This window comes from Phocoena phocoena, chromosome 15 (assembly GCF_963924675.1).
Source record: "Phocoena phocoena chromosome 15, mPhoPho1.1, whole genome shotgun sequence".
Classification (NCBI taxonomy): Eukaryota; Metazoa; Chordata; class Mammalia; order Artiodactyla; family Phocoenidae; genus Phocoena; species Phocoena phocoena.
The window spans coordinates 6,562,920-6,630,977 of record NC_089233.1 but is presented as its reverse complement, the minus strand read 5'-3'; the positions used below and the strand labels follow the sequence as shown (position 1 = coordinate 6,630,977).

Here is a 68,058-nt window from a genome sequence, read left to right as displayed (position 1 = left end):
ACGGGGTGAGGTCCCAAACAAAGGAGCTTCGGTCCCATGGAGCTTGGGACCCCACATGGTGGCACATGGAAGCATTCTGATTCTCCAGAGTAGCAGCTCTCTGGAAAAGGACCAAAAGGCTGTCCTTTTGGTTTTTTAGAGGCTTCATTACATAGTCATGATTGACTAAATCATTGGCCAATGGTGGCTGAGTCAAGCTCAAGTCCCTCTCCCTTGCCCAGAAATCAGGGTGGGATGGATCCCCACCCTCTAATCACCTGGTTGGTTCTCCTGGCAACCAGCCCCTATCCTTAGGTACTTCCAAAAGTCACCTCATTCACATAACAAAAAACACCTTTATCATTCTCAACAGTTAGGAAATTCCAAGGGTTTGGGGAGTTGTGAACACCCAAATATATATATATAATGTATGTATGTGTGTATATATATGTTATATATATTATATATATTTATAACTATCTAAATTTATATATGTCTTATAAATCACATCACACAGCTAATATAGTAGAGATTGGAGATTATACAGGAAGGCAGTTAAGAAGGGTGGTAGCTAGGGAAGAACAGGAAAAGTTTGGGAAATTGGTTTAATTTCCAATTTCCAAGGAGATTAAGCAAGTAAGTAAATGCATTAAGGATAATGGGAAGCCAGTTTCTCATTGTTGAAGGAGTTACCAATATGGAAAGGAGAAGACTAGAATAGACCCTGAGGTCTTGGGTCAGATTTAGAGAGATAAAGGGAGTTATTTCATAACATTAGAAGGATCAATTCAACAAGAGGACATAACAAACCTAAATGTATATGCTCCTAATAATAGAATTTCAAAATGCATGAAGCAAGAACTTCTTGAACTTCAAAGAAAAATAGGCAAATTCACAATTTTAGTCAGAGGTTTCAGTACCCCTCTATCAATAATTGAATGTACAACTTGACAGAAGATAAGTTAATGTACAGAAGACTTGAAAAATAGTATCAAACAACTTGACCTAATATACATTTATAGAACATTCCACAGAACAGCAGCAGAATACACATTCTTTTCAAATACACATGGAACATTCAGCAAAACAGATTGTGTTCTGGATCATAAAACAAGCCTTAATAAATTTAAAATGTTTCAAATAACACAAAGTTATGTTCTTTGGCCACTATTGAAATACATTAGAAATCAATAACAGATAGATTTCTTAAAAATTCTCAAACATTTGGAAACAAAATAACACACTTCTTAATAACCCAATGGATCAAAGGAGAAATCTAAAAGGAAATTAGAAAGTATTTTGAATGGAAGGAAAATTAAACCAGACCTATTAAAATTGCAGGGGACACTCAGAGGGAAATGTAAAGTATTAAATGTCTTTATCAGAAAAGAAGTAAGATCTCAAATCAATGAACTCAGTCTCTACTTCAAGAAACTAGAAAAAGGAGAGCAAATTAAACCCTATGTAAGTAGAAGGAAAAAAATCAGAGCAGAAGTAAATAAAATATAAAACAGAAAAATATAGAAAATCAATTAATTGAAAGCTGGTTCTATGAGAAGATCAATACAATTGATTAGCCCCTAGACAAAATAATCAGGAAAAAAGACACAAATTATCAATATCAGGAATGCAAGAGGTATCATCAATACATATTGTACAGATATTAAAATAATAATGAGATAAATTTAAGCCAATAAATTCTATAACTTTGATGTAATTGACAAATTTCTTGAAAGACAAAAACAATAAAAAATAACTCAAAAAGAAATATCAACATGAATAGCCCTATATCTATTGTGGAAATTGAATCTGCAGTTAAAAAATTTTCCTGGGAGAATACATCATTACCAAGTGGGGTTACACTACATGTATAAGGCTGATACAACATTCAAACATCAATAAGTATAATTCGCCATATTAAAAGCCTAAGAAAGAAAAAATAGATGATCATCTCAATAGATGCAGATAAGGCACTGGATGAAGCTCAACATCTATTCATGATTAAAAGTCTTAGCAAACTACAGATAGAAGGGAACTTACTTAAGCTGATATAGCGAGTCTACTTAATCATTCTTTTTTTCTTTATCAGGATATAGTTGTTTTACAAGGCTGTGTTAGTTTCTACTGTCCAGCGAAGTGAATCAGCCATATGTATACATATATCCCCTCTTTTTTGGATTTCCTTCCCATTTAGGTCACCACAGAGCACTAATTAGAGTTCCCTGTGCTATACAGCAGGTTCTCATTAGTTATCTATTTTATACATATTAGTGTATATATACAATGGAATATTGCTCAGTCATAAAAAGGAACGAAACTGGGTCATATGTAGAGACGTGGATGGACCTGGAGACTGTCATACACAGTGAAGTAAGTCAGAAAGAAAAGAACAAATATCATATATTAACGCATATATGTGGAAGCTAGAAAAATGGTACAGATGAACCTGCTTACTTAATCATTCTTAATGGTGAAAGACTGAAATCTTTCCCCAAAGATCAGGAACATAGCAAGGATATCTGCTGTCAGCACTCCTCCTCAACATTGTACTGTAAGTCTTTGCCAGTGAAATGAGGAAAGGGAAAAAAAAGTGTACAGTTTGGAAAGGAAGTAATAAAACTTTCATGAAGACATTATTTTCTACATAGAAACACCCAAGAAACCTACAAAAAATCTCCTAGAATTAATAAATATGTTTAGCCCTTGATGCCCTACTCTTGGAGATCTTGTTATGTGAGAAAAATAAGGGCATAATTCTTAAACCACTTGGTATTGGGTTTTCTGTAATTTGCAGCCAAACTATTCCTAGATCATATAACTACCACAGTTGAGCCTTTTATTAAAAATAAGTTTATTTATTTATTTATTTATTTATGGCTGCGTTGGGTCTTCGTTGCTGCGTGTGGGCTTTTTTTTAATTGCGGCGAGTGGGGGCTACTCTTTGTTGCAGTGGGCAGGCTTTTCATTGCGGTTCCTTCTCTTGTGGAGCATGGGCTCTAGGCGTGTGCGCTTCAGTAGCTGTGGCACACAGGCTCAGTAGTTGTGGCACACGGGCTTAGTTGCTCCGCGGCATGGGGGTCTTCCTGGACCAGGACTTGAACCCGTGACCCCTGCATTGGCAGGCAGATTATTAACTACTGCGCCACCAGGGAAGTCCCAAGCCTTTTTTTCTGATGTTTATTTTCCTTTTACAGTTCCCTTTCTGTAAATTGGCCTGTTCATACACTGTGCCTATCTTTCTGCTGGACTATTTGTCTTTTTCATGTTGACTTGTGGCCATGCCTCCTATTTTCTGAATATTAATCCTTTGTTTATGAAATATGTTGCAAATACCATATTCTGTTAATTCTAGGATATGCATCTTTTCACATTTGAAAATCTCTGAAATCGAGATGTGTCTTATAAATTATGGTACCTCACACTGCAGTCATCTGGGGGCAGAGTGGGCATTGCTGTGGTTACCACCTGCGGTATATTTGTCAAGAGGCCAGTGAGGCTTACAGTTCAGAGTCCTTCCCTTGCAAAGATCCCTTTCAAGGCCCTGGGAGGAGGATTAGTAATGTCATGAGCTTCTGTAAAAGTTACAACAGTAAAATATCTCAACCTCAATTTGTTAAGGTCATGTATCTATTACAAGTTCCTCCATGTCAGATGATGTTGGAGTAGTCACAGGAATTTTTTAGAGCCTGATAAGGGGAATTTGAGTTGAGGAACATTTACTTTTGATTTAATGTGGTTTTCAGTCATTCCTGTGTATAGTTCAGTTACAGCTAAATGTGTCAGTATAGAAACAGCTTCCAGGAATACTCCTACCCCACACTGTGCCAACTCAGCATCATGGAATGAAGAGACAGCCAGAGGTCCTATCACAATATGAATGTTTCTTATGACACCCAGCACCAGAAGTATGTGGGCGGCGGAGGAGAAACAAGATTTGAAATGGCCTTTCCCTTCTTATCTCGAGAAGGTTGATGCATTGCCACACACTGAATCCACATCCCAGGTGGAAATAAAATAGGGGCAGCAACCAGCTTCATTGGTCCTTTTTATTAGGTGAGTGAAAGCTGACTCTGGTATTTCTCATCAGACCCCTCCTTATATCTTATTGGAACTCAGAAACTCCCAAGAAGACTGGGAAAGTGTGGGATGTGACTGTCATGACTGGCTGAGACCAATCATAATATATTGCATGACAATAATGTATCACCTTTGGCTACATTCTGCTCCAAACGAAAATGGGATCTTGGATAGGCAACCAACAGTGTCTGTCACAAACACCCTCCCCAAGTCTAGACCTCGGGAAACCCACCTGCAGGAAAGTCTGGATCTGCACGAGAGACACACTTATACAGAATCACTGCCTCATGTATACCAGCCCTGAGAGTTCAGAGATGGAGGAAGAGATAGAAGGACAAGAACCGAGTTCCAGAGTCAACAGGACTCCAAAATTATCACTGCACCAGACTCACACTCCCTAAAGTTAGAAAATGATAGCAAATTCCCACCCCTTCGAGCAGTTAGCCCAGAAAACAATGTTCCCAGAGCCCAGTACTGAATACAATCCAGTCTCTGGTTTTGCCGAAGACTGGAGTTGAACTTCAGAGGTGGCTAAAGCCAGGTGAAGAGGGAAAGAAGAGAAAAGCTTCTCAGGTTCAGCCTTACCCGATCACCAGCTGGTCTGCACTGGTTGTCCAACGCCTACAACCTATGAACCTAAATTTCACTGGGAAATTTCTCCCATTGAGAGTGATTGTGTCCTGTGCGTACAATCACAGGGTAAATCCACCTCTGCGTGCTGCTTCCTTTTCCAGAGGATGGGGTGTGGGACATTCCCTTCTTTTTGAAAAATGTGGAAAAACCCTGGTCATCAGATCTTACTTGAGGGGCCCATCTTCCCCATGACATGTCTGTCTAAAACATCTTAATTTTCTGTTCCCCAAGTTCCATGGTCCAGACATCCAATTGCTGCATAAGGTGTGGGTTCTGCAAATGGCAGAACAGAGAGGAATACATCACCATGTCTTGTGCGTAGCAGGCACCTTCTGTGCTCTGTTCAAAGGCTGCGGCCACTGCTTCTTGCAGAGAATTGCTTTGTTCCATGAAACATGCCTCCTGGGGGTAGTTTCTCTCTCAGCCCCATTAATTTCACCTTCGGCAGATCCCTGAACTACATCTTGTAGCTCCAAGGCTTTTGCCTCATTTTAGAAATATGCTCCCATTCTTCCCTACTAACTCCTAACTCAAACCTGGGTAATGTTTCCATCAGGGAAAAGGGGGAAGACTCTATGTCCAGACTCCATCACAGGCAAGAGGGGTCAAGGATTTACAAACAAAAATTGTTGGGTGGAATTTTAAAAGCTATTTTGGTGCTCTGCCTTTCCTTTTCTTGCTGCTCCAAAGGTGAATATGATGGCTGGAGCTCCAGCAGCCTTCTTGGGACCATGAGAGAAGTGCCAAGAGAATCAGAGAGATGCCCTGACATCCTTAAGACACTGAACCAGACACTCATTGTGAGAAACATAAACCTTTCTTTGCTCACGCCACTGAGGTTAGTACCTGTTAATACCAGCCAAAAGCAATTCCTAACTAACACAGTTAGTGTTAGTCTTCTGCTTTTCAATTTTCCATTATTTGAGTAATGTGTGTTATTTCTCTGTGTCACATCTTTCTTTGTAGAAGAGGGTTGATCTCTGGCGTTATATTCCTCTCCATTGTTCCCTAATCATTTCAAAAGGCTTCAAATAAGCTTCTAATATTTTAATGTGGTTTTAAGATTCATCCATTTTCCTCTTCTTCATTATGGCCTTTATGTGCCATCTTTTTCTTTGCATTCCTAATCTCTCCCTAGACAGGTGAACCCCCTCAGGCTGACTTGGGTGAAGGAGGTATACTCTGAAATAAAAACAAACAAAGCCATATACCCTCTTGTCTTGGTACTCTAACCCCAGTTTTAGGAGCATATTCTTAGATCAAAGTCAAAGCAGGTGCCCAGTTTTTGGCTTGCTGAAGCCCATGCAATTAAAATCCATCTGCAAGGCTGAAGCCATCAATTACTAGGCCCATGTTAATGAAAGCACTTACAACCATCTTAGGGAGGACTCTGCTGAAGTATAAACTTAAAACAATTTTAATTCTTCCACTTGTTGCTATGAACCATATCTGCTGGATGCTGTCCTTTCCCTGGCTTCCTTAATCACATCTGAGCCTAATTCCATAAATTTCAAGTCAATTTCAGTTATGAAAGCAGTTGATTTTGTTTCTCTAAAACCCAGTTCTATTTATTTTACACTTCAACTTCATACCGAATTCAAAGCTCTCCTCCTCTACTCCTTCCCTTCTCCTTCTGTCCCTCTTGCCACGTTCAGCCAAGGCCCCAGCTGATTGGAGTTGGGAGTGAGGCGTGCTCTGCTCACACATACCTCCCTCATCCTCTTCCCTCTATTTCCCCTTCAATGTTGGGAAGGGAAACTAAGAGAAGGAAAAGTAGACAGCCTCGTCCCCGTCACTAACCTGAGCGAGATGGCATTCCTTCCTGGTGACTGATCACAGTCACCGACTATTGGCTTGATGAAGGGGTGGTGGTTCCAACAGGGCCTGCGCATGAAAGGCTCAATCCCAAGCCACTCCCAGAGCCATCGGTGGTCTCTGTGGGACTCCCCCACATCATGTCTCATTCCTCAATTGCACAAGCCTCTTGGCCCCATGGCACACAGGTGCCATGAGAAGACTGTAGCCTCCCCAGTTCTCAGTCACAAACTACAACTCAAAGAAGTGACTTAGATACGTTCAAATTCCAGGGGCTTAATTTTCTCCGGGACAAGTCTCAATGATCTGCATGAAAGAAATATCGCCACCTGCCCCTCCCACTCTGGACCAGTTCTCCCTTCCTGATGTACCTTCTGAATCTTTCTTCCTGCTTATGTTGATTTTACCCAGGAAATATGTAAGGAGAGGCATCTGGGCATCCCCTGTGCCCTGGCGAGACCCAGGAGGGTCAAATGGCCAGGAGTATGTATACAACACCTACTCTCTGTGCTATTAGGAAAGGTTGAGCAAGGGGGTCAAGTTCCTTGACACTAAGATGTAGTCAGAGAACAAACTAGGTGCAGGGTAGGTAAATGCTAGAGACCATCAGATGCTGGTGGGCCATCAGACTGGATTAACTTCCTGCCCTGGGAGGAATTGCTGAGCATTTGTGCTGTGCTTTTGAACCATGCATTTGTTTCCCATGAGGCAAGGCCCACTTAGGCTTGTGCTTACCTGAGACCTGGCTTTTTGTTGGGGGCCTAGAGAGACCTGGAGCAACGGCCCACACCTCCCCAAAACCCCCTTCATCTGTTTGTCTCTCTCCTTTTGCCTCTTGTGCAGGGAAACCCCAGGGCCCCAAGTGTCTAATTCCATCGATTCCAGCTCCTGCTTCTGTGTGTAGAAGAAGCCCTCCTTCCAAATCCAGGATGGAGATGGTAGAGGTCATTTGTAGAAAGAGGAAACAGGAAGGGAAAGGGGGATTCAGTCTGGGTTTTGGAGTCCAGAGAGAGAAGAAGGACTTGTAAAGGGTGGGGAGAGCTAAAGACTGGGGGGTGGGCCCAAGCCTGGACCCCCTTCCTCTGGTGGCAGCAAGAGTGTGTGCGTCCAGGGTGAGCAGAAGGTGGGGCAGGAGCTAGCAGGGACCAGGAGCCAGAAATACTATTTATTGTCCGTGGGAATTTAGCAGAACTCACAAACACAGGATTTTAAACACAGGATGGTAAGTGGGAGAAGAGGCAAGGCAGGAGTAGGGGATTAAGAGTTACAACTACGATGTATAAAGTAAATAAGCTACATAGATGTATTGTACAGCACAGGAAATATAGCCAGTGTTTTATAATAACTTTAAATGGAGTATAATCTGTAAAAATATCAAATCACCATGCTGTATACCTGAAACTAATGTAATATTGTAAATCAACTATACTTCAATAAATGTTATAAAAAATACGAAATGAACACGAGATGGCGTCTGCAGATGTGTGTCATGGTGGCTCAGACACCAGCTTCGGGGTGGCAGCAATGAGGCAAGGCAGGCGGGATTTCTGCCTGAGACCCACCAGACACTAAGTCTGGTGAATGAGAACTTCCTCCCAGAAGAAGAGACACAAACACTGATGGGTTCTTCTGGCTTTGCCCACAGATCTTCTACATCAGGCTGTCCTGGCCTGATGGCGCCATCCCTCCGCCCCCAGGGCCCCACCATGCCCACAGATCTTCAGGCTCTCTCCCCCAGAAGTTCTCAGACCTGACCCATCTTCTGCACTGGCCTCTGACCCCAGGAGATGGGGGCAACCTTTTGGCCTCCACTAGCCCCCAGACTTCCACCTACCACCTGAGGAATCCTGCCCAGACCAGCTACACCCTGGGAGGCTACCTGGAGGCCATCCTCATCGCCAGAGACCACCAGGGCAGGCCCAAGACCCACGGTGGGGATCTGTTTTGGGCACAGCTGCTGCGGCCTGACCTGAAGGCAGGCGGCCTCGGAGATGTCAAGGATCTGGAGAATGGGACATACCTGTTGACCTTCCCCCTGCTCTGGGCTGGGCAGGCCCAGGTACAAGTGTAGCTGATCCACTCCAGCGAGGCAGTGTGGGTTCTGCGGGGGTTTGGAGAGACCAGTGGGCCACAGTTGATTTCATGGGCTATTTCCAGGGACCCACAGGATACGAAGAAACTGTGACTTGCAATATTAACCCCCTGTTAATTGGGGAGGAAGAGTCCACCTGTCACTACAGGGATGACGATTCGGGTGAGCTCTGGTTCTGTGCTCGACTCCCCACGCTGTCCTGCGACCCACTGGTGAGACATTCAAGCGGACGTTACTGGAACGTGACCACACCGTGCAAGGAGGCCCTGCTGGCACAGTAAGGGACCCAGCATTGTCTGGGATGTATTCTGCCTGAGCCCCTACTCTTATCTTTCATCTATTCACTTCTATTAAACATGTCTCCCGAGCACCTAACATACACCAGGTCTCACGCTAAGTGCTGACAACTTTCACGTAATAGTTGGCATTCCTGCCCTCTACAAGTTTTCAGTGAGGGGACATGGGACCTTTTAAAACAAGCACTGTAGTGAGTGCTTAACTGTAGCACACACCGAGTGGTTTGAGGACACGGAGAAAGGGCACCCCACCTGGCATATGGTGATCAGGGCAGGTGACAACTGAGCTGAAGCCTGAAGGAGAGCCACAGACCTCTGGCCAAAGAGAAGTGTCCTGGTCCCTCTGCTGTGCTGACGGCCCCTGCAAGGAGAGATGTCAATTTAGAAATCACCAGGATGTGTGGCTGGGGAGTAAGGAGGATGGATGTGACCCCACTGAGTGAGAAAGGAGCAGAGATCGCAGCCTAGAAGCCGAGCAAAACCAAAGGCGAGAATTGTCCTGGGTCCCAGGGAAGCAAGAATGGGAGTGATGGGGAGGAGGCAGTGAAACCAGGCTGGCTGGCAGTGAGCCCTACTTCCTGCCCCTGAGATCTGAGGCAGGATGAGGGCTAGAGAGACCCCAGGGAGGAAAGAGACATTTTTAAAGATAGGTGCATCTGGTCTCCAGCAGAGACAGTAGTGGAAGGAGGCAAAAACCGGGTCCCGGGGATGGCCGGGTAGGGGCAGGGCAGAGGTGGAGGGACACCCCCTCTGTGGGTGAAGGGGGAGAAGGGGCTGCGGGGAGAAGCAGAGGTGGTCAGGTGGGAGGGATGCTGCTCTGTGGCCCCAGACAGCATGGAAGTTATCACTGGCTGCTGCTGGGAGGACCAGAGGTGCTGGCTGGCTCGAAGCACTGAGGCAGCTGAGCTGGAGATCCCCGAGGTGCCAGCTCCACCAGACACCCCTCTCCAGAGGCTCTCAGCATCAACTGGTGAATTTCCACAACATTTACTTCCAACGTGAGGATTCGGCACCAGGAAACCTGGTTCTTTCCAGACCAATTTTTATGCTCCCTTTGGTCAGGAAAAAAGAACCACACATCCTTTTGGCATTGGTCAACTGGAAATAGATCTAAGATTCAGTACAGGAGCCATCTCGGGACGTTGCTCGGAGGTAAAGCCCAGCCACTTCTGGAGCGAGACTGCCTGGGTTCAAATCCCTGCTCCACCTGTTACTATGTTCCAGCTTCTATTCGTGGGATCTCTGGCAAGTTACGTAACCTCTCTGCACCTCCGGTCTCTCATTTGTAGACAGGAATAACTTTAGGACCTCCCCTGTCGAGTTGTAGTGAGGAACAAATAAGTTAACGTATGCTACCTGCTTAGATCAGGGACAGCACAGCAGACTGTCGGCTCTTATAATCTGATCTCAGGCCTTTGCTGCCGTTGAGCCCCTCCCCCAACCCCCTCTCTGTGCCAGACACTGTCCAAAGCCCTGGAGGTCCTGGGGACAGGAGAGCAGGGCAGCATGGTCCCATGTCTCAGGAGCTGATAGCATGACGATTGAAGACAGGCATTAAACAGAGAAGCACACATGTGCAAGTGTGTAGTGGATGTGGATTTGCAATCCCAAGGTCAGCTGTTTTCTTTACATCAGCTTTAATCCTATTCTGAGGACCTCTGCAGTGGGCTGGTGGGAAGGGTTCCCTTGCCTAGGGTCCTGCAAAGGAACTGACACCCCGACCATCAGGGATCTTTCCTTAGTCTTCTGTCATGCTTGTTACCCCAAAGTGCCCACTGTCCAAGCCTGTGTGGTCTTGGGCTCCAGGATCATCCTTCACCTGCCCCCGAAGCTCTGTTACCTCTATGGGGCACCAGAGCCCCAACAGTCCTAGGGCGGGCCACACTCAGCATCTTTCCAGAGTACAGAAATATTCCCTCCCCTTCCCCCCAAAAGCAAATTCCCCTCTCCTCCTAGGACTCAACCTCTTCAAGCAGTCTGTCCCTTCATTCAGTAAATGCACATGAGCACCTATTACATGCATGGTCCTGCTGCAGACACTGGGGATGTGGCAGTGAACAGACAGACAAGGACCTTGCCTTCATAAAGCTTACATATGATTGGAGGAAGGGATGATAAACAGTAAACATAACAATAAGTAAATTACATAGGATGTTAGAAGGAGATATGTACTATGGAAATTCTTAAATATAGAGGAGGTGAGGATTACGAGTGTGTGGGGACAAGATGCAGTGTTAAGCAGGGGGTCAGGGTAGAACTCATTAAGGTGACATTTGAGCAAAGACTGTAAGGGGATGAGAGAGTTGGCCAAGGATGTCACTGGGAGAAGCAGTGAGACTGAAACACAGGAGGCCTTGGCCTTGGGCTGGAGTAGCAGAGGTGTCTAAAGTGATTCATTTCTGGATATATTCTGAAGGCAGTGCCCACAGCATGTCCTGAGAGACAGAATGGTCCAAAGAGAGAGAACTGGTGGATGACTGCAGGGTTTGAGGCCCGCTCGCCTGAAGGACAGAGTTACCATCTGCTAAAGGGGGAAAAGTACAGGTGAGGCAGGGGTGGAGACGGGGAGTTTGGTCATGTGTGTCAGACATCAAGCAGAGATGCTGATACATACACAAATCTGGAATTTGGCAGAGAAGTCAGGGCTGGAGATCTAACTGTGGAAGTTAATGTCCAGAGGCCGAGCGAGAAGACCACCAAGGGAGGGAGTGTGACTGGAAAAGAGGAGCAAAGGCTGAGCCCGGACCCTCCAGTATCAAGAGGCTGGGGAGAAGGGGGCTCGTAAAAGGGGCTACCAGGGGAGTGAGGTGCCCTGGCCACCAGGCAAAGAGCGAGTCTCAGGGAGGAGGGAGTGGCCACTGGGCTGATGCAGGGATGACAAAGGCTGAGAAGTGACACTGGATGTTGCCATTTCTGGTGGGAGTGAAGGTCCAACTGCAGTGGGCTTGGTGAGACCAACAGTAGAGCTAAAACTTCTTGTAAAAGGCTCCAAGCACCTTCTTGTATTAATTGTGTTTTTCATTTTCTATATTTGGTGATGCTTTGACATCTTGGGCTAGCTGATTCCCAGAGGGAGCAGACAACTTGCCTTGAGCACAGCTCTGATATGCAACCCACCCCATCCTGAGGCCACCTGGCCACCCTGCCTCCTTTTACCAGGCTCTTGAAGCTGCCCCGACACGCCAGAGCGAGGAACTAGGTAACTGAAGAGCACATCTATGGCCCAGTGCCCACTGAAATTATTCAAACTATCCCAACCTAAGCTTGTGCAGCTGCTTACCCTTCCTTGCCCATCGCTTCCTGTGAAAACCACAATAAAGGCTTTCACCCACATTCTCCGCCGGCTCCTTGTGCCTCCTGACCAGCCCTGGTGCTTCCCCACGTGGCCCTGCATGGTGTGCCATGCCCCCCACCCTCCACCATTTAGGAACTGTGAGTAACACACAATCTCTTCAATGGCAACTGTCTCCTGATCTGTTGGCCTCACCAGACCCGAATTAAACCAAAGTCCTGGATATATTTTAAAACAATTCTGCTTTCTGCACTGAGGAAATCCCTGAGGCCATGAAATTCAAAGAATCAGGATCCCTGAACTCCAGCTTCCAATCCCTCCCTAGGCCCCCTATATTGCTCTCTCCCAGGACCCCTGACACAGGACAGATGCCCTTGACATTGAGAACCTCCTTTCCTCCAAGAACCCATCTTTCACCTCAGTCCAGGATTCCTTTTCATCACATATTCCTCTCTTGCCCACTGGTTTCTCTTCAGGAATGTGACAGACAAGGCCCTCCCTCTGGGCATTTCTCCAATCTGGGTGGCGAAGGAGAACAACAGGAGTCTGGGTAAGTGGCACCAGGGTTGGCAGGAAAGGCAGTCCTGACTCCAGGCCGTAGCGTTAGCCTCTTGTGTACTCACTGACTGCTTTGCTCCCAAACAATTGCTTACAGTTCTGTCACCTCAACAACCATGACACCTCCCAGGCCTGAAGCCCTCCGGATTCTACCACCAAAACATGTGGCACTTGCTGTCCTGCTCTGGCCGCTCTTTCTCCACTGCTGACAGCATCCTGGGCTGCCTGGCTGGCCACATCGTCCACATGATGGGGGACTCCACGCTCCGGCAGTGGTGGCAGTATCTGCGGGACACCGTGTCCTGTGAGCAGCCGTGAGGGGAGAGGGCAGGACCGATTTGCTCTCCCTAATCTAGAACATTGCCAGTGACCTCCTAGCTACCAAGTCGAAAGACCTATTCCTAGTTCTCAGTCTCCCCGGCCCCCTGTAGCATTTTGTCTCATTGATTTCCCTTTGGGAACCCTCTCCTTTCTTAGCCGTGTATTGTCACTCTCTGAAGCCTCCTTTCTGACTGAGCTCTCCAACTTGGATTCATCTATTGGTGCCCTTCAGCCGCCCCTGGATGAAGACTTGCCCCAGGCTAGAGATTCTGGGTTGACCAGTTTACGTCCTTGCCCAATGGTGACCAGCCTCACGCCAGAGGGTCCTGAAACCCAGTAAGTTCACTCAGCTGTGTCCCCTGACACAGAGCTAGAAACAACTGAGAAAAGACTGACCAGAAACGGAGAAAGAAACAGAATGATGTAGTGTTACATAAGGCAAGAAAGGAAGGTTTCGGAAGAGGCCAACCAGCTTATGGAAATCAAATGCCAGAGAATTAAAAGCAAACTGAATAGGTGTTTGGACGGATAATAGGGAGATCCTTGGCAACCTTGAAAACTTGAGTGGAGGCAGCCCTAAGCTTTAGGGAGAAGGTTCACGTCCTGGGAAATGAGGACTCTTCATTCAAGAGGATGGTGCACGGTCCGATATTAATCCCTAAACCTCCTCTCTCGTCCTCCGCACAGCCCTGAAGCCGGTGGATCTACACACCACGTATCAGACGGGTCCCCTGATGGCCGTGGACACCGCCTGACCCGCGCACAGCTGGCCCCTGCGCTCCCTCCGCACATCTGTGGCCGCCCTGCACTCTGTGGTCCGGGAACTGGGGGACGTGGCTGGGGGCCCCCACACCATGGTGGTGCTGAGCCTGGGCGGTCACTTCACCACCTTCCCTCCGTCAATCTTTGTGCAATGACTGGCAGGGATCCGGGCCGCCTTGGCTGTGCTGCTGGCCCGGGAGCCCCGCACTCTGGTGGTCATCAAACTGGCCAACACCGGCTACAAGACAGTGTACGGCAGCGACTGGTTCTCCCTCCAGGTGAACCGGCTCCTCCTAACTGCCTTTGACAACCTCCGTGTGGCCTTTGTGGACGCCTGGGAAATGACCTCCAGCCTGGCCCTGCCTGACAGCATCCACCCGGGGAAGCGCATCGTCCGAAATGAGGTGGACTTCTTGCTCTCCCACGTCTGCCCCACCTGAGCGCTCCTGCCAGTCCTGGGGCTGTGGATGGAGAAGCTGGTGTGAGACCAAGCCTGGAAGCCCCTCCACCTCATCTGTCTGTATGTCTTCTCTTACCGCCCTCTGATGCAGGTCATAATATCCACCAGCAAGAACTGGGATGTGGGTGGTGGCAGGGGAGGGAAGCCTGACAGTCGTCCAATGTATCTTAAAAGCGTTCTCCCCACGTGGAAAAGCCACACTGAGGGGATGAGAGTTGGGGACAGAGCCAGCAACGCCTATTCCATTGGTACATATGAGCATACATGTTGGGCTCTATGTTTAGAGTGTCAAGGAGCCTTGCAAAAATATAAGGGATGGATTCCACTTCAGGTATCAGAGCCACCCAAGCAGAAAGCCTGACTCTCTATATAAAGACTTTTATGGATTGATTTGTAAGATAAAATGTCTCCTAATTGTAAAAAGTAATACATGCTCTTTGTAGAAAGTTTGAAAAAGTACCAAAAAATGAACAAAGAAATCTTTGATTCTCATCCAGAGAGTGAACTGATATGCTTAAGGGGGGTGAATGAGTAGCCAGAACACAGCCTTGCTTTTTTGTTTCTGCTAATAAGAGATTAACACTGTTTTCCTTATAGGGAATCCACAGATAATGTTTTGATAACTCTTGTCTCACCAGTGAAACACAGAGCCGCTATTTTCTAATAGATTTGGTTGAAATGTTAGAGAATCACGTACAGAAGAATCCCTATGGTGTGCTGGCTGCTGTTCCTTGCCTAAGCATTAAAGTCTAGGTGTTTTATAATACTGGAGAAAGAAACAGAGGAATGCAATGGATCCTACATTTTTACATTCACTAAAATTTCTGCTGTGGAACCACTGCGTCCTTATTTCCCCCATGTGAGTCCGATGAAGGATGATCAAAGCTTCCTGTGATGAATCCAGGCATTGCCAGTCAACCAGTGAATCCTGGGCAAAGCAAATGAAACCGACTGCAGACACATTTATAGAAAATCTCTGTGTGCACAGGGTAGCTAGGAACTTTTCTGCTTGTTACACAAATGGTACAGAATTATAGCAGAAAATTAAGGAACAGTTCATGAATCATAAACATAAATTAATTATATTAGGGAAAATTACATTTCCAAAATTAAGTATTGTTATGGTTGTTTCTTTTGGGACTTGTTTATTTCTGTTCCAGTTATTATGTTCTTCTTTCAGATCAATTTTTAAATACATATATTTTTATTTTCTGTAAGATGAACTTAGTGTGTTATGGAGGTTAGATACTAAATAGAGTTTGCTTGTAGATTTTTTGATGATGGCCATTCTGACTGGTGTGAGATGATATCTCATTGTAGTTTTGATTTGCATTTCGCTAATGATTAGCGAAATGTTGAGCATTCTTTCATGTGTTTGTTGGCAGTCTGTATATCTTCTTTGGAGAAATGTCTATTGAGGTCTTCTGCCCATTTTTGGATTGGGTTGTTTGTTTTTTTGATACTGAGCTGCATGAGCTGCTTGTAAATTTTGGAAATTAATCCTTTGTCAGTTGCTTCACTTGCAAATATTTTCTCCCATTCTGAGGGTTGCCTTTTGGTAGTATTTATGGTTTCCTTTGCTGTGCAAAAGCTTTGAAGTTTCATGAGGTCCCATTTGTTTATCTGTTTATTATTTTTGTCTTGTTTATGGTTTCCTTTGCTGTGCAAAAGCATTTCAGTTTCATTAGGTCCCATTTGTTTATTTTTGTTTTTATTTCCATTTCTCTAGGAGGTGGGTCAAAAAGGATCTTGCTGTGTTTATGTCATAGAGTGTTCTGCCTATGTTTACTCTAAGAGTTTTATAGTGTCTAGCCTTACACTTAGGTCTTTAATCCATTTTGAGTTTATTTTTGTGTCTGGTGTTAGGGAGTGTTCTACTTTCATTCTTTTACATGTAGCTGCCCAGTTTTCCCAGCACCACTTATTGAAGAGGCTGTCCTTTCTCCATTGTATATTCTTGCCTCCTTTACCAAAGATAAGGTGACCATTTGTGCGTGGGTTTATCTCTGGGGTTTCTATCCTGTTCCATTGATTTATATTTCTGTTTTTGTGCCAGTACCATACTGTCTTGATTACTGTAGTATAGTCTGAAGTCAGGGAGCCTGATTCCTCCAGCTCCGTTTTTCTTTCTCAAGATTACTTTGGATATTCGATCTACAAACAATAAATGCTGGAGAGGGTGTGGAGAAAAGGGAACCCTCTTGCACTGTTGGCAGGAATGTAAATTGATACAGCCACTATGGAGAACAGTATGGAGGTTCCTTAAAAAACTAAGAATAGAACTACCATACGACCCAGCAATCCCACTACTGGGCATATACCCTGAGAAAACCATAATTCAAAAAGAGTCATGTACCACAATGTTCATTGCAGCTCTATTTACAATAACCAGGACATGGAAGCAACCTAAGTGTCCATCAACAAATGAATGGATAAAGAAGATGTGGCACATATATACAATGGAATATTACTCAGCCATAAAAAGAAATGAAATTGAGTTACTTGTAGTGAGGTGGATGGACCTAGAGTCTGTCATACAGAGGGAAGTAAGTCAGAAAGAGAAAAACAAATACCGTATGCTAACACATATATATGGAATCTAAAAAAAAAAAAGGGTCACAAAGAACCTAGGGGCAGGACAGGAATAAAAATGCAGACCTACTAGAGAATGGACTTGAGGATACGGGGAGGGCGAAGGGTAACCTGGGACAAAGTGAGAGAGTGGCATGGACATATATACACTACCAAATATAAAACCGATAGCTAGTGGGAAGCAGCTACATAGCACAGGGAGATCAGCTCAGTGCTTTGTGACCACCTAGAGGGGTGGGATAGGGAGGGTGGGAGGGAGGGAGATGCAAGAGGGAAGAGATATGGGGATATATGTATACGTAGAGCGAATTCACTTTGTTATAAAGCAGAAACTAACACACCATTGTAAAGCAATTATACTCCAATAAAGATGTTAAAAACATAAATAAATAAAATAAATAGAGTTTGCATGTGAACCGCCCCCACCAAAAGTGGCTGGTGAAAAAGCCACATTTCCCAGACTTTCTTGCAACTAGGGATTGCCATGTGACATACTTCAAGCCAATGACATTTCTGAGTTGGGCTTCAGGAAAGTTCTTTAACAGGCAGAGAGACTTGGCTGGTGAATGTCTTTTGCCCTTTTCTCTTTCTTTTCCTGACCTCCTAAGATGCAGCTCTGGTGCTGGGAGGGAGCAGACATCTTGTGACCATAGGAAACAAGCAAATGCTAAGTTTGGTTGAAAGGAAAGTTACAGGGAGCCAGGGTTCCTACTGGGATCACAGGTCTGCTGTGCCCCCACCCTCAGGCTGCCTTCTTCCAGACTTCTCCTTATGTGAGACACACAATTTTTCTCTAATTTGTTTAAGCTCCTGGGCTTTGTTTATTTGTTTCTGTACTTCAGAGCTGAATCCATGCCATATTTCACACAATTGTGGATTTTTCAGCTTATTCTAATTCAAACCATTTTTCTTTCACATGATTGAAATCTGTATTATTACATGCATACCAAAAAAAAAACTGACACAAAAGAGCCAACATCAGGGCATCACTTGTAAAATCACTGACATTTAAAAATAAAGAAAGAATCCGTTGGGCATTTAAGCAAAACAGGTTTAAGTCACGTATAAGAGAAAATTTAAGATTGACTTAGACTAATAAACAACAACATTGAACACTAGAAGACAGTGGAACAATGCTTGCAAAGACCACAAACTATAAGAAAACAAAACAAAAACACCCAAGAATTTTACACTCACATCTTCAAGGAATTCATGGAAAAGACTCTGACAAGCACAGGTTTCTGGTAACTGACTATACTGCTGAACTGAATGAATAAGCATTTTCAGAACTCTAATGGAAAACTGATGAACTCATAAAAGTGCTCACAAAAGATCAAGATGAAAAAAAAAATTAATTACATGGGACTGAGTGAACTGATGAGGATGATTATAAGTTTTGTGACTTTCTGTTTGAATTAAAAAAAAAATCCCACAAGGACTCAGAGGCAAAAAATGTACAAATCAATTTTCACTGCAGAGTAAAGGAGCTGTTGCAGTGGAGGATTCCTGGACTGAATGTCAATATTACGACATAGTGTGAGTGTGTTTCGTGTTTGGTAACTGCAGTCATTGTTGCTTTTGTTGTGGTCATCCATTTACAATGCTTGGTGTCAGTCTATTATTCATCTCTTGTAAAAATAGAATACAGTGTGTGTGTGTGAAAAAAAAAATTGTTGAATTCCACCCATGAACTACGCTGAACATTTGCCTGGACTCCCCTGGTCCAGGCACTATGCTATTTGTATTCATTAAAACTGATTGCGGTCTTCTTCATATTTATCACCAGTTTGACTTCCACAGCTGAGGCTTACTCTGCTATCAGCAGGATTCCTTGGCTCCTTTGGAAGTTTTCAAAGTGAAAATCCAAGAACACAAATGAATTCTGGTAGCCAGAAGGCCTTAATTTAGTGTGTGGGTTCCAGTGAGATGAGAGGAACTGTATTTTAGGATTAAACAATTAGATAACCCTGAATTAAACTCGTGGTGTACTCATCACATTCTTTTCTTGGATTCAAGTGCAATGTAACTGTACTGGACGTGATCCAATTATGTCTTAAGTTCCCGATTGCCAAAGCTAACTGAATAATAAAAGCAATGTACCGCTCATATTTACAAAAGGTGTATAGAGCCAATGATCTTGGAAAGGGCATCTTACCTCTAATTGTGCATTATGGGCCATGTGGCCCCTACAAATCATAAAGAATAATCATTAAAATGCTAAAACTCGATTACGAGTTCAACAAAAGGTAGGGACTCTCCATTACATTTTATTAATATTGAAGGAGGACAAAGAGCATGAATGGGCACAGACTATAGCATCTTTTTTTTCTGGTCTGTTGTGTGGTTCCAACCTCAGGACACTTACTGTGATCACAAATGCCTGTAATCCCTTGCACATCTGAACAATTTCATTAAAGAGAAAGGTGTCCTGAAAAAAAAAAAAAAAAAGAATTTTACACTCAGCTAAAGTATTACACAGCTGTGAAGGCAACAGACCAACATTTCAAATATGTGATAATCCAGGAAATACAGCTGACTTTCTAAAAGAACAACAAAAGTCAAACTTCAGTCAGATAAGAGATTACTGATAAGATTCAGCAATTCTACTCCTGGGTATTTATCTGAAGGAAAGGAAAACACTAACTCAAAAAGACCTCCCCTCCATGTTCATACAGTACTATTTTTTTTCTTTTTCGGTACACGGGCCTTTCACTGTTGTGGCCTCTCCCGCTGCGGAGCACAGGCTCCGGACGCTCAGGCTCCGGACGCTCAGGCTCATCGGCCATGGCTCACGGGCCCAGCCGCTCCGCGGCATGTGGGATCTTCCCGGACCGGGGCACGAACCCGTGTCCCCTGCATCGGTAGGCAGACTTTCAACCACTGCGCCACCAGGGAAGCCCCATACAGTACTATTTACAATAGCCAAGATATGGAAACAACCTAAGTGTCCATCAATGGATGAATAAAGAAAATGTGGTGTATATACATAATGGAATATTATTAATCCATAAAACAGAAGGAAATCTTGCTATTTGCAACAACCTGGATAGACTTTGACAGCATTATGCGAAGTGAAATAAGTCAGACAGAGGAAGACAAGTATCGTATGGTCTCACATATATGCGGAACCCCACTCTCCATCCTTATGCGAGAGAGTTCTTTTCCCTTAATAAGGTACAACCTGTCACAGTCACACCCACACCTTCACATCTTGGGTCTTAAATGATGCCTGTGTCAGCTTCAGGTTCTTCCAGATTTCTTTTATAAGAACAAAAGACACTTTAAAAAATTTATTCACAGATTTTGCCTTTCAACTCAAAAGGCAAAAATGCATATATTTTTTTGAAACTTGTAAGGCAAAGCTCCCAATTCTCAACTGCTCAGACGTAGAGTCCTGTGGACTTCCATTCTTCTGGCTTTCTCTGGTTTCTATTCATTTATTCAAAAATACTGACTGAGAACCTACTATGTGCCAGGCTCTGTGCAATGTGCAGGGGATGCCACAGAGAGCAAGAGCAAGCACGGCCTCTGCTCTCACGTATAGTCGGGAGAGAGGTTTCAATCAAATAAACATACCCTCCCAGACTTCAGACAACACTGCAAAGCTACAGTATTCAAAACAGACATATGAACCAATGGAACAGACTAGAGAGCACAGAAATAAACCCACACATCTGCAGTCAATTAATCTTCAACAAAGGAGCCAAGAATACATAATGGAGAAAAGACAGTCTCTTCAGCAAGCGGTGTGTGTTGGGGAAGCTGGACAGCCACATGGAAATCAATGAAGTTAGAACACACCCTCACACCATACACAAAAATAAACTCAAAATGGCTTAAAGACTTAAATGATACCACATAAACTTACATGATACCATAAAACTCCTAGAGGAGAACATAGGCAAGACATTCTCTGATATAAATCGTAGCAATGTTTTCTTAGGTCAGTCTCCCAAGGCAATAGAAATAAAAGCAAAAACAAACAAATGAGACCTAATCAAACTTAGAAGCTTTTGGTTTTTTGCACAGCAAAGGAAACCATAAACAGAATGAAAAGACAACTTACAGAATGGTTGAAAATATTTGTAAACAATGCAACTGACAAGGGCTTAATTTCCAAAATATACAAACAGCTCATATAACTCAATAACAAAAAAAACAAACAACCCAATCAAAAAATGGGCAGAAGACCTAAACAGACATTTCTCCAAAGAAGACATACAGATGGCCAAGAAGCACATGAAAAAATGCTCAACATCACTAATTATTAGAGAAATGCAAATCAAAACTACAATGAGGTATCACCTCACACCGATCAGAATGACCATCATCACAAAGTCTACAATAATAAATGCTGAAGAGGGTGTGGAAAAAAGGAAACCCTCCTACACTGTTGGTGGGAATGTAAATTGGTGCAGCCACTGTGGAAAACAGTATGGAGGTTCCTCAAAGAACAAAAAATAGAGTTACCATATGATCAGCAATCCCACTCCTGGGCATATATCCAGAGAAAACTATAATTCAAAAAGATACATGCACCCCAATGTTCATAGCAGCACTATTTACAATAGTCAAGACATGGAAGCAATGTAAATGTCCATCAACAGGGAACTTCCCTGGTGGTCCAGTGGTAAAGAATCCACCTTCCAATGCAGGGAACAAGGGTTTGATCCCTGGTGGAGGAACTAAGATCCCACACGCCGTGGGGCAACTAAATCAGGGCACCACAACTATTGAGCTCGCGGGCCTCAACAAGAGAGCCCACGTGCTGCAAACTACAGAGTCCATGCTCTCTGGAGCCCGCGAGCCACAACTAGAGAAAGAACACCCGCATGCCACAACTAGACAGAAGCCTGCAGGCCGCAATGAAGACCCGACGCAGCCAAAAAAAAAAAAAGTCAAGAAAGTAAATAATTTTTTTTTAAAAAAGTGTCCTCTTCACCTTTTAAAATAATAAATAAATAAATAAAATAAATGTCCATTGACAGATGAATGGATAAAGAAGACGTGGTGTGTATATACAATGGAATATTACTCAGCCCCAGGAGGCTGATTCCTTTGGACCACGTCACCCAGGTGCCTTTGCCCTCCGGTTTCCTATTGGGACCTGCCAATGGGAGACACCTGCTGATCAAGGGGAGGAGATCCCCTCCTTGCTGAATCACCTTGGGCTGCTGTTTTCCTCCACCAAAGGCCTTCCTCCTACAACTAGGGCTACTTACTCCAGTTTCTGGCAATTTTTCCCTCTCTTTGCTCCTTCAAGCATATTGGCAACAAGGACTCCACTCTTGCTAGCCCAAGATGCTCCACCTCCCTTGTCGGCGTCCCATAATCCTCTCCATTCCTTTAGAAATGGTTCCTTTATTAAACTCTCCTCCATTCCCTCAATTTGAGAATGTCATCTGTCTCCTGCCCTGACTGATACAAATAGAAACTAATCTCCCAGAATTTACTAAAGTTACTCAATTATTTAATTTAAAAAGAAATGGCCTGACTGCACCGGCCCATTGTGTACCAAAGAAATAAGAGAAACATGTAGATGCATTATAATGAAAGATAAGAACATCAAATACAAAGAAAATTCTAAGAACTTTCCAAGTAAGAGCAAGTCGTGTACAAAGGAACAAGATTCAGATTGTTATTACAACAGTGACAATGAAGTAAAGTGTTGTAGAAAAGAATCTTGAACCGGGCGCCCGGAGCCAGGAGCCGGCCGTGGGGTCGCCACTAGGTGGCGCCACTGACACCCGCCGCAAAGGGGCCCAATGGCGGTCGGCCCCCAAGGGGTCCCTCTGCAGAGGATGCCAGCCCCGCCGGAGAGAAGAGCGTCCTGGGAGACGCTGTCGGGGTCGCGGGAGGAGGACAGAGTTGTGACCCAACCCACGTCCAAGACCCCCAACCCCTTCGTGCTGGGTCCCTAAGCCCCGCCCCCGCCCACTGCAGCTGGCCCAGCAGCCCGGACAGCAGCCGGGACCCGAGCTCAACCCTCCCCCGACCGTCCTTAGGACCCTCCCTCCCCCGTGACTATCCCCTCCCCACGCCACTGCAATCCAGTAGCGGGTCGCGAGAAGGCGCTCACCCCGTCCTTCTGCCCCTCGGCGACCCCAGAGCCCTCCTTCCCCAGTCCAGCCCCACCCACCCTCGGGCTCGCCCCCTGGCCCGACCCTGACACAGTTCCCTGTCCCCAGCCCGCCGGAGCTCTCTTCCCCACCCGGGGGTCCCGCCGCCTGTCCCCGTGGCCTGAAGCTCCCCGCCCGCCACAGCCCAGCGCCCACTCGCAACCCTCCGGGTAGCCCACCGCCCATCCGGCCTCTCTCGGCTTCCGACATTTTAACACAACCGCCCTGTACTGACCCCCAGACCCCGGGTGGAGGCTCCAGGTAGCTCCCTTCAGGGGCCTGCAGGCTCCTCCAGGGACCGGCTGGGAAGAACCCAGGGAACAGATGAAGCGCTGGGCCCTGGGCACCGCGACCGCCCTGCCCAAATGAAATTGCTCATATTTGCAAATAATATATCTGATAAATAGTTAATATCCAAAATATACAAAGAACTCATGCAACTCAACATCCATAAGACAAATAACCCAATTAAAAAACAGGCAGAAGACCTGAATAGACATTTTTCCAAAGAAGACATAGAGAAGGCCAACAGACACATGAAAAGACGCTCAACATCGCTAACCATCAGGGAAATGCAAATTGAAACCATAATGAACTACCGCCAATAACAAATGTTGGAGGATGTAGAGAAAAGGAAACCCACCGTGCACTGCTGTTGGTAATGTAAATTGGTGCAGCCACTATGGAAAACAGTATGGAGATTACTCAAAAAATTAAAAATAGAACTGCCATATGATACAGCAACTTAACTCCTGGGTATTTATCTGAAGAAAACAAAAACACTAATATGAAAAGGTATATGCACCCCAATGTTCCTGCAGCATTACTTACCCAAGATATGGAAGCAACCTAAGTGCCCATCAGTAGATGAATAAAGAAGATGTGGTATATATAAACAATGGAATATTACTCAGGCATAAAAAAAATGAAATCTTGCCATTTGTGGCAACGTGGGTGCATGTAGAGCATATTATGCTAAGTGAAATAAGCCAGAGAGAAACTAACACCATATGAACTCACTTATATGTGGAATATAAAAAATAAAACAAACAAAACAAATGAAAACAGACTCACAGAAACAGAGAAGAAATGGGTGGTTATCAGAGGGGAGAAGGTTGGGGATGAGGGCAAAAGAGGTACAGGGGATTAAGAAGTACAAATCTACAGTTATAAAATAAGTCATGGGGATGTAATACACAGCATAAGGAATATGTTCAGTAATATTGTAAGAATTTTGTATGAAGACAGATGGTTACTAGACTTATCATGGTGATCATTTCATAATGTATGCAAATGTCAAAACACTATGTGGTATATCTGAAACCAATGTAATATTGTATATCATCTATATTTCTATAAAAATAAATAAGTACAGGAGGATTGTGTAGGTTATATGCAAATACCTATGCCATTTTATATAAGAGATTTGAGCATCATAGAAATCTGGTATTCACATCCTCGAATAAAAAAGATCATCTACAGGGCTTCCCTGCTGGCGCAGTGGTTGAGAGTCCGCCTGCCGATGCAGGGGACACGGGTTCGTGCCCCGGTCCGGGAAGATCCCACAGGCTGTGGAGCGGCTAGGCCCATGAGCCATGGCCGCTGAGCCTGCGCTCTGCAACGGGAAAGGCCACAGCAGTGAGAGGCCCGCAAAAAAAAAAAAAAAAAAAATGAGGATCAAAATAGACCCTGCTTACCTCCTGGGGCTGCTGGGAGAGTTAAGAACTATTTTAAAACATAACCTGAATGTGTTTTAATCAGGTATGGTAAGACACACATGCAAATAACTGTTATGAAGGAAGCAGTTTATGTTCACAAAACCATAAAAACAAGATGCCCAGCACTCCACGCAGGGCCATGCAGGGAGGCACCAGGGTCAGTCAGGAGGCAGAGGGAGGGAGGGGGAAACATGGGCAGGAGCCTTTGTTGTAGGTTCTGTGAGAAAGACAAGGCAAGGGAGAGCAGGCAGGTTTAGGATCAGCTGGTATGAATAATGTCTGCGGGCTCTGGGGATTAGGGGCTGTCCCTAGTTGCCTGGTACCTGGCCCTGGGATGAATATGGCAGAAGAACATGGGCCTCCTGGAGCATAAGAGCCAGATGGAGGAGGTGGTGGGGAGCGTGGGCTCTGGACTGGCTGGTTTGCATATGACAGGTGAGCTCCTGGGCACGTCCATTGCTCTTCTAAGAACTGGCAGCCCTGGGAGGGGCAGTCTCTCCCCGGTCAGTGAGGCCCCAGATGTCAGAGCATCAAGAATACAGCAAATAAGAAAACATGGCCAACACGAGTGCAAAGCACCCGACACACAAGAAGCGGGAGATGTCATCCCTGCCTGTTTCAACTTTGTGGGGCCTGGGTCTCCCTCTACTTGCCTCACATAGTGAAGCAAGCTGAGAGTCTTCCCTTCCCAGCTGGACTCTAGTTCCTGGAGGGCTCACTGCACGCCTGCACCCAACCAGGGCAGGAGAAGCCTTCTCTGGGCCCCTCCCTGCCTGCAAAACAAGAGGAAGTAAACAGAGTGCTGATGTCAACAGAGGCCCGTGGACAACCCATGGGAAAGAGCAGAGACCAAGACCTTGCCCTTCGTCCCTCCCCCTTCCCTGTGCTCTTTCTTTGCCTCATGTGTCCTGCCTCACCTCAGGGACCACACTCACATCCCTCCTGCCTTTGTTTCCCCAGACCCTGAGAAGGGGCCAGCTGAATGAAGCACAATGAATGACCCCCCAGGATGGGCTGTGGAAGGAAGGGGAAGTGAGGGAGGTTAACGGGGGTGGTTGGTGGGGGAGGGGCAATCTTGGGTAAGCGCCAAGCTCACGAGGCAGACAGACCTGAGTGCGGTCCAAATCCAGACCCGGAGGGAACCAGAGTAAGTGAGGTCACCTCCCTGTGAACTTTGAAAGATGCTTGGGCTGAATTGGTGACAGGAGTTCATCCTCCCTTCCCCCAACAGGAATGGGAGAGTTTGGGACTCTCCATGACATTAAGGCTCTGGGCCTCAGTTTCTTCCTGGGAAAATTAACATAAGGATACATCACCACAGAATGTTATAAAGCTGAAAATGAGAAAATGCAGGTTTAGGGCTTGACTCAGATAAGAGGGTTCCATGAAAGTGCAGAATCTGTCCTCTGAGGCCTATAAGTGCAGGCACATAGAGAAAGCCAGGACTACCTGGCTGGCCATGAGAGAACTGTGGAAAACATCTATTAGGATTGGGAAAAAAACTGAGAAAAGGAAAAAGGAAGTTCAAATCATGTCCTCCCACCCCCATGGTCCATTCTGTGAACCAATGCCAACGCCATCCTGGAGAGCGGGTGAGCAGAGCCTCCATCCCAGCCAGCCCTGGGGGGCCACCAAAGTTCCCAGCCCCCAATCTCTCACCCCGCCCACCACCAGTCACAGGCGGGCAGGCCTCCATCAGAGAGGGTCCCAGGGACTGTCAGCTGGATGCCTCATGACTGCTCTGACCTTCATCCCCTCTGTCCAGGGAAGGCTCTGGATGAGCCAGGCTTGCACAGCTGCAGATGGAACCCCCTGAGAAGCGTTATTAAATACAGCCTCCGGGCTCACCCCGCAGGGCTCTGCACTCACAGGGTGAGGCCCAGAGATTCTGTGGTGCAGCCAGCAGGAAGCATCCAGAAGGAGCAGAAGGCTCTGTGGGCTCAGCAAGACTGGAGTTCAAGTCCTGGACCCGCCACCTCAGAGTCCTGGATGTGGGGCAGGGCGTGTCTGAGCCCCGGTGTCCTCCTTGTAGAGTGTGAGGACAGAGGGCCCTGCAGATCCAGTCCCGCATCTCTGGGTGGAGGCGTGGCCTCCAGAAGGCCCACCCTCTGGGTAGGTGGGAACCTGCACCCACCCTCACCTCACCTCAGGGAGGGTGTGAGACTGCACACAGGGAGCAGAGCAGGGCGGGAGGGGCCTGGTGGGCCTTGGTTCTGCCTGGGGATGAAGAGGGGCACTGCAATGTCCCCTACCTGCAGAGAGAGAGACCACCAGCATGCTGGGTGCCCCTGGTGCCTGGGCTGGGGGCTGAGGCTTGACCACCAGCATCTCCCTCCTCCTCCTCTCTAAGGGGCTGTAGCTGGGCAGGGACTCAGGGCCGTGGACCTCTCCCTGAAGGAGCCTGAACTGGTCCTGCTGTCACCCCTTTCCCTGGGAGGAGAGAGACACTCAGAGAAGCAGAGAAAAGGAGAGAGAGACACACAGAGACACAGACTGACTCCTAAGGAGATGCCAAGCGGGTGGCAGAGGCAGGGAGCTGAGGGAGAGAGGAGAGGCCCCAGCTGGCCCAGGTCAGGACCAGCCCCTCAGTGTGCAGAGCGGGGCAGGGAGCCCTAGATCATTGTTCCCTTTGCACTGACCACAGAGAGGCCCTTTTGCAATATAGGAAAAGAAGCCAGATTGATAAAGGAAGTTCCAGTCACAGCAGGGGTGGGCGGGCTTGGGGAAGGCCCCTACCCTCCTCAGTCCTCCGAAGGAGCCTGGTCCTCGCTCTCCTGGTGCTGAGACTCCCCGCAGGCGGCCCCTCCACAGGACTCCCCTCTGGCCTTGAAGGCTCTGCTTGTCTTCTCATCCCGGGAGGAGGGCAAGGCCATGGGTCTGAGGATAGGGATAAGCAAAGTGGGAAAGAGGATGAAGCTAAGAACACCAAACACTTTTAGCTGGAGTTGTCTGTCACCGCAAGAGGCCAAGGGACCTAGGGCAGCATCTGGGTTGAAGGGGGAGGGATGGTGCTCCGCATGGCTTAGAGTTCCTAATGACAAGGGTGATACAGTAACAGGAAGTGATAATTTGGGGGGCAAGGAAAGGGTATAAGAAAAAATATACATTTGGAATTTTTACTTTTCTCTTTTTTTTTTTTTTTTTGCCTCTCTACACTGTGTCACTAAACGTATCTCTGCACGTTCACACATCCTCGTCCAGTAAAGCTTCAGGCCACCAGAATACACATTTTTTCCTCACTCGCATACATAACCCCTCACATCAGCATTGGTGCACTAGACTCTGTAAAAATTTTTCAGTCACACTTTGTTTTTAAACTTGAGTCAATATAAACCTTGTTCAAAATGTTATGAAAAAATGTACATGTTTATACAAGGCAGGTTGTGACAGGACACTGGGGTTCTTTCCCCGTGGGCAGCCCCAGGAGGAGAGGGCTGGAGTCTCACACATTTGTGTCTCTATCTCCTCCCACCACCCTTCCCACCCAATCCCCCAGGAACCAGCAGCGCCCTGCCCCCCTAGTGAGTGCACTCACACCCCTATTCCCTGGGGAAGAAGCTAGTTGACCTTTGCCATTTTCCCCACACCCCTGGAGGAGGGGGCCAGGATCAGCCAGGCCCTCTCCATTGTAATTGTTTGCCCCTCTGGGCCAGACCAAAGGGACGCTGCCCTGTACAGGTAGAGTCCAAGGAGTTGTCAGCTCATAACATAGCTATTCACGCCGTAAGTGGAATTCTTCATCGAGTCGTTGACTTCTCGACGGAATGCTGACAGATTCTGGGTGAACCTACAGAGAGGATGCATGTAGGTTGGGGGAGCAGGGTGGAAGGGAAAGATCTTTGCCTAAAATGTTTCTAGCAGACAAGTGGCTACTGAGAGGCAGAACGTATGAATCAGTTGTGTCTAAGGTCAGTTAATCTCAGTCTTAAGACTTTAAGGGAAAGTTGGGCTAGTTTTGCACCCCTTTCTACCTGACAACTTCATGGCAGGTCTCGAGATCTGGTCAAATCTGAGGCTCTGAGGATCACCTTGGGTTCATGGCAGCACAAAAGGAATCTCACTGACAGAGACGGGAAGTAACCCTCACGAAGTGAGAGCTGGGAGAGGATGAAGCTGTCTCATTTCTTAATGCCAAGAGACCTGTGCTGTCCAGTATGGCAGCCATTAGCCACATGTGGCTGTAGACCACCTGAATTGTGCTCAGTGCAACTGAGAAACTGAATCCAATTAAAAGAAATTTAAAATTCAGTTCCCCAATCGCACCTTAATTAAAATGCCATACTTTAAATTAATTAAAATTAAAGAAAATTTAAAAATCAATTTAGAAAAACCTGACGTTCAATTCAGTTATCGGACAACTTCTAAGTATGTTTGGAACAACTTGAGTATGAGAATCTAATTGCAACTGTAAGTTTTATGAAATCTAAATACAAATCAAGTATTTCCGATGAAAATGTAGCATATGGGGCTTCCCTGGTGGCGCAGTGGTTGAGAGTCCACCTGCCGATGCAGGGGACACGGGTTCGTGCCCCGGTCCGGGAAGATCCCACATGCCGCGGAGCGGCTGGGCCCGTGAGCCATGGCCACTGAGCATGCGCGTCTGGAGCCTATGCTCCGCAACGGGAGAGGCCACAACAGTGAGAGGCCCGCGTACCGCAAAAAAAAAAAAAAAAAAAAGAAAATGTAGCATATGAATTGAGATGCCCTGTTAAGTGTAAAATACACAGGATCTTGAAGACTTAGTACAATAAAAAGAATCTTAAAATTCTCAATTTAAAAATATTGATTACACACGGACACATTATTTTGGATACATGGGTTAAATAAAATACATTAAAATGAAAAAAAAAAAAAAAAGAATCCGCCTGCCAATGCAGGGTACACAGTTACGAGCAGCCCTGGTCCAGGAAGATCCCACATGCTGCGGAGCAACTAAGCCTGTGCGCCACAACTACTGAAGCCCGCACGCCTAGAGCCCGTGCTCTGCAACAACAGAAACCACCATAATGAGAAGCCGGCGCACCACAACAAAGAGTAGCACCCGCTCGCCACAACTAGAGAAAGCCCGCGTGCAGCAATGAAGACCCAATGCAGCCAAAAATAAATAAATTTAAAAAAAAACCACATTCTATCTACTTTAAATAAATAAATGCATTGATAATCTGTCAAATTTTAAAGGAATTATCAGAGGGCAAAATCTAAATGAAACTGGGAACTCAGAGAGTAATACACTAAAGACTGCTTTCCCCTTGAGGGCATTTGCCAAGCTCAAGAAACTTGCGATTTCGTGTTCAGGAAGCCAAGAGCAGGATACAGACCCCAAAGTCTTTGACAATGTGGTGAGTCTAATAGGAAATTGCCCGCTTGGCATAAAGTCAGGGTCTCAAAGTTCTACACCCTCATATTGTGTGACCTGGAGACCACCACGCCACACTCAAGCAGAGGATTTCGAAGAATTTGACTGTCTTGGACCTTCGTCCAGAACAGAGAAAACTCTTTCTGGAGAATTTATACCCATAAGCCAGCCCTTAGGCAGATGTGCAGTCCAAATTCACAGAACCATTGGTCCGAAAAATGTCAACCTGTGTTAATTTAACACACTCTAGGAAGTTATTAGCCTAAATTTTTGGCAGAAGCAAAAATTTTCTTTGGAGTAGTCCACTATCAGATGGGATTCTTCTATGCCTATTTGGTAACCTCTGAATTCAGTACCAAATTAATAGAAAACTCAATACCAGATTAATGAGCAAGGGATCTTATTTGGGTCACATTTAAATTAACCATAAGGTGTTGCTGTTAATAGGGGTAACTAACCCAGAGCCAAACATGCTTATGATTTAGATCCATTTACTGTTCCTTACAGTCTCTGTGGCCTTCAAACCAGCTTTCCCATTTGTTACTTTTTGGCCATCTTTCCAATTTCTTCTTTTAGTTTTTTGCTCTTGTTAGCAGCTTTGACTTGAATTTGTCATTCCAATATCTAATATTAAATTAACTGCTTTTAAAATTATTTTTCCCCAGCTTTAGTGAGGTAAAACTAACAAAAATTGTATATATTTAGGTTGTATAGCGTGATTTTTTTAAGGTGTACAACTTGATGGTTTAATATATGTATACATCGTGAAATGATTACCATGATCAAGCTAATTAACACATTCATCACCTCATATAGTTACCTTTTCTTGTGTATGTGGCAAGAACACCTACGATCCACTCACTCAGCAAATTTCAGGTATACAGTACAGTGCTGAGTATAATCACCGTGCTGTACATTAGATCCCCAGAACTTATAACTGAAAGTTTGTACCCTTTGATCAATATCTCCTCATTTCCCCCACTCCCCAGCCCTTGGCAACCATTTTATCCTCTGGTTCTATGAGTTCAACTTTTTAGATTCCACCTACAAGTGAGATCATACAGCATTTGCCTTTCTGTGTCTGACTTATTTCCCTTAGAAAATGTCCTCCAGGTTCACCCATGCTGCCAAAAAATGGCAGGATTTTCTTTTTTAAGGCTGAATAATATTCCTCTGTGTGTGTGTATACATATATGTATCTCACATCTTCTTTATCCATTCATCCATTAATGAACACTTATGGTGTTTCCATATCTTGGCTATTGTGGATAATGCTACAGTGAACATGGGAGTACAGATATCTCTTTAACATACTGAGTTCATTTCATTTGGATACCCAGAAGTGGGGTTGGGATCATATGGTAATGGTAATTACCATGGTAATTCTATTTTTAATTTTTTGAGGAAACTCCATACTGTTTTCTATAATGGTTATACCAATTTACATTCTGACTAACAGTCAGTACACACAGGTTCCCTTTTCTCCTCAATCTCGCCATTACCTGTTATCTCTTATCTTTTTGATAATAGCCATCCTAAACAGGTGTGAAGTGGTATCTCATTGTGGTTCGGATTTGCATTTCCCTGATGATTAGTGATGCTGAGCACATTTTCATATACCTGTTGGCCATTTGTATGTCTTCTTTGGAAAAATGTCTATTCATGTCCTTTGACAATATTTAAATTGGGTTGCTTCTTTGCAATTGAGTTGTATGAATTCCTTATATATTTTAGACATTAACCAAGTATACAGTTTGCAAATATTTTCTCCCATTCTGTAGGTTACCTTTTCATTTTGTTTCCTTTGCTATGAAGAAGCTTTTTAGTTTGAGGTAGTCCCACCCATTTTTGCATTTGCTGCCTTTGCTTTTGGTGTCATATCCAAAAAAATCACACCCAAGACCAATGTCAAAGAGCTTTTTCCCTATGTTTTCCTCTAGGAGTCTATTGCTTCAGGTCTTACATTTAAGTCTTCAATCTGTTCTAAGTTAATTTCTGTGTATGGCATAAGGGTCTAATTTCATTCTTTCACATGTGGATAACTAGTTTTCCCAACAACTACATGGTAATTCACAAAATTGAATACTACGCATGTGAAAATGAATGAATTACAGCTACCCACAATAAATGGGTAAATCACCCCTCTTCTGGAGGTGAGCCTGGGTGCAGATGCAGAGTTTTCTGGTAAGGCGGCTTGAAGCTGAGATAGCTGGGACAATGGTCTTTGCTTTCTCTGTGAAGTAAGTGCTGCCCCCTTCCGGAAGTGAAGAGGGAATGATGTGATGTGATTGACAGGTGCTTTGGGCAATGGGAGAAGGCATAAAAATTGCATTTAAGAATGTATATAACAAAACACGGGAATTCCCTGGCAGACCAGTGGTTAGGACTTGGCAATTTCACTGTCGGGGCATGGGTTTGATCCCTGGTCTGGGAACTAAGATCCCACAAGATACATAGTGCAGCCAAAGGGGGGAAAAGAAAAGGAATGTATATAACAAAACAGAAACAGACTCACAGATATAGAGAACAAAGTAGTGGTTATCAGTGAGGGAAGGGAAGGGGGAAGGGGCAAAATAGGGGTATGGGATTAAGAGATCCAAACTGCTATGTATAAAATAAATAAGCAACAAGGATGTATTGTACAGCACAGAGAAATACAGCCACTTGTAATAACTTTAAATGGAGTACAATCTATAAAAATATTGAATCACTATGTTGTATACCTGAAACTAATATAATATTATAAATCAACTATACTTCAATTTAAAAAATCAAAAAATAAAAATAGAACCTAGGATAACCACCCCACCTCCCAAAAAAGGGGAACTTTTAGCATCACCAATTTGTGCACTAACCCATTGTGGTATGTTGCAACAGAAAAAAATGGCCACAAATTCTTTGCGGCTCCTTCTATCAAGATGGAGAGGTTATTTCCTCATCCCTGAATCTGGGCTGGCCTGCTTTGGTCAACAGAATGTGATGTAAGTGATATTCTGCAATTTCTGAGCCTAGACCTCAAGTGGCCTTGCAGCTTCTGCTCTCAAGGGGCACAGTGGGGAGAGGACATTTCCAGAAATAATGACCAACACAAGGTATCACCTAATGCTAAGTCAACAATATAGAGAAGGCATAGCTAGAGTTTAAAATAAGGTTGGCAAATTCAGGGGAGGTTTTCTGTAGGAGGTGAGAGAGCTGAGCCTGGGTGTTTGAGATGGTGGAGAAAAGCGAGAGGATGGGGAGTGGAGGGGGAGCGGGCTCAAAGGCCCGCAGGAGAGGAGGGTGTGGGTGTCTGAAAGGCAGTGGGCAGTCACCCAAACTGGAGCGGAGAGCTGTTCTTGGAGAGCACTGGGCAAGAAAGCCCGGGTTATTCTGCAGCCAATGTCTGCCAATGACTTGTGAGTAGAGGAAGCTGATCATATAGGTCCAGTTTTCCTAAGAGTTTTCACAAAAAAGAAGTTTGAAAGAAACAGTCACTCTCGGCCCAACCTCCTAATATCTTAAGCACTTTTTCCCTCTGTTGTCAGCCCTCTCCCCATGCTGTTGTCCTCACTCCCTGCCTCTAAGGGATCATTTCCATCAGTGTTTGTATCCATTCACAACTCATCTTGAAAACAGCTGTAAACACAGTCAGAACAGCTTAGGCACGAAAGGAGTTGATTAGCCCATGTGACTGATGAGTTAGCACAGATCTGGCTTCCCGTGCTCACACCTGTCATCTGGTCTGTTTCTCTTCACTGCCCACTTCTGCCCCCTACCGTTCAGCTTCATTCTCTCATTCTCAGTCCCTCTTTGGTGGCCCCAGCAGCAGCGGGCTCTTCCAACAAGGGGGCAAGATGACCCATCCTCCCATGTCAGTCTTGCAGGAAAGAACAAGACTTTTTCCCTTAGCTCCAGCAAAACCCCTAAGATTACTAAGACTGGACTAGCGTAGGTGACCCATCCATCCTAGAGACAATCAGTGTGGCCAAAGGGATGTGTTGCTCTGGGTGACCAGCCCTGAGTCAAGGGCAGGATATCCATGTTCTAGAAAGTAAGTCAAGACTGGAACTTTTATCTGTATAACTTGAGAGTGTACAGAACTAAATAACCCATCCCCTCCTCTCTCGTCCTCCGTGCAGCCCTGAAGCCAGTGGATATACACACCACGTATCAGTTGGGTTCTCTGACGGCCGTGGACACTGCTCGGGGCATAGTGCGGCACTGGAACGCACAGCTGGCCCCTGCGCTCCCTCCACACACCAGTGGCCTCATTACAATTGGTGGCCCATGAAGTGGGGGGGGCCTGGCTGGGGGCCCCCACACCATGGTGGTGCCTGGGCACCCACTTCACTACCTTTCTTCTGTCCATCTTTATGCAACGACTGGCAGGGATCTGGGCAGCCGTGGCTGCACTGCTGGCCTGGGAGCCCTGAACCCTAGTGGTCATCGAACTGGCCAACACCGGCTACAAGTCCATGTACAGCAGCAACTGGTTCACCCTCCAGGTGAACGCGCTCCTCTGCGCTGCCTTTGCTGACCATGTGGCCTTCGTGGACGCCTGGGAAATGACCTCCAGCCTGGCCTTGCGTGACAGCATCCAACCGGAAAGGCTCATCGTCCACAACAAGGTGGACTTCCTCCTTTCTTTCCTCTTCCCAACCTGAGTGCTTCTGTCCATCCTGGGGCTGTGTGAACGGAAGGCCCAAGCTCAGGAACCCAGCTGTGAAGAGGACCACAGCCACAATAGGACTTCTGGGATAAGGGCAGGTGCCATCAAGCTCTCTCACCTGGAAGACCGCAATGGCTTTCGATCTAGTGCAGCCCATTCTATTGTTGCCCCACTCCAACCCCTTCTCCACTCAGAACAAGAGTGGTTATTTTAAAACATAAATGAAACCAGGTCAACGGCCTGGTCTTTTGTATCAGTATAAAGCCAAAGCCTTCTATCTCAGGACAAATCCAAACCCCTAACCATGGTTACCAAGGCCTTGCAAGATGTCGCTGCCCAACTCTGTAGGCTCATTTATTACCACTCTTCCCCCGCTCTCTGCAACCCAATCCCAAGGTCCTCTTGCTGCTCAAGTAGGTCAAGCCTGCCTCGGGGCCTTTATACCTGCTGTTCCAGTGCCTGGAATGCCCCTCTCCCAGACCTCCATGTGGCCAGCTTTTTCTCATTCAGTTCTGTCATCAAACATCACCTCGGAGGCTTTTCCTGACCACTCTCCCACCCCAGTACTCTATACCCTTCTCACCCTGCTTTTTTTGCGTATCAGTAACCAGGACCCGTATTTATTTGGTTTACTACTATTATTATTTACCTGTCTCCTTGAGTTTGTCTGGCTTGCTCACTGCTGTATCCCCGCGACCTCGAGCCGTGCTTGAGACAGTGCAGGTGTGATAAGCAGCATTCATTGAACGAATTAATAACTTAAAGTCAGATGACTAGAATACCTGTCTGCCCTGCACCTTCTCTCAGCAAGCTGCTTCCTCTGAGAAACAGGCGATATATCGCCGAAGTGTCTCCTTGTTGCACTTGCTGGATTATATCTGCATGATTATCACTATGAATGCTTCACATTTACATTTAGGGCAGTATGACCTTTTTTCTTTTTTATCGGAGAATAGTTGAAGGGCAGTATGATTTTCAATGCAGTTTCTACTTTTATTTTGGAAGACTCTCCCAAGAACATTCTGCCATTTTACTAATGAAGCCCGAGAGGTGGCACACAGCTGAGCCAGTCCTTGGTCCTAGTGATACTGGTGACAGCTGTGGCAAAAGTACTCTGTCCTCGCTGGAAAACTGGCCTCCTGCGAGGGCTGGAAGTGACAACCCATGACTCCTCTCTGACACATCCTCTCGTGTCCTGGACGTCAGTTTCTTGTCTGGGGGTGGGGGGCTGGGGTCCCTGAAAGGAATTCAGTCAAGACTGGGGTTTATCGGTGCACCGTGGGCTCCTTGTCTCCGATCACGAGATCTGGCCGGCTGTTCCCCAGACCCTCTGTCTCTGGCGCCGAGGCTTCCCTGATCACCCTAAAGGGGGCTCCGTGACCAGGCACGACCACGTCGGCAGTGGCTAGGACCCTCTTCCGGCTGTGCTCCTGGGACACCGGGTCTTCGCTCAGCGCCCGCCACGAGTCCTCGTCCCCATCGCGTTCAAACACATCGCCCACTACCATGACGGTACCCAGGGCCGTGCCAGCCACCACCACGCTCACGTCCCGCTGGCCACCATGGCCGGGCGTGGCCCACACCTCGAGTCCCGGCCCCAACCGCAGAGGCTGCTCCTCAGCCAGCCCGTGGGGGAGGTAGCGGCCCCCGGGGAGGCAAAAGTCGTGCGAGACCAGCAGGGCCGCCGCGGGAAACAGCCCCAGGTTCCCGATGTGGTCCGAGTGTCCGTGGGTCCCCACCACCAGAGTCACATCTCCCGGGGCCACGCCCTGCCCCGCCAGGGCCCCCAAGAGTGCCTCTCGAGCCCAGGGCCCCGCGGTGTCCACGAGCATGGGGCCACGGGCCGCCTCCTCCAGGGCGGTCTTCGCCTCGTAGACCTCGGGCGGGGGCTCTCGGTGGCCGGAGGCCGGGCCCCAGGCCTGGGGCAGAACAAGGGTCACGGAGCCGTCGGCGCGCACAGCGTCGCCGACCCCCTCGGGCTCCGCGTAGCCCTGCAGCAGAACCACCACAGAAAAGGCGTCGCCGGACACCCGCAGAGGAGGCTCCCCGCGCAGCGGCTCGGTGCGCACTACACCGCTCATGGCCGGAGAGGGACGGGCGGGGGAAAGGAAGTGGGGCCTTCGGCGACTGTCCGCTCCCTTCGGGTTTCCACACTCGCCCAGCCTCCGCGGAGTGAATCTCAGTTCCTTGCCACCCCTCTCAGACCCTTAAGTTGGCATCGCCCAACTGAACTTCGGCGAGAATGCACTCGTCCCTCAGCGTCTTCGGCCACCACCCCGCTCGCGTGTGAGGTCCTCAACCGCCACCCTCCGGAGATAACCTTGTTATTTTCTTCATTCTAACTGGAGCCGCTCTCTACCTTGGACCTAGTTTTATCTCCTCTTAGGTCCTGCCTCACTCTGAGGACAGAAGTGACACGGGAAAAGTGCGTGGGAGTTTGTCCTCTGCGAGCTCCCGTCACCCAAGTATGGCGGCCCAGGCGTCGCCGCGCACGTAACTTAATTCCGTCGCGTTTTCAGGCATGCGCGGACCGCGGCTGCGCAGTCCCAAGCCCGAAACCTGTCTCAGCGACCTGTTCCGTGCCACCCTCCTTGGGCTGCAAAACTACAAAGCACCGTTAGCTTTTAACAGGACGGCGACCAACGGCCCTATTCACAGGGCGCTGCCGTACCGGCCAGCTAAGATGTGTGCACGGCAGTTGTTTGAAATTTGGGGCCCAGCTGATATTTTAAAAAAAGTTTACTAGCGTTATAGAAAATTTGGCGCCTTTGATATTACGTGGTGGCCCTGCAGTGAAATTAATATGAAGTAGACCAAGTGTCTACCCCACCTAACTTATCAATATTACCCCGTCCCCATCCAGTGTCCCCTTCCCGTTCACAGACTGTTGGCATGTAGCCTCCTAGACGCCGGCAGCGTGTATAGGTCGTAGAGAGAATGTCCATTCAGCTTCTTTGTTGTGAGTCTAAAAACAGACCCTCGAGGGGCAAAGTGACTTTGCCAGGGTCCACTGCTTCTAAGCCATGTTGACCTCTGGGTCCGGTGGGGAGTAGCAGACATATTTAAATATCTCAATACTGTCACCACACACACCTGACAAGGGGATAAATGGCAGGTGGAGGACTCATCTGTCGGTGCCGGGCTTCCACCTACTGCTCCCACCTTTCTCCCCATAGCCATGCCATGCTGCACCACCAGGATCCTGCCTGAGACTACACGGGAGAGAAGAGCTACAAGCTCTAGGGTGGGGTCACTCACACATACACACACTCTGAAAGCTGTGGGGCAGGGAGCGCTCAGACTTCAGAGGGTTCTTCTCCAAGACCCCTGTCCCTCCTGGGGGCTCAAAGGCAAAGGTCAGAGTTCCTCTGGGTCATGCTTGGGGTGGCCTGGTGTGTTAGTCACCTCCTCCTCCTCCTCTTCTGTCTTCTCTTGCCCATCTGTGATCTTCTCCTTTCCAGTCCAAGTTTCCTGTAGACATGCTAGGTTGGGTGATAGAAAACAATTTAGATATTGGTCCTGGGGAGAGGGAAGGTTGTGACCTGGCAAGAAAGGGGCCAGCTGCCAGGCTTACCAGTTTCAGTAGCTCGGAGCACATGACCTTCACAGAGAAAATGCTGTAGGGGCTGCTCCTGATGGTGGAAATACCAGTCTCCCACGACGTCTTCAAACTCCTCCAGCATCGTCTCACACTGATCAGGTGGAAAGGTCAGAAGGGTATCTGCTCTGCTGGCCTCTGCAGACCCTCCTCTCTGGTCTTCACTCCCTGTCTCCCCACCCCACTTCGGAAAGGCAGGGAACCAGGAGGTTAAACTTGGCCTATTAGATGTGTGATCCTCATTCATTCAACAGACATTTACCAGCACCTACGCTGCCAAGTAAGTTATTATACTCTGAGTCTCAGTTCCTTGCGTGTAAAATGGGAAGTGGTAATAGTACCTACCACGTCAGGTTGTTGTGAGGGTAAAATGAGGCAGCAGCTGGAAAGTTTGTGGCCCCAAATCGGGCACACAGTAGGTGCTCAGTAAGTGGCAGTATATATCACTAGCCTCCATTATTACTTCTTGATATGCTCCTGGGCCCACTTCAGTCAATGGCAGAGTCCCTGCTCTGCTCAAAGATGGACCTCCTTAGGATCTAGCTCCCCTCTCAGGTTCCCTTCTCACCTTCCTGGGCAGTGCAGTATCCTATCCTACCTGCTTCTTGAGGAACGTGACCTCCACGCTGGGCTCATCCCACAGCTCCAAAGGGATCCCCAGATCCACCTTCACCCCCTTCTGCACCAGGCCTTTCAGCGTTGCCATGGTCTGACTCTGCCCCTGAGAGATGGGAATTTGAGATCAGCCCAGGCCACTGCCCTGCCTCCTCCCCTTTTTGCCATATCAGCTTTGTCAACTACTGGAGACCCCGGTGAGTTCCATAGAGATGAGATTGAGGGAGTCTACGATGGGGAGGGGACGCTCCAGAGCTGCGGGGAGCTGGGCAGACATCGTGAGGACCTCAGGGGGTACAGGTTGTAGTTTCTGAGAGATGGAATCCTGCCCCGGAGAAGAGTCTGACCTTGGCATATCTCAGTGAGCCCTCGCGCTCGGCATGAACACTGTAGTCCAGAATCCGCTCACATAAATTCTCCAAGGCCTCTTCCAGCCTTGTCTCTCTGTGGGAAGAGGGGAAACAAAGACTCCCTGGATGCTGTGGGTGCTCCCAGGGCTCCTTCAGGGATTGGAAGGTGGAAGAACACCAAGAAGAACTCACGAAACACTGTAAGGGATGTGTCTCTTCCTCTTGCCTGTGTCCAGCACCTGCCCCAGCTCCAGCACCTCTCGAGATCGGCCAGTGCGACTCAGCTCGTCCTGTAGCTCCAGGCTCAGCAGTTTACATACTAGATATCCAAGGGGACGTGAAAGACAAACAAACAAAGCAGCAACTCATTCGGCAGATAAGCAAAGGCAGCAGAGCACAATGGTTATGAGTGCAGGCTCTGGAGCCAGCCTGGTAAGGCTGGAATCCTGACTCAGCCACTTAGTAGCTGGGTGACGATCCTGCTGTGCCTTGGTTTCTTCACCTCTAAAATGAAGATAACAATAGTACCTCCCTCACAGGGGTGTGGTGAGGATTAAATCAATCAATCTATGTAAAGCCCCGAGAATAGTGCCTGGCACGTGGTGAGCACTGCCTAAGTGTTTGCTGTTTTCTGCAGTTATTTGTTGAGCCCCTTCTGGACGCACAATAGCAATACAGAGAGTAATAAGACCCATGATCTATCCACAGGACATTGCCAATGTCTCTGGGGATAGATAAAAAGGTGGTGAAAATATTGTGTAATGGACTCTATCAAGAGACTTAATCTCACTAGGAAATGCAAAATTCATTCAATGGTCATTCATGGACTTCCTACTAGCCTACGATTTTCTCAAGGATGAGCATTGTGTCTCTTCCACCACTGTCTTTCCAGCACCAGTGGGTCCCAAGAAAAGGACAGGCCTATACAGAAGTGCCAAGCAAACTAAACACAGGGGCAAGGAGCGAAAGTGTCCCAAATGTGCCTATGGCACTATGCTAAGGATACACAGGGAGACACAGGTACTCTCCTTCCCTCCAATGCAGTGGGAGGTGACAGATAAGGAAGGAGGCTTCCAAAGGAGGTGACATTTAAACTGGGTCTTGAAGAACCAAATACAGAAGGGCAAGGATCATTCCAGGCAAAGGAAAAAAACAATGTGCAAAGGCAGAGAGGTGTGAGAGGATGAGGCAGGCTCAGTGACCACTGAGAGGTTCAGTATGGCTGAAGCATGGGCACTTTGGGGATGGGAGGTGGGGTATGGAAATGTAAGAAAGATGGAGGCCAGACCACCAACACTTGGATGCTCTGCCAAAAACGTTGGCTGTAGTCTAATCACAGCAGGAGGCCTGAAGAGGTGTTAAAGCAAGGACGTACACAATTGAGTCTGTGTTTAGAAAAACTGACAGGTGTAGGGGGTTAAGAGTAGGGACACAAATGAAAGGAGAGGAGAGATGAGGACCAAGTCAGGAGGAACATTGCTACTGAAATGCAGCGTGGAGTGAGGCGAAGGGGAAAAGAATCCAGGAAGAAATTAAAGCCAGGGAGGCAACAAACCAGGGGACCAGGGCACTCTGAAGTGCCCCCTCCTAGATGGGCCCCATAGGTGATACAGTCACAGAAGATGCTGCTCACGGTAAAGTCCATACAGTGCACACCCTCTGCAAAACCTCACAATTATGGGGAACCTCTCCCAGTTGTGTGGCCTCCTCTTTCTTTTATGAGCTTCAAAGGCTGACGTACTCACTCCCAAACCCCTCAGGGGGGCGTGGGGCCTATAATTTGGGAGCGTCTCCGCTGGGGTGGAGCAGAGGATGTCCACAGGTAATGAGCCTGACACCTCACTCCTGCAGTCTCTTCAGATTTAAGTCTGGTGGCATGGAGGAGACACACACACACACACACACACACACACACACACACACACACACACACACACACACACACACACACACACACACACACACACACACACACACACACGATGCTCAGTAAAGTGGTCGGTCCTGGGCCGATAGTCTCTGCACTACAATTCCCACAAACCATTGGGAGGCCCAAACCAGCAAGAAAAAGCGGGCTCCCTCTGAATGTCTCATGGGAATTGTAGTGCCATAGTTTTGGGGTAGCGCTATGCGTTCCCTCCGTTGACCCCATTCGAATTCCACCAGGCTCCATCAGAACCTCCCTCAGGTCCTGAAGGAGGTCAGGTGACCCACCCATCACGGTTCATTTGGTCTGGCCCAGAAGGAGGTAGGGCAGAGGGATGCGAATAGGGGCTACTCCCTTTAGATACCTTCGCATTTGCTGGGCAAGCGTTCTGTGTCATCGTCCTCCTCCTTCGGCGTCCCAGACACAGTCAAAATGAAAAGCAACATTCCCAACCGCACAGGTCCCATGACCAAGTGCCGTCCACAGCCAACCACCTCCTGCCTTCAAACCAACTTCGGTCAGGCAGCGGGCCCTTTAAATCCCAAGGCTGTCGGCTGCAACTTTAACCCAGCCTGGCAAGTGAAGCGCAAGCGCAGTGCCTGCTCGAAGGGGGCGGGGCTTCGCGGCGCTGCGGGCTTCCCCGCCTGGTTTTGTGGCGCCTCCCAAAGGTCCTGGCTGCCGAGTAGTGAAGGAATAAACTGAAGTAATTACAGCAAGAGGGTGTGCTCCTTACACGTAGGCACAGAGACAGCATTTTTATATAATTTCAGGCCGTGAGCCTAGGGGGCTTATTCCGGCTCGTGGAAGTGGCAGTGACCTGCTCTCGGTCTCTGCCAGGAACTGCTCCTGGAGGGGGCGGGGCCAACATGGCGCCGAGCGCCGGGTGAGCGGCGCTTTGGCGGTGGTGAGAGGCTCTTCCTGCGCTGGGCGCTCGACTGGCGGGGGCGGGTCTGAGTGGTACCCGGGACTAGACCTTTTGAAGGGCCCGTGTGGGGACCCGGAGGAGGACGGTTGGTTGTGTGTCCGTGCGCGTGGGGACTCTGTGTGTTTGCATTGGAGGGATGTTGGGGGGATGAGGTGGGCTCTCTACGCCTTCTTTCTCGCTGTACCCATTGCCTGGGGACCTTAGACCTGCTTCCCTGCTGGGGAAACTGCTACACGGATCTAGGTCAAGTTATTCTTCTGGGAAGCCTTCCTGCCGACTCCACTGACCTGAGATTTCCTGAGGCCGTGGCGTGTTATTTGAGCCTGTACTGGCAGAGGGTACCGCAGGGTATTGAAGGAGTAGTAGGAGTTCGCCAGGGAACTGGGACATGACCGCCTCCTGTATATCCGGCTCCAGGCACAGAGTATGTTGAATAAATGTGTTCCCTGCAGATAAGACTTATAAAAGCGGGGGAGGAGACCTGGGATGGTTTGAGAAGAACTAACTTGTATTTCGCTCTCATCTTCCCGCCCCTCCAACAGGCCCACACCCGCCCTCCACGTACACCTCGCAGTCAGTCCAAAACACCTTTGACATTAGTCTTCCTAATGCCAGCTTGAAGCGAGCCACTTTCCTTTTGGACACAAAGTAGATTCCAAGCTTGGGCTTATATCTTGTTCACTTGATAACAGTGGTACTTGAGGGTTTAGTGAGCACCTAATTCCTAAGCCTTACAGTTCATTCCTTTATTCAGCAGATATTTATTGAGTATCTAGTGTGTCTCAGGCACCAGTCCGGGGTCTCAGAATACATCAGTGAACGTAACAAAGATCCCTGTCCACATAGTGCGGGAAGGGGAGATGTGGTGGTGATAAACAATAAGAGATAATACAATATGTATCAGCAGATGTTAAATTCCATGGGAATTTTTTAAAAAAGCAGAGTGGGGGTGGGGTGCAGTATTAAACAGGGTGATGGGAATAGGCAGCCAGGGAACATCTGGGGAAGAGCATTCCAGGCAGAGGGAATAGAGCAAAGGTTTGAACAGCAAGGAGGACAGTGAGGCTGGATCAACGTGGAAGAAGGAAAGAAAGGAGGTCAGAGATGTGATGGGGAGAGAGTAAATCACGAAGGAGCTTGTAGACCATAATAAGGATTTCGAATTTACACTGTGGCACATTGGGAGCCAGGACAGGGTTTTGAGCAGAGAAATGACCCAATGTGGTTTATTTTTTGACAGAATCACTCTGGTTGCTATGTTGGGAATAGATGTAGGGAGCAAGGATGGAAGCAGGAAGACCTTATCAGGAGGCTACTGAAGTTCCCCAGGGGATAGATACTGGGAGCTGGTCACACAGTGGGAGTGGAGGATCAGATTGGATCACCTGGTGGATTTGCTTTGAGGGCTCACATAATGAATGACCGCCTGGATGAATGGTGTTGCTATGAAGATGAGAAAAGCCGAGGCTGGAGCTGGTGGGGTGGGGGTCATCAGGAGTTCAGTTTAGAAGGGATTCTAAGTAGCCAGTTTGATATACAGGTCTGGAGTTCGGAAGAAAGCTCTGGGCTGGGGATATAAATTTGCCATCATCAGCCTATAAGCGATACTGAAAGCTGTGAGAATGGTTGAGGTCACCAAGGGAATAAGTATAGCTCATAGCTGTACAAGGACCAAGCCCAGGCCACTGCAACATCAAGCAGACGAGGAGAAGAGGAAGCAGCAGCAGAGGAAACGTAGAGAAAGTGGCCAGTGAAGGAGGAGGAAAACCAAGAGAAGGTGGAGTAGCAGTGGTGTCAAGACAGTGTCTCCAGAAGGTAGTAGGCAACTATGCCCTGTGCTGCTGAGAGGTCGAGGAAGATGGGGAAGGAGATGGGACTTTGGATTTGACAATGTAGAGTCACAACTTGATGAGTGGTTTCAGGCACCTAATGGAGTCAAAAGCCTGACTAGAGTAGGTTCAAGAGGAATTAGAGATAAGACAGCTCTTTCAGGGAGTTTTGTTGCAAAGAGGAGCCAAAAACGCCCAGGGTATCGCTAGTAGAGAAAGTGGGATGAAGAAGAGATGTTTTTCTCTTTTTAAAATTATTTATTTATTTATTTTTGGCTGTGTTGGGTCTCCATTGCGGTGCGCAGGCTTCTCATTGCGGTGGCTTCTCTTGTTGCGGAACACTGGCTCTAGGCACGCAGGCTTCAGTAGTTGTGGCACACGCGCTCAGTAGTTGTGGCTCGCGGGCCCTAGAGCACAGGCTCAGTAGTTGTGGTGCACGGGCTTAGTTGCTCTGTGGCCTGTGGGATCTTCCCAGACCAGGGCTCGAACCCGTGCCCCCTGCATTGGCAGGCAGATTCTTAACCACTGTGCCACCAGGGAAGTCCAAGATTTAAAAAAAAATTTTAACTGTGAAATACACATAACATAAAACGTACCATCTTAACCATTTTTAAGTGTACACGTTAGGGGCATTAAGTACATTCACACCCATCACCACCATCCATCTCCAGAACGCTTTTCATGTTGTAAAACAGAAACTGTACCTATTAAACAATAACTCCCCCTTCTCCCCTTCCCAGCTTCTGGCACCCACCACTCTGCTTTCTGTCTCTATGAATCTGACTACTCGAAGAACCTCATATAATCGGAACCGTACAGTATTTATCCTTTTGTGACTGGCTTATTTCACTTAGCACAACGTTCTCAAGGTTTATTTGTGTTGTGGCGTGTGTTAGAATTTCCTTCCTTTTTAAGGCTGAAAAATATTCCATGGTATGGGTGGACCACTGTTTTGTTTTTTGAAGATGGGACAATAACTGCATTTTGTAGGGCTAATGGGAGTGATCTGGTAGGTCGAGGAGTTGACGATGATTCAGGGATGGGGGGGGATGCTGGAGGGGTGCTTGAGTTGGGAGGGGCATGACCAGAATCTCTACAGTGAAAGGGAAGGCAGAGCATGAGGGCGCCCGTGCTGCTCAGCGGGTGCACGTGGTGGTGGGAGCCTGGGGAGGTCTCTTCTGATGGCCAAAAATCAGGGAGGAGAAGAGGTGTCAGATGAGACAGAAGGAACCTGGGTGCACTGAAATGTAGGACCATCAGGCAGCATTAAGGGCCCGTTTGAAGTTCGTGGCCATGAAAACAGTGCACATTGGTCAGGATGGTTGTGCATTTTCTCATCACATTCAATTGTAAGGGCACATAGGCTCAGACAGGGAGAGTTGTTTTTAACCAATGTTGTATTTTTGTCAAGTGTGAATAATGATGCATGACGGAGCAAGACACGTGAAAGCAGGCACGTTAACAACCTTAGGGAAAAAAGATGCTTTCCACATTTTACAGAGAAGAAGCCCAAAGCTGGGAGAGTTTAAGTAGCTTGCCCAGGTAACATAGCTAGGTAGTGCCGGGGATGGGATTTAAACTGAGAGCTGAGATCATTCCACTATACCTCACTTGTACTGTGCCTGGCGTAGAATCAGCTCGATAAATTGTGTCGAACTGGGTCCAAGTGCTACCTCCTCCTGTTCAGCCGGTGCTGTTCACATGGGGATGGACAAAGGGCACCCCCCGAGCCCCTTCCCCCCTCACATCTCCACTGTTCTCCCTTTGTTGCGGCCCCTCCTGAACCGACAGCCCCTCTTCTTGGGATGTTCCTCTCACGTTTCCTCTCACCCCCCTGCCAGGGTCTCCATCTCTCCGCCCTGGGGCATCTTCCTTCAGGGGAGGGGAGGAGGGGCTCCAGAATGGCTGAGGAGAAGAAGCTGAAGCTGAGCAACACCGTGCTGCCCTCGGAGTCCATGAAGGTGGTGGCCGAGTCCATGGGCATCGCTCAGATTCAGGAGGAGACCTGCCAGCTGCTGACAGATGAGGTCAGCTACCGCATCAAGGAGATTGCACAGGTACCCTGGCCTCACTGCACTGTATGGAGGATGCTGCCCAGGCCGCCTTCTTCCCCAGGGTCTCAGGCTGACATCTGTCCTCCCATCCCTAGGATGCCTTGAAGTTCATGCACATGGGGAAGCGGCAGAAGCTCACCACCAGTGACATTGACTACGCACTGAAACTAAAGAACGTCGAGGTGATGGGAATGCACAGGACTGAGGGGGCAGGGTACTGAGACCTCCCATCCGGTACATTTGCCTCAGCCAGACCTGCCTGCTTGGGCTCCCTTCTCATCCCAGTGTCTTTCCGTCCCGTTGTAGCCACTGTATGGCTTCCACGCTCAGGAGTTCATTCCTTTCCGTTTCGCCTCTGGTGGCGGCCGGGAGCTTTACTTCTACGAGGAGAAGGAGGTTGATCTGAGCGACATCATCAATACTCCTCTGCCCCGAGTGCCCCTGGATGTCTGCCTCAAAGGTTGGGGGAGGGGAGGGGAGAGCAGGGGATGGGGAGCAGGGAGGGGAAGGAGCAATGCGTATGGGTGTGAGGAAGCACGCAGTGAAGGAGGCCTCAGTGTGAGATCCCTGGTGAGGAACAGGAAGGAAAGCACGCATCCCTTAGTGTGGAGTGACTTCCTGATGTCTGCGCTCATCAGTTCACCTTGACACCTTCCTTCCTCGCAGCTCACTGGCTGAGCATTGAAGGCTGCCAGCCAGCTATTCCAGAGAACCCACCCCCAGGTAACCCCCGTGCCCAGCGTCCAGCACCCACCCCTCTCCCTCCTCCTCCCTTTACATCTCCTGCCTTGACTGCTTTCCCACCAGCTCCCAAAGAGCAGCAGAAGGCTGAGGCCACAGAACCCCTGAAGTCCGCCAAGCCAGGCCAGGAGGAAGACGGCCCCTTGAAAGGCAAAGGGCAGGGGGCCACTCCAGCTGACGGCAAAGGTCAGTACTGCTGGGCCAGGCCTCTTGCCCCAAAGCCAGATGGTCATTTGTGAAGTGGGTGAGGTCAGGGCAGAGGGCAAGACCTCAGGCCAGGAGCCCCAGAGAGGATCAAGAAGCCCAAGGGAAGCCAGGTCTCCCTGGGTGGGGGAGGTGAGTGTTGAGGTTTGTCTGGTGCTGAGGCCTCCTCTGGAGCTTTCTTTTCTAAACCTGTCTTCCCACTTCACACAGGGAAAGAAAAGAAGGCACCACCCCTGCTGGAGGGGGCGCCTCTGCGACTGAAGCCCCGAAGCATCCACGAGTTGTCTGTGGAGCAGCAGCTGTACTACAAGGAGATCACAGAAGCCTGTGTGGGCTCATGTGAGGCCAAGAGAGCGGTGAGGCCCCGCCACCCGGTCCTGGCTTTACCCCTTCGAGGCCACCCGCGCCCCCCCCCACAGTGTCGGCCCCTCTTCACTCGCTCCCCTCCCCCCACAGGAGGCTCTGCAGAGCATTGCCACGGATCCAGGGCTCTACCAGATGCTGCCACGCTTCAGCACCTTCATCTCAGAGGGGGTGAGAGGACGCGGGAGGGGGGGACCTAGGACAAGGTTCCGGGGTGAGGAGGAGGGAGAGGAAGCTCACCGGAAGGGTCCCGCTGCCCCATCGCTTCTCTCCCCCCAACCAGGTGCGCGTGAACGTGGTGCAGAACAACCTGGCCCTGCTCATCTACCTGATGCGCATGGTGAAGGCGCTGATGGACAACCCTACTCTGTATCTAGAGAAATACGTGAGTGGACCTGCCCGCCCACCTCTCATCCCAGGCTCTGGGGACCCTGCCACCACCCACAGGAGACCATTTGTCAGAATCAGCTGACTCGAGGCTTCTCCCTTAGGTGCACGAGTTGATCCCGGCTGTGATGACCTGCATCGTGAGCAGACAGCTGTGCCTGCGGCCAGATGTGGACAATCACTGGGCGCTCCGGGACTTTGCCGCCCGCCTGGTGGCCCAGATCTGCAAGCATTTCAGCACAACCACTAATAACATCCAGTCCCGGATCACCAAGACCTTCACCAAGGTGAGCCATTTCCCATCACTACCTGGGGTTGTCACCAGAACAATGAGAGCTTCACTCAAACCAGTGTGGCTGCAGGAAATGATGCTGAAACCCAGGGGCAAGGGGGCAGGGGGACAGGGACTGGGACTTGAGCTGCATCTCTGGTGTCTTTTTTTTTTTTCCTAATTGTGAGATTCCATTAACTTAAAGTTCAAAAACCAGAAAAACTAATCTCTGGTGGTAGAGGTCACTTTGGGGAGGAGAGAGGGTGGCTGGGAAGGAGCTGTCATGTCTTAATGGTTTACTAGGAAAATGTGTGTATGAGAGACTTTGGTCCTTAGTAGTTAGCTTTTCACACCCCTTTATTTGGGTTTATTTTCCATCCCCTTGCAGAGCTGGGTGGATGAGAAGACCCCGTGGACAACGCGCTACGGCTCCATCGCAGGCCTGGCAGAGCTGGGACATGATGTTAGGCCCCAGCGTCGGGGAGCCCTGGGGGAGGGGAGGGATCGTGAGGTCAGAGTGGGCAACAGCCCCCTGACCTGGGAGACCCTGTGGTGACCCCAGGGCCCCGGCTTCTCCCCTTCTCTTCCAACAGGTGATTAAGACTCTGATTCTGCCACGGCTACAGCAGGAGGGGGAGCGGATCCGCGGGGTCCTGGATGGCCTTGTGCTGAGCAACATCGACCGCATAGGGGCTGACCACGTGCAGAGCCTCCTCCTGGTGACAAAGCCCCACCCGCACCCTCCCCCACTTCTTCTCGCTGATCCCCCTCTCCACCCCCACCACACACACACAAGGACAACGTTTAGCAAACATACAGCATCTTCCATTCATCTATCCCATCTTCGCCTCTTACGTTCAGGGCACACCTCAGAGTCCCATATTGTTTCGCAGCTGGAAAAACTGAGGCACTAAGGGGTTAAGTAAGAAATAAGAGTCTTAACTCTCAGCCTGTGACTTCAAGCCTGCACTGCCCCTGATGCTTCTGCACCACTCTGGCCCATGCTGTGCAAGGCACATGCCCTGTGGACCGTAGATATCACCGGTGTAATTACTCAGCAAGTTCTCCACTCCCACCAGCTGGTGCCCAAGTTCTCTATGAAGAAAAACCACAGCATTCCTTACACACTGATAACCCAGCACAGCCTGGCTTCCAGCAGGAACACACTGAAATAGCGGGTGACCTCCTTTCTCACCCCTTCTCAGAGTCACTGCCCTCCCTCTACCTGGCTGCTCTTTGCCTTCTCTCTGCAGAAACACTGTGCCCCTGTTCTGGCAAAGCTGCGCCCACCGCCTGACAATCAGGATGCCTATCGGGCAGAATTTGGGTCCCTCGGGCCCCTCCTCTGCTCCCACGTTGTCAAGGCCCGGGCCCAGGCTGCTCTGCAGGCTCAGCAGGTCAACAGGACCACTCTGACCATCACTCAGGTCAGTACAGGGTCCGGGGAGGACAGGTGAGCAAGTGGTAAGGTGAAAATGAAGAAAAACACGGCAGTGGTTCCCATCCAGGCGGGACTCATAGACACACGCTGACTTTTGTAAAACACAGGCCCCCTGAGTCAGCCGTCTTTGGGGGTGTCTAGGCCCCCTTTGTGATGATGTCCCAAACCCAGTGAGACCCACGAGGAGCAAGAGGAGCCCTTCTTTTCATAGCTGGTATCTTTCGAAGATGGTGACGTTTTCTTCCTGCTGCTTCTTCCTACAGCCCCGGCCCACGCTGACCCTCTCACAGGCCCCCCAGCCTGGCCCTCGGACCCCTGGCTTGCTGAAGGTCCCTGGCTCCATTGCGCTGCCTGTCCAGACACTGGTGTCTGCTCGAGCTGCTGCCCCGCCTCAGCCTTCCCCTCCCCCAACCAAGTTCATTGTCATGTCATCATCCTCCAGCGCCTCATCCACCCAACAGGTATGTGGAGCCGTGTGGGACCAGGGATGGTGGGGACTGTGTCACCATGTCACTGATTATTTGGTTGGAGCAAGGGAAGTATCCCCCGGCCTCGGGTGTGGGAAGAGTGCAAGGCAAGCGGCACTGCCTTTCTCCCCGCCCAGGTCCTGTCCCTCAGCACCTCGGCCCCTGGCTCAGGCTCCACCACTACCTCTCCTGTCACCACCACCGTCCCCAGCGTGCAGCCCATCGTCAAGCTGGTCTCCACCGCCACAAGCGCGCCCCCCAGCACTGCCCCCTCTGGTCCCGGGAGTGTCCAGAAGTACATCGTGGTCTCTCTTCCCCCCACAGGGGAGGGCAAAGGAGGCCCCACCTCCCATCCTTCTCCAGCCCCTCCCCCGACCTCAGCCCCCTCCCCGCTTGGGGTCAGCGCCCTATGTGGGGGGAAACTGGAAGCTGGGGAGAGCCCCCCTCCCGCTCCAGGGACTCCGAAGGCTAATGGCTCACAGCCCCCCGGATGTGGCTCCCCTCCGCCTGCGCCTTGATGCTGTCACACGTCTGCTGACCTTCTTCTCTCCCCTGTACTCACTCTCTCTCTCGCGCTCTCTCTCTCTCTCTCTCTCTCTCCCTTTCTCTCCCTCTCTCTCTCTCACACACACACGCACGCACGCACGCACGCACGCACGCTGGGTGGAAGGAAATAGTAGTCAGCTTCCCCCACGTGACTTTCTCTTTCAGTATTGTACAGTCAGTTCCTCAGAATAAAAGTTTGATTTTTAAATTGTGATCCACCTCAGTCCTTCCTGGGTCAGATCCCACGGACGGGCGGTTGAACCCGTGGAGCCCCCCTGCTCTCTAGGACTCAGGACCCTTCCAGCCAGAGCCACAGCCACAGGCCAGGATGCTGGGAGAGGAAAGGTTGTCCTTCTCCTGATGCACAGATCACCTCCTTTGCCACCCGTGTCCTCGTTTGGGAGCCTCAGATCCGAATGACATAGGCGTCGCTGTGGCTTAGGTGTCGCACCCACTTGTGGGGATTGGCGTTGCTGCATGGTCTGAATGCCAGCCTGAGGAAGCGAACCTGGAGGCCAGAGCATGTGTGCCGGGGAAGTTCAAACGAGAGACTGGCGGGGCCCAGCCCCAGAGGAGGAGCCGAGGTGGAGGGGCCTTGGCCGGGAGGCCCGGGGAGGCCCGGGACGTCCATCTGTGAGGGGCAGAGGCAGGAGAAGGGTGCTGAAGGCCCCAACAGGAAGGAGGGCAGGGGAGCCGAGGGGCCAGGAAGCTGACCACACGGACCGACCGCATTAGGAGGCTATGGGTCAGGGCTGAAAGTGGAGTTGGGAGGAGAGGGCCTTCGAGACTCAGCGGCTGATACCTGGAAAAGGCCTGAGAGCTGAGAGCCTCCCTGCACCCGAGGAAGGTCCCAGCGAAGGGCTCCCTCCCCCAGCTCTGCCTTCTGCTCTGGGCTGCTCAGCTCCTGAGACAGGCTGGAGTTGGGAGAGGAAAGGTGCTGGGTTAGCCCCTGCCATCCCACAGCTCCCACTCTCCTCCCCCAGTGCCGTCCTGTTGTCCAGAGAAGCTGGTAAACCCACCCACGGGCCCACGGTGCACACACGCTCACCTGACCACCCCCCGTGGCAGGGGAAGGTGCAGCCTGACGTTGAGAGCCTGGCTGCAAGGAAAAAAGGACCAGAGTCAGCCCCAGGAAGGTCGTGACGTGTCCCATCTTCATTACTGTCACGACTGCAGTTCTGCACAAGTGCCACCCCACCCCCTTCCCAAACTCTAGTGCCTCTAAGCTGGATTCTGAGGCTGGTGGCCGCACCTGAAGGTGGAAACAGCAGGTATCTTGGCCTTGTCTCCTACCCTACGTAGCTGGACTAAGCTTGGCTACCCCCACTTACCTCTTTGGGGGCAGGTCACATCGTAACTTCAGATAAACCTGGAGCCTGGGTGGGAGGGCACAACACTGTTACTCAGGCCCTATCCTACCGGCATCTCACCATCCCTCACACAGGGCCCCCACGTGTGGCTGTGTGGATTTTGCCCCAAGACAGAGAGAGAAGGGCTGAAATCCACCCAACTCCACGAGCCATTACATTCACGGAGCTGAGTCCACTTGTGGGGGAGGGTGCCTTTACTAACTCGGAGCCAATATCACCACCACCACCACTCCTTCACAGCCAGTCCGAGGGGTAAACAGATACGTGCATATATGTGCACACACACACGTACATGCGTACACATGTTGGCTTGGGCTCCAGAGAACTTCTAGAACGGGGAAACGGTCTCACCTGCCTGAGCCTCGGTCCCAGTGCACGGAGGGAAAGAGCCGGAAGGGGAGCGGGGAGGGGAGGTCATCTGAGAGTTGATACCTCATCACCGTCAGCTGAGACCAGAGAGCAATGGAGGTGAGTTTGGTCTCCTCACACCTGAACTGCCTCCCTTCCCCTCGGTAGGTGGAATATGCTAGGCCAGCCCGATCCTGACCTCACCCTGAGGTGGCTGCAGGCGGAGGATTCGATGAGATTCAAACTCATCCAGATGCACCGAGCTGTGAAATGAGACCTCATCCACCCGAATTCCTGGCCCATAACCTGGAAAGAGAGAAAGACCCCTCTCCTAACCCATATTTTGGGAGGGGGTGGGGATCTGTCTCTAACTTCCCTCCATGAAAACTTTGACAGTGACCTCGACCTAGGAGAGAAAGACCCACTTTCTCACCTCTCAGTTCTGACTTCCCCACACAAAACTCTTCCGTCAAGCCAATGCGCATCTCTGTCAGAGGAAGGAACAGAAGAAGCAGCTGCCAAATACCCCGTACATGCCACCAAGGAGCCTGTCCCAGACCCCACCCTGGTCCAGCCTGCAGGCTGCTCACCAGAGCCGCTGGGCAGAAAGCTCTTGAGTCGTATCTCTCCCTGCACGTCCACCTTCAGCAGCGAGCCCTGAGAGTGACAGGAGGTCAATGCCCAGACGTGACCTCCCCGACACACTTCCCAAAGGCCGCCTGTCCTCAGCCGCGGGGCTGGGGGCCCGAACTTACGTTAGAGGCTATCAGGACGGACAATCTCTCGACCACATCCAGAAACACTTCATTCTTTTGGCTCTAAGGAAAGAGGGATTTGGGGGTTGATCAGCCTGTGTTTTAACGCGGACAGGCAGAAAGGACAGGACAGTGGAGGCTGGAGCCCTGGGTTGGGGACGCGGGTAAGGAAAGGGATCCACGTCTAGAGAAGGTGGAAAGATATGCTGGGATCTTGGACTCTGGGGGCTGAGAGAAAAATCAGAGGATCTGAACCCATCAATCCCTCCCTCACCTGGTCAGAGCGGCTGGACAGCACCGGGCGGCTGGCTGCACTGCTGGGGGCCACTTTGCTCTGTTGGGTCTCAGCCCCAAACTGGAAATCATCCAAAGCAATCAATCCTCACATATGACACTTCCCACTAACCCTCCTCAATCCTGGCCTCATCTGTCCCTGGACTGACCAAGCCAACGCTGCTGAGGTCAAAGAGGCTGAAGGGTTTGCTGACCACAGCCTCCGTCTGGATGAAGTTCCTCAGCATCTCCGTGGATGTGGTCTGTACATAACCATAGTCCTATAGGTAAAGGAAGGGCAGTCTTTGGGTGGTCAGGGGGGGAAGGGGTGAAAATGAATGGACTCAGCCTCCCAACCATGGGATGCATCTTCAGGGAACGGGGGACAGGGAGGGACATCCTTGGACCTCACCAGCACTTCATCCAGAAGTTCGTAGACCAGAGCCACGTTGCGGGAGATGGTCCCCTCACCCAGAGAGCCACAGTAATCACCCAGGAGCGTGGCTAGCCTGCAGAACAGGACGGAGTGTGCATACCCTCCTCCTCTCTGACCCCCACGCCCGTGTGCCCAGCCCCGCCCTCCTCACCGGGAGAGCAGCTCTAGGAGGCTGAAGGGAGAAATGTTTTCTGAAGTCGTGGCCACCAAATAGAGGCCGCTGTGTCTGATGTGAATAAAATGACGGTCATCGTGGTGCTGAGGCAGAGGCAGGGGGGAAAAGCATTAGCAAGAAAGAGTTGTGGTGATTCCTGGCCCATGAGACCTGGGCTGGTATCCTGATTCCCCTACTTACTAGCAGCGTGACTTGTGCCACATACGAAACCTCCCCAGGGCCCAGCTTCCTAATGTGTAAATGGAGTTAATAATAGTACCTACTCCAGAGTGGCTGAGGATTGAGACGTGCGGGGAGCTGTGCCTGGTGCATTGTGAGCGCTCAATAAACTTCTATTAATATTATTTAGAGGAATGTACCCCCCAACTGGAAGCTCTCAAGGAAACAGCCCTGGGAGGAGGCGCCCCCCCACCCAGACCCACCAAGCGGATCCCCTCCACCCCACCCCCGCCAGTGGTTACCATGACAACCGGAGACTCGTCTCCAGGCAGTCCCGTCAGCTTCCGGTAGAAGAGCTCGGCCACATCCCGGCCTCCGCTGTCTCCGCGGACTGACCGGGTGGAAGGACAGCTAAGGAGCTGGCGATACTGGCTGGCTCGGGGGCACTAGTCCCACCCAGCCCCTCCCCCCAGCCCCGCTGGCCAAGGATACAGTCCTTGTAGATAAGCGGGTCCCCCTTGGAGGACAGAATGAAGAACTGGGAAATCATGGCCGTTCTGGACAGTAGACCAGGAGACAGCGAAAGTTGGGCCTGCCCCGCCCTGCGGCCCCGGAACAAAAGGACGCGAGTGGGCTGGCCCTTTAAGAGCGATTCTCCTTCGACCGCGGGAAACCCGGCGCCCGCCCAAGCCTCGCCCAGCCTTTCCCTCCTGACACCCGCGCCGCTCCCCCGTCACTCAGCCCAGGTGCGCCCGCTGATTGGTCGTGGCAGGGGCCCGTGGCGAGTGGGAGGGGCGGAGGGCGTCTTCTCCGATTGGCCCGCACTCAGCGGCGCTGGTCACGTGGGGAGCGACGTTTCGCGCCAATTTCGGTTGGTCGGCCGCAGTCCGCCGCGCGGACGTTTTAGCTGTCCGGGGAGTGAGAGCTCAGAGCCCGCCAACTGCTGCCGCACAGCCCTCGGCAGCAATGGCACTTAAGGACTACGCGCTCGAGAAAGGTGAGGGTCTGCAAGTGTGGGAGGGGCGTCCTGCGCGGGAAGTTTCCTGGTCAACACCTGTTTGGGTGAGCGGGGGTCCCGGGGGACCGAGTTCGGCGCGCGAGGCCCGAGGCAGGGTCGGGAGGTGGCGGGTTGGAGGCACGCGGTGCCTGGGATGCGCACGGGGCGCCGAGGTCGGGGGGTAGCTGGTAACCGCGTACGGGAAAGAAGTAGGGCTCGTGGTGGGTGGGCGGACACCCCGGCTGCAAGTTCCAGAAGGAAGGGTCGCGCCAAGGGGAGACCAGGACCTCAGGGAACCCTGTCAAAGGTTCAGCGTCGGCCACCCGTAGTCCCACTTCCCTCCGAGCTCTTAGGTGCTCCGAGCGCCCGAGACGCGCCGAAGCCCGGGGGGCGGGCAGGCCGGCCGCTGCGCTCCGGGATTGGCCGCGTTAGGCCCACCTCCAAGCGGAAGTGGAGGCGGGCGGAAGTTGCGCGACGCCGCTGGAAGGAGTGTCGTGTGTAAACAGTGTCCTTCCGCGCGGTGGCCTCGGAGAGAGCTGCAGAGGGTGGGGGCCTGCCTGGAATTGGGGTGCTTATCAGAGGCAGAGGGAGGAAGTGGTGGGGTGGGACGGTGTGGGCCTTGACGAGCCGGCCAATCGCCGGACGGGCTCCCGCCTTGGGCGGAGGAATCCCGGGCTGTGAGGTGGCGGCATCTGGGCCCATGTGCTTCTTTGTTTACTAAGAGCGGAAGCCGTGGCGGGAGAGGGGGTGGGGCGGAGGACGGGCCTGGTGGCGGAGATCCCAGTGAGGGCAGCGGTTTAGGGGACCGAAAGAAAAGGAGAATAAAACGCGTAGAAGAAACGCTGAGAACCTTGAGACCTGAGTGTGCTGCCGGCTGTGGGAGGCCCTTAGGAAACGGTACTGAGATTTCTAACTAAGGCAGAGAGTGGAATTCCCCTGCGGGGAGGGTATCGTTTAATACTCTAAACTGCCCGGGGCCGCTTTTTCTTCCCTAGGCCAAAACAGGCTTGTGAAAAAGAGTTCTGCCCTGTTTGGGGAGAATTAGGTAGGCTTATTTGAATGTTGTTTCGATTGATGAGTTCATCGATCTCATTTTAAATGGAGGTGAGTTTCTTAGATTTCTCTCAGACGGGTTTTGCAGTAAGGTAACTGAAGAAAGGTTGACTTTTACGGTTTTACGCTTTTCTTATAGAAAAGGTGAAGAAATTCTTACAAGAGTTTTACCAGGATGATGAATTTGGCAAGAAGCAGTTCAAGTATGGGAACCAGTTGGTAAGTCTAAGGTTGGGTAGAGGGAATGGGGCAGTGACTTAAGCTATAAGAGCTATTAGCAAACGCATTTTTGTGTAAGTTACAAGCTTAACACCATACCTGATACCAGTGTATCACTAGATTCACAATAATTAAGGTATTTTCAGGGGTTAGCGGAGCTGAGAAGTGAGTCTTGTTCTGTCTCACACTGCTGTTTCTCCCATGTGGGGCCTGGGACCTGTGTGCTGAGCTTGTGGTGACAGATTTTTGCTTGTCAACACTGGTAAGGTAAATTTGTCCCCGTGGCTATCTCCTCCCCACCCCAGGTTCGATTGGCTCATCGGGAGCAAGTGGCAGTGTACATAGACCTAGATGATGTAGCTGAGGATGACCCTGAGCTGGTGGATTCAATTTGTGAGAACACCAAGCGCTATGCCAAGCTCTTCGCTGATGCTATACAAGAGCTGCTGCCTCAGTACAAGGAGAGGGAGGTGAGAAAAATGCAAGGCATGGAACTTAGGTATTTTTCGAGAAGGTTCTCGGGGGGCAGAAAGCTGGCTTTCCAAGCTGGCAGAAAGGGGGCAGTGATTTCTGCCTGGCCCCCTTTACGTGCTGTCCTTTCACCATTCTGGCTTTTGCCTTTTCCTTTAGGTGGTAAATAAAGATGTTCTGGACGTTTACATTGAGCACCGGTTGATGATGGAGCAGCGGAGCCGGGACCCTGGGGCAGCCCGGAGCCCCCAGAACCAGTATCCTCCTGAACTCATGCGCAGATTGTGAGTGGTCTCGGTTGGGAAGGGTGTGGGGTTTGATCCCCAGAGCCTTGCTAATGACAGTTTTTTCCCTTAGTGAGCTGTATTTTCAAGGTCCCAGTAGTAACAAGCCTCGCGTGATCCGGGAAGTACGGGCTGACTCTGTGGGGAAATTGGTAACAGTGCGTGGAATTGTCACTCGTGTCTCTGAAGTCAAACCCAGGATGGTGGTGGCCACTTACACATGTGACCAGTGTGGGGCAGAGACCTATCAGCCGGTATGTATGGAGCAACGAACAGTGCGTTTTGTAAGAACTAGTTTTGTCTGCTGATGTTCACTTGTTATATTCTCTGATTATTGTAAAACATGGTGGTGTGTTCACCTTTCATCTTCTTTTTAGCGTGGAGTGGTCTTTTTGTACATTCTATGTTTTTTCTGTTTGTTGACATCTACCAGGGATAACGTAAGACATTCGAAAGTTCCCTGGCTTTTGTGACAAAGAGGAATGTGATTCAAGTAACTGACTCTAAGGAGCTCCTTTTCTTATGATTTCCTTTGGTGTTTCCTTTTTTGCATCTTAGATCCAGTCTCCCACTTTCATGCCTCTGATCATGTGCCCGAGCCAGGAGTGCCAGACCAACCGCTCAGGAGGGCGGCTATACCTACAGACACGTGGCTCCAAGTTCATCAAATTCCAGGAAATGAAGATGCAAGAACATGTGAGTTTGGGGTGTGTGGTCCAGGACCCAGGGAAGGTGGAGCTTGGGAGTCCACTGGAGTAGAAGGAAGGAATTAGAACAAGCGAGAGAGGAGCTGAGATAGAGAAGTCATCAAGAGCAGCAGGGAAGTTTAACTGGAACTTTCTGATTAAGTTGGGAAGAGGTAAAGGAGAGCTCAGCTTCCCTCCTGTCGGCTTCTGTGAGGCTGAGCAGGCCAGGAAGCGGAAGAGCAGGAGGGGAGGTTAGTCTTTGGAGGCCTCACGTACCCTTCTCCCCCAGAGCGACCAAGTGCCCGTGGGAAATATCCCTCGCAGCATCACAGTGCTGGTAGAAGGAGAGAACACAAGGATTGCCCAGCCCGGGGACCATGTCAGTGTCACTGGTATCTTCTTGCCAGTCCTGCGCGCTGGGTTCCGACAGATGGTCCAGGTGAGAAAGGGAGTTTAAAATGAGGAGGTGGTTTTTCCTTTTTCTTCTTATCCCCTTATTCTTATCCAGCCCCACAGAGAAAAGTGTCAATAGCAGGACACCAAAGCAGAACGAAAGGTTTTGTTAGGAACTCCTGAGGGAATCACGTGGATGGGCAAGTTAAAGAACTTCATCCATACCCTGGCATCTTCCTGCCCAAGGGTTTACTCTCGGAAACTTACCTGGAAGCCCATCGGATTGTGAAGATGAGTAAGAGTGAGGATGATGAGTCTGGGGCAGGAGAACTGAGCAGGGAGGAACTGAGGCAAATTGCAGGTGAGGGGTCGGGGGAAAGACTGGGAATGTGAGTTTCATCCGAGCACTTTTTATCCCCCAGAAAACGTTCTTACTTTTCCCTTTCCCACAGAGGAGGATTTCTATGAAAAGTTGGCAGCCTCCATCGCCCCAGAGATCTATGGGCACGAAGATGTGAAGAAGGCGCTGCTGCTCCTGCTGGTGGGAGGGGTGGACCAGTCTCCTCGAGGCATGAAGATCAGGGGTGAGTGCAGCGTTCAGGAAGAAAGGATGGGTGACCAGGGCCCGTGTCCCATAGGCCACAGAATAAAAGAGCAGGCGTCTTGGCTTCCAGGGCACGGGGTGGGATTAAAAGAAATGGTGCTGGGCATGATGGGGGCAGACTCGAAAGCACTTTTCTCTGTGTTTGGACGACTTGCATTGAAGGAATAGTCATTCAGGGACTTCTTTCGCTTCCTCCAGGCAACATCAACATCTGTCTGATGGGGGATCCTGGTGTGGCCAAGTCTCAGCTCCTGTCTTACATTGACCGCCTGGCCCCCCGCAGTGAGTAGCCAGATCCTGGGAAAGGCAAACTGAGGGCAGGAGTAGGACCACCACGCGTCCGTGTTTGTTCTCTTCTGGGAGCGTTGGGGAATGGAGATTCAGTGCCACCACCCACAGACCTGCAGCTGCCTTGGGAAGGCCTGGCTGGGTCAGAGCAGTTCAGTACAGGCCTTGCCTCACTAGCCCTGTTTCTTCTGTCCTTTGCCCCGTTGTTGCTCCCTTGTCCTCTTTGCTTTTCCTAAACATGTCTATTTTCTTTCTCCCTGGCCCTTTTGTTCAGGCCAGTACACAACAGGCCGCGGCTCCTCCGGAGTGGGGCTCACAGCAGCTGTGCTGAGAGACTCCATGAGTGGAGAGCTGACCTTGGAGGGTGGCGCCCTTGTGCTGGCTGACCAGGGTGTGTGCTGCATTGATGAATTTGACAAGATGGCAGAGGCTGACCGCACGGCCATCCACGAGGTCATGGAGCAGCAAACCATCTCCATTGCCAAGGCAGGCATTCTCACAACGCTCAATGCCCGCTGCTCCATCCTGGCTGCCGCCAACCCTGCCTATGGGCGCTACAACCCTCGCCGCAGCCTGGAGCAGAACATACAGCTTCCTGCTGCGCTGCTCTCCCGATTTGACCTTCTCTGGCTGATCCAGGACCGGCCCGACCGAGACAACGACCTGAGGTGAATGCAGCTCAGCACTCAAGGAGACACCCCTTAGTAACAGTCCTTGGAGTTGGAGGAGAAATTGGAAAACTCATTGTCTGCTCATGGAAACTCCAGAACCTTTCCCTCATACAGCAGGGGCTGGTCGACAGTTGTTAGAATGGGTCAGGGTTGAAAGTTTGTCCCTGCCAGGCTGTGAGGTGGAGAGGTGAGGGGCCAAGATGTAGAGTTCGGGTGTGACGTGTAGCGCCAAAGAGACAGGGTTCCTACTTGTCTCCCCTCTTCCCAGGTTGGCCCAGCACATCACCTATGTGCACCAGCACAGCCGGCAGCCCCCCGCCCAGTTTGAACCTTTGGACATGAAGCTTATGAGGTAGGAGAGCTGGGCGAGGACTGGTGTACTTGCCCAAGTGCCATGGGTGGCGGTGTCTTGGCCTGTGTGTGCGTCTCTTGAAAAGCTTTCACTCCTCCACCACATGTCCTGAGTCTAAGAACAGTGAGTCTAGGTCCCCCTAGCCTGGCCATGGGAGACCATGGCGCAGAACCTGCCTTGCATGCTGCCTCCACCAGCTGCCCACCTCAGGGTTGAGACAGGTGCAGATTTTTGGCAGAGCTGCATCCTGCAGCGCAGGTACCTGATAGCGCTGTTCTCTCCACGGAGTCTGTCAGGGACTCCCAGGGAGTCCTCAGGTTAACAAAACCGTCTCTTAAGACAGGTGGACTTGTCATATTCATGTAAAGGCCATTTTCCTAAAAGTTGGGGAATAATTTGAAATGCAGCATTTGGAGAAATCCATCAGTGATATTTAAGCAAGCAAATACTCATCTGCTGATTTTGTTTTTTCTACTTAAAAATACCCCGCCCCCAAAGTAAAACTCTTGATGCAGAAAAAGCATACTCTTTGCACCCCTCTCTCCTGCTTTCCCACAGACGTTACATCGCTATGTGCCAGGAGAAGCAGCCCACGGTGCCAGAGTCTCTGGCCGACTACATCACAGCAGCGTATGTGGAGATGAGGCGAGAGGCCTGGGCCAGTAAGGACGCCACCTACACTTCCGCCCGGACTCTGCTGGCTATCCTGCGGCTGTCCACTGCTCTGGTGAGTGCCGGTCTGTCCTGCTGGAGGACGGTCCACTTGGGCTGTACTGGGCAGCCTGCCTGAACGTGGCCCCTCGCGGCCTCCCTCCTCCGCGCAGGCCCTGCCGGGGCTAAAGTGCTGACAGTGCAGATAGCGGTCCTCTCCGTGCTACCGCACTGTGGGTACTTGCTGCTCCCGCAGGGCACGCCCAGCGTCCGTGGAGGGAAAGGTCTTCTCCCTGCTTCTCCGACCTCACCGAGGGGGTGGATGAGTTAACTTCACTCCCCGTGTCCCAGATCCTGTGCTAGGAACGTTCATTTCTGTCCTCACATCTCGGACCTTAGTCCTGGGGGCTCCAAAGTGCTGTTCGTGCAGGTAGTGTGATTACCTGACCTACTGCTGAGCTAGCACTTCCCGAGCCCCAGGGACACTACCTCTCTGCCAGTTGCTTTCTTGGCTGAGCTCCCCAAGCTCCATCTGTCGTGGTGGGGAGCCCAGTGGAGTTCAGAAGGGTCTGGTCTCCCTCACAGGACAGCTGAACACCGGGACTGGCCAGTGTTGAGAGGCGGAGACTTGGGCAATTGCTGGACGCTGCCCTGGGCATTGCACTTGTCTCGGTCTGACAGTGCCGGCCCCACACTGCGGATGCTTGGCGGGAGGGGAGGGGCCTCTACTCCTTTGTGAGTAGGAACACGTGGGTTGCCCAACCTTAAAGCTGGAGCTGTGGGGGGGGGGTCCCTGACTTCGTGCCACCCTCCTCCTCCCGTTCCCATCTCTCCCTACCCTCCCCTTAGGCACGTCTGCGAATGGTGGACACAGTGGAGAAGGAGGATGTGAATGAAGCCATACGGCTAATGGAGATGTCCAAGGACTCCCTTCTGGGTGACAAGGGGCAAGCAGCCAGGTGAGCGGCTTAGTGAAGGACGTCAGGAGTTACCTTGACCTTCTTGAGCAGAAAATTTATCCTGTGGCTTCTGCATCCCCGTGTCTGTGATGTTGGCCTCAGAATTCTAACCCTGATCACTGCTGTTCTGTTGGTACTGGGTGTTCTTGTTGTACCCTGACCTTGCACACCCACGCTTGTTTTCTCCAGGACCCAGAGGCCAGCGGATGTGATATTTGCCACTGTCCGTGAGTTGGCCTCGGAGGGCCGCAGTGTCCGGTATTCCGAGGCAGAGCAGCGCTGCGTGTCTCGCGGCTTCACACCTGCTCAGTTCCAGGCGGCCCTAGACGAGTACGAGGAGCTGAACGTCTGGCAGGTCAATGCCGCCCGGACACGGGTCACTTTTGTGTGATTCCAGTCGCTTGAGACACTGGTATCTACTCTGCATATGGTCCTAATCCCCCTTACTTTAAAGACCTAGAGATACCCTTGAGGGGAAAGGAGGGTCCCTTCTTTTTCCCAAGCTGCACTTGTTTTACTCATTCATTTTGCTAATAAAGTGTGTGTAGATTTGCTGCCTTCTGTTACAACAGGGTATTTTGAGTTTCCTAGATTCCTGTCTTTTCCCTTTACGCTTGTCTTATTCCAGCCACTCACAGTCTACTCAGGGGAGTTCCTGCTCTGCCTGCCAGGCACTGATAAGAGACTGCACGGGGTCTCCACTCCCTCCCCCGCTCCAGTTTATAGTCTCAAAGTATGGACGCGAGTACCTCTGCCTTCTGGGGTTCAGGCACATACCTCCCTGTGGTAAACACTCAGTGCCGCAGTAACTGAGAAACACCTCTCGGCCATCCACTGAGCCTGTAGGATCAAGGCTTTAAGATCCAAAAGAGCGTGGCACCTAACAGAGAGGACAGAGCCACTAGAAGGGGTGCGGAGGGGCTGCTCCCCTTTTATTAGCAACAGGTTTCTCTAAATGGAGTGTAGCACCCTCCTCTCGACAGCTGTCCGACCCCTGTGCTGCATCCTTTTAAGTATCCTCTCATCAGAAGAAGAGCCCCCGCATCCGCCTGCCAATGCCTTGTCGGTCATAGAGGACATTGAACTTGTTCACAAACTGGTTCATGGTGTTGCACGTCTTGGTGATGGTGCCAAGGTAGGCCATGAGCCCCACGTCATTGCATTGCTGCGAGGGAACAGAAAGAGGCAGTTCCCCAGGGGCTCTGGGTCCCCAGCCGCATGCCCAGGGAACAGCCAGGTCCCAGGTCCTGCGTGCATGATGACGGTGTGAGCCCCACCTCCCTGTCCTGGGCTTTACACTCACATCGTAGAAGTCTGTCTTGAACTTGTCTGTGCTGAGCACTGGGAGGCAGTGACACAGAGCATAGGCCTCACGCAGGATCTCATGGTTAAAGGGGACCTCTCCTAAAGGCACAACAGAGGCTGCGTTAACGTGGATGCTGTCGCTTCCCCAGGAGGGAGAGGAAAAGCGGTTCAAGTGCCGGGGAGACACCTGTCCTACCTGCTTCAGAGGCCTTGACGTACTCCAAGATGAGCTTGACGCGGCTGTGCAGCATCTTGATGGCACTGTGCTGTGCAATCAGGTGTTCAGCCACTGCAGGGGGACAGGGACAGGCCAAGGTGGAGAAGAAGTGGGGCCACACCTTCCGCCCCCACTTACGAAGCCCCTCCAGCCTCCCCTACCAGTGGAGTTCTCTCCACTGCCTGTTGCTGTCATTCGTGCCACGTGGTCCACACCAATGCGTTCAGCTTCCTCTGTGGCCAGAGTGTAGGTCAGCTCAGCAAACAGCATTGTGGCCTACAGGGCACACACAGTCAAAAGGAGGAAATGCCAGGAGCAGAATCTGAGGGTTGAAGGGCAGGGCATTACCTACCTCTCCATTGATTATATCTATGACAGACTCAAAAACGCTGACGGGAAGCTGTAAAGAAGAGATGGGAGAACAGCTCTTACTAACATCAAACACACCTGAACCTATATGTTAAGTGCCAAAAACGGGCTTGGCCCTTTCACATTACATTTTCTCATCTAACCTTCCAAAGGACCTAGTGAAGTAGGAATTACCCCATTTTATACACGGGGAAAATGCCCTTTAGAGGTTAAGTGACTAACCCAAAGTCTCACAGCTGGTAAACTGCAAAAGAGATTCAATTCAATAAAAATGTCATACAGTTAAAGATAGCAGGATGAGAATGAAAGATGGCCATAGTGATGGACAAGCAGGACAAGGTGGGCACGGGGTTAGTTTTACTCACATCTGTGTGCTTGGTCATAGGGTTCAACTTAAGAAACAGAGGGCTCTCAATTATCTCGCACACCTGGAAGAGGGGGAGAATGCACACAAGTGTCAGGGCCCATCTTCCCCTCATCCTCTAGTCTCTGCCCCAGCATGCACAAGTGTGAGTGTGTATACCTGCTTATGGACGTGGATGTCGGAGGGGTCAGGCGGCCCCCCTGTGGTATACCAACCGAGGAACTCCAGCTCCTTGAATACCTGTTTAACTGGAGAGGAAGGCGCCAGAATATTTCTTGAAACCATCCTTCCTTGATTTGAAATTCCTGGTGTATTTTTACCAGCTTCGCCCCTTCCCATGCTGGCTCTATTTAGAATAATTAATCTCCTCAGTCTTCTCACTTTCTTTGCAGGGAATAACTGAATGTGTCCTTTTTCTAAGGTCTCTTCAGCTACTCTAGCTTCACTTTTCCTCCGTTCTCGTCCTATCCTGTTTACTTTTTTTCCCGACCCTCTCCATCTTCCCCACTCTGCTTTTTCTCCCCACTCCCACTCCTCTCCCCCACGTCTATTCCCCTCTCACACTGCTCCTCCTTGGTGTAATAATATTCCTTGTCAATGATAATCTTCTCTTCCACGGTGTGGGACAGCAGCTCAAAGGAGTTCATCACCTCGATATTTCGGCCCTCCTGCTTCCCGATCAGAGCCCCAATCACTGGATGAGAGAAGGACACATAAGAGGTGAGGGTAAGGAAACCCCAAACTTCCCTAATCATTATAGCTCGAGGGTCTGAGGTCAGTGTGAACCAAATATTAGGGAAACGGTGATCTGCGGAGGAGGAACTGGCTTCAGTAAAGGAAGGGGAAAGACCACCATTTGGGGGAGGTGACCAAGGAGAGGAGGCTGGAGAATTACGCCGAACACTCACCCTGCATAGGCCGCCCCTCCTGCGAGCGCATGCGAATCCAATGATCTGAGATGTTGAGAATGACGAGGGGATGAAGAGCGACTGAAACGCTGCCAGTCACTCCGGAGGCCATCACGCTGGGCACGACTGAGGAGGAAGAGGGGGTGAGAGTCCTCCCGGGAGACGGGAGTGAGAGACGGCAGAGTCGGGCCATACATTCCTCCCGCAAGTTAACCCAGGGAGCTCGCTTTTGACCCGCCCTCCCGACTTCTCCCGGGAGTCCAGGACGGCCTTGACGCGCCCCCAAGGAAGTCTCCAGAAGCCGCTCCCGCGCGGCCCATTACCTGCTGCATCCACCTCCATCCCGCTGCTCCCTCCGGTCCCGTTCGCCGTAGGGGCCGCCGCCGCCGCCGCCGCCATTTCCCCCGCGCCCGCCAGCGTCGGCCCCGCCCCCTCCCTCCCTCCCTCCCTCTCTCCTCCCCCTCCCTCCCCTTCTCCCCCTCCCTCCCGGCTTCCGTAGGCAGAGGCGCATGCGCGGTGTCGCCGTGGCGCGCGCACGCCCAGAAATCTGGGGCGCGCCGCCTGTATTTACCTAGCTTCGGTGGGGTGGCGCAGGCGGCCCTGGGGTGGGGAGAGACGGCAGGTTTTCGTAGCCCCTCTAGCCTTCAGCTGACCTTGAACAAATTACCTAACCCCACCCTGCTCGTCCTCGTCAGTAAAAGTGGGATCAGACTACCTAGTTCCTAAGGCTGTTGCAGAATGAATGAAACGTCCCGTTGCTGCCCTCAGAATAAAACCCAAACCTCTAACCATGGCCTGCAAAGCCCTGCAAGATCCGGCCACTGCCTGCCGGTGGCCCTGGCCTCTGCTTTTCTGCTTCTCGGTCCCCGTGCTTCAGCCACACTGGCCCTCACGTCTGTTCCTTTCACACGCCTCACTCACCCCCACTTAAGGGCCTTCTGTCGCCTTCATCACTGTAACCCCTGTGACCAAAACTGTACCTGAAACATGGGCACCTAAATGATTTTTGAGTGAATGCTTTGGCGGTGGAGCCTGGTCTTGAGAGGCTCCATCCACACGTCCTATCTTTCCTCCTTCTGTATTACCTAGGGCACTAGGAACACCCCCTAGTGTTTTCTAACCTCTTCCAACCTCCCTCTACCCTCCATCTCCATCATTCTTTCCAAACTCACCTCTGGCAAACCTGGCCTACTCCAGCCCTCTCCCCAACCCTGCACCCAAGCAAGTTGTGTACACTGCGTTTACTCCATCTTGTTGCCCCTACAATTTCGCTGGCTCTTTTAGTGTGTGTCTACACTGAACCCAAAGTGTTAGCACTTAGAGAACAGGTAGAGACCTGTATCTTGACTCTATGGAGGCTACTCATGCCCAGAACCAGCAGGTCCCAGGAGATGTTTTCTGGTGATAATGGTGCCTTCTGTGAATTAAGCAATCTTTCCTAAATGGAGCCTGAGTGAAGGGAAGTTAAAGGGCAAGCAGCCCTCAAAGGAAGGAGCCTGAGAAATCCTGCAGGGAGGGCCAAAGGGAAGTTAAGAGTTTCTCTCGTTTTAATCCCCAACGAGTGAAAAACCTCCCTGTCAACTGAGAGGGTTATGGGAAAACCTTACTTCTCTATATATGCCTCACTTCTCTTAGGAAAAGTGAGGTCAGAAACATGTATCTCTTAAATAATAGGCAGATTCTGAGGACTGTAATGCTTCTCAGCTAGATTGAAGACTCAAAAAAAAAATTATTCTGGTGTTGAAATTGCTAGTTTGCATTGCTGTTTCAATCATTAGAGAATTCCTTTGTCTTTTTGTTGTTTCAAATGCTTTTGAAACATTGTTCAGATAACTATACAACACATAAAACAGTTGTTATTGTGAAATTTAAAGATGACTTGGAAATTGAATCAGTTGTTTATACATGCTTTGGAAGTAAGCTCAACTGAGCATTTCTTTAAAGTGCATCGTATTTTAAAAAACTACCATCAGGGACTTCCCTGGTGGCGCAGTGGTTAAGAATCCACCTGCAAATGCAGGGGACACGGGTTTGATCCCTGATCCAGGAAGATCCCACATGCCGCAGAGCAACTAAGCCCCTGCACCACAACTAACTGAGCTGGTGCGCCTCGAGAGCCCGTGCTCTGCAACAAGCGAAGCCACCACCATGAGAAGCCTGCGCACCACGACGAAGAGTAGCCCCAACTAGAGAAAGCCCACGCGCAGCAACGAAGACCCAACACAGCCAAAACTATAAATTAAAAAAAAAACACAAAAAACTACCATCAAAACCTCAGGTTGAAATGATGGTGTTAAAGCAGCTATCCCACTGTTCTTTTTTTCCCTTCCAACAAAACTAAACATACTGTATCACTTTGTTGTTTTGTTAACTTTTCCTTCCACAGACAGAGTGGAGGTGACTGGGCTGGTGGGGAATAGAGCAGAGGGTCTGCTCAGAGAGCCTGCAAATAAGGCACATATGTGAAAGCTGCTAAGAGAGTACACCTTTATTTTTTAATTTTTTTTTTTTTTTTGCCCTGCTAAGCAGCCTGTGGGATCTTAGTTCCCTGACTAGGGATTGAACCCGGCCCCCCGGCAGTGAACGCGCAGAGTCCTAACCACTGGACCACCAGGGAATTCCCGAGAGTACATCTTAAAAGTTCTCATCACAAGAAAAAGTAACTGTGGATGGTGGTGGATGTCACATCTCAGTAACTATGGCTTCTCCTTTTCTCCAATTATCCCCTATTTCCAGACCTTTTGTTCAGAAGGGTCAGGTGTGAGTGACGAGGCATTTTTACAAAATTTACAAAGACCCATTACTCTGGCCACCGTGGCACATGTATTTGTTTCCCATCGTTGCTGAAATAAATTACCACAGACTTCGTGGCTTAAAATATCACACATTTATTGTCTTACAGTTCTGGGGGTCAGAGGTCTGAAATAGTTTCCACTGATCTGAAACCAAAGTGTCTGCAGGGCCACATTCCTTCTAGGGGAGAATCCCTTTTGATGTCTTTTCCAGTTTCTAGAACTGCATTCCTTACATTTCTTAGTTCATGGCTTCTTCCTCGTCTTCAAATCCAGTATTTTAGCAGCGTCTTCAAATCTCTCTCTTTGTCCTTCTATTCCCATTATAGTATTGCCCTCTGTTGTAAACTCTGTCTCTACCTCCCTCTTATAAGGACACTTGGGATTACATTTAGTGCCCACTGGGATAATCCAGGATAATCTCCCCATCTGAAGATTCTTAACTTAATCATATCTGCAAAATCCCCTTCACAGGTTCCAAGGATTAGGACCCAGAAATCTTGGGGCCACTGTCTAGCCTGCC

General features: G+C 49.8%; 6 protein-coding genes and 1 pseudogene across 8 annotated transcripts; 3 read left to right on the top strand and 4 right to left on the bottom strand.

The window, feature by feature from the left end:
• Positions 1–7,971: 7,971 nt before the first annotated feature.
• LOC136134676 (NXPE family member 3-like) lies at positions 7,972–14,265 on the top strand (annotated as a pseudogene).
• Positions 14,266–35,983: 21,718 nt separating this feature from the next.
• Positions 35,984–36,799, bottom strand: MBLAC1 (metallo-beta-lactamase domain containing 1). The gene has a single exon (XM_065892347.1). The coding sequence runs from the start codon at positions 36,797–36,799 to the stop codon at positions 35,984–35,986; it is 816 nt and encodes a 271-aa protein (XP_065748419.1).
• Positions 36,800–37,439: 640 nt separating this feature from the next.
• On the bottom strand, positions 37,440–41,786 carry CNPY4 (canopy FGF signaling regulator 4). The gene is made up of 6 exons (XM_065892982.1): positions 41,573–41,786; positions 39,474–39,600; positions 39,279–39,375; positions 38,915–39,037; positions 38,293–38,410; positions 37,440–38,200 (listed from the first exon to the last, which is right to left on the bottom strand). The coding sequence occupies exons 1-6, from the start codon at positions 41,673–41,675 to the stop codon at positions 38,076–38,078; spliced, it is 693 nt and encodes a 230-aa protein (XP_065749054.1). The 5' UTR covers positions 41,676–41,786; the 3' UTR covers positions 37,440–38,075.
• A 4,025-nt stretch (positions 41,787–45,811) lies between these two features.
• TAF6 (TATA-box binding protein associated factor 6) lies at positions 45,812–50,408 on the top strand. Of its 2 annotated transcripts, none has more exons than XM_065892697.1 (14): positions 45,812–46,019; positions 46,112–46,198; positions 46,323–46,476; positions 46,683–46,739; positions 46,824–46,943; positions 47,172–47,317; positions 47,418–47,495; positions 47,608–47,709; positions 47,816–47,998; positions 48,371–48,445; positions 48,576–48,701; positions 49,236–49,409; positions 49,687–49,884; positions 50,028–50,408. In XM_065892697.1, exons 1-14 carry the CDS (start codon positions 45,864–45,866, stop codon positions 50,406–50,408), a joined length of 2,037 nt encoding a protein of 678 aa, XP_065748769.1. In that variant the 5' UTR covers positions 45,812–45,863. The 2 variants fall into 2 exon arrangements, with proteins under 2 accessions (XP_065748769.1, XP_065748768.1); XM_065892696.1 differs by having other exon boundaries at positions 45,864–45,989.
• A 169-nt stretch (positions 50,409–50,577) lies between these two features.
• Positions 50,578–54,587, bottom strand: AP4M1 (adaptor related protein complex 4 subunit mu 1). 2 transcript variants are annotated; one of them, XM_065892178.1, is made up of 15 exons: positions 54,445–54,587; positions 54,255–54,343; positions 53,770–53,876; positions 53,595–53,691; positions 53,353–53,463; positions 53,184–53,264; positions 52,910–52,972; positions 52,745–52,811; positions 52,588–52,641; positions 52,354–52,460; positions 52,158–52,252; positions 51,768–51,812; positions 51,485–51,535; positions 51,239–51,350; positions 50,578–51,067 (listed from the first exon to the last, which is right to left on the bottom strand). In XM_065892178.1, exons 1-15 carry the CDS (start codon positions 54,500–54,502, stop codon positions 50,843–50,845), a joined length of 1,362 nt encoding a protein of 453 aa, XP_065748250.1. In that variant the 5' UTR covers positions 54,503–54,587; the 3' UTR covers positions 50,578–50,842. The 2 variants fall into 2 exon arrangements, with proteins under 2 accessions (XP_065748250.1, XP_065748249.1); XM_065892177.1 differs by having other exon boundaries at positions 50,843–51,067; positions 54,234–54,343; positions 54,445–54,502.
• A 214-nt stretch (positions 54,588–54,801) lies between these two features.
• MCM7 (minichromosome maintenance complex component 7) lies at positions 54,802–62,152 on the top strand. The gene is made up of 15 exons (XM_065891905.1): positions 54,802–54,949; positions 56,142–56,221; positions 56,527–56,691; positions 56,852–56,976; positions 57,050–57,230; positions 57,535–57,672; positions 57,952–58,101; positions 58,302–58,416; positions 58,508–58,639; positions 58,858–58,941; positions 59,222–59,615; positions 59,887–59,970; positions 60,529–60,697; positions 61,471–61,580; positions 61,770–62,152. The coding sequence occupies exons 1-15, from the start codon at positions 54,919–54,921 to the stop codon at positions 61,969–61,971; spliced, it is 2,160 nt and encodes a 719-aa protein (XP_065747977.1). The 5' UTR covers positions 54,802–54,918; the 3' UTR covers positions 61,972–62,152.
• A 332-nt stretch (positions 62,153–62,484) lies between these two features.
• COPS6 (COP9 signalosome subunit 6) lies at positions 62,485–65,177 on the bottom strand. The gene is made up of 10 exons (XM_065892411.1): positions 65,067–65,177; positions 64,744–64,869; positions 64,398–64,529; positions 63,995–64,083; positions 63,837–63,899; positions 63,455–63,502; positions 63,264–63,378; positions 63,082–63,174; positions 62,884–62,984; positions 62,485–62,745 (listed from the first exon to the last, which is right to left on the bottom strand). The coding sequence occupies exons 1-10, from the start codon at positions 65,140–65,142 to the stop codon at positions 62,605–62,607; spliced, it is 984 nt and encodes a 327-aa protein (XP_065748483.1). The 5' UTR covers positions 65,143–65,177; the 3' UTR covers positions 62,485–62,604.
• Between the last annotated feature and the right edge of the window lie 2,881 nt (positions 65,178–68,058).

Coding starts and splice junctions, on each gene's coding strand:
- MCM7 (XM_065891905.1), top strand. CDS start 54,919: ATGGCACTTAAGGACTACGCGCTCGAGAAAG. Junction 57,231..57,534: donor GGGCAGAGACCTATCAGCCG/GTATGTATGGAG, acceptor TTTGCATCTTAG/ATCCAGTCTCCCACTTTCAT. Junction 58,417..58,507: donor GGAACTGAGGCAAATTGCAG/GTGAGGGGTCGG, acceptor CCTTTCCCACAG/AGGAGGATTTCTATGAAAAG.
- AP4M1 (XM_065892177.1), bottom strand. CDS start 54,502: ATGATTTCCCAGTTCTTCATTCTGTCCTCCAAGGGGGACCCGCTTATC. Junction 54,344..54,444: donor CCCGCTTATCTACAAGGACT/GTATCCTTGGCC, acceptor CCACCCGGTCAG/TCCGCGGAGACAGCGGAGGC. Junction 51,536..51,767: donor TGTGACCTGCCCCCAAAGAG/GTAAGTGGGGGT, acceptor TTTTCCTTGCAG/CCAGGCTCTCAACGTCAGGC.
- MBLAC1 (XM_065892347.1), bottom strand. CDS start 36,799: ATGAGCGGTGTAGTGCGCACCGAGCCGCTGCGCGGGGAGCCTCCTCTG.
- TAF6 (XM_065892697.1), top strand. CDS start 45,864: ATGGCTGAGGAGAAGAAGCTGAAGCTGAGCAACACCGTGCTGCCCTCG. Junction 46,199..46,322: donor TGAAACTAAAGAACGTCGAG/GTGATGGGAATG, acceptor GTCCCGTTGTAG/CCACTGTATGGCTTCCACGC. Junction 46,944..47,171: donor CACTCCAGCTGACGGCAAAG/GTCAGTACTGCT, acceptor CACTTCACACAG/GGAAAGAAAAGAAGGCACCA.
- COPS6 (XM_065892411.1), bottom strand. CDS start 65,142: ATGGCGGCGGCGGCGGCGGCGGCCCCTACGGCGAACGGGACCGGAGGG. Junction 64,084..64,397: donor TTACACCAAGGAGGAGCAGT/GTGAGAGGGGAA, acceptor CTTCCTCTCCAG/TTAAACAGGTATTCAAGGAG. Junction 62,746..62,883: donor TCAAGACAGACTTCTACGAT/GTGAGTGTAAAG, acceptor GTTCCCTCGCAG/CAATGCAATGACGTGGGGCT.
- CNPY4 (XM_065892982.1), bottom strand. CDS start 41,675: ATGGGACCTGTGCGGTTGGGAATGTTGCTTTTCATTTTGACTGTGTCT. Junction 39,601..41,572: donor CTTGCCCAGCAAATGCGAAG/GTATCTAAAGGG, acceptor TTGGATATCTAG/TATGTAAACTGCTGAGCCTG. Junction 39,038..39,278: donor GCTCACTGAGATATGCCAAG/GTCAGACTCTTC, acceptor CCCATCTCTCAG/GGGCAGAGTCAGACCATGGC.